Source organism: Lissotriton vulgaris, chromosome 12 (genome assembly GCF_964263255.1).
Source record: "Lissotriton vulgaris chromosome 12, aLisVul1.2, whole genome shotgun sequence".
Taxonomy (NCBI): Eukaryota; Metazoa; Chordata; class Amphibia; order Caudata; family Salamandridae; genus Lissotriton; species Lissotriton vulgaris.
Window position 1 is genome coordinate 710,966,778 of NC_141700.1, and position 72,089 is coordinate 711,038,866.

General features: G+C 42.9%; 1 protein-coding gene across 1 annotated transcript; it reads right to left on the bottom strand.

Moving 5' to 3' along the window:
- Nucleotides 1-12,019: 12,019 nt before the first annotated feature.
- Nucleotides 12,020-55,152, bottom strand: LOC147678074 (vomeronasal type-2 receptor 26-like). Its single transcript, XM_086945620.1, has 3 exons — nt 55,015-55,152; nt 46,758-46,881; nt 12,020-13,023 (listed from the first exon to the last, which is right to left on the bottom strand). The coding sequence occupies exons 1-3, from the start codon at nt 55,150-55,152 to the stop codon at nt 12,119-12,121; spliced, it is 1,167 nt and encodes a 388-aa protein (XP_086801746.1). The 3' UTR covers nt 12,020-12,118.
- Between the last annotated feature and the right edge of the window lie 16,937 nt (nt 55,153-72,089).

Below are 72,089 nucleotides of genomic sequence, written 5' to 3' on the forward strand. Positions count from 1 at the left end.
GTAATCTCAAAGGAGAAAGCCCAAGCTCATGATTTGTTACCCGGAGACTGGGTAAGGACCAAAGTTCATCGAAGAAGAAATAGTTTAGTCCCAAGGTGGCAGAAAGCAAGACAGATAATTTTAGTTACAACAAATGCAGTAAAGTGCAAGGGACTAAAAAGGTGGATTCATGCAAGCCATACGATTTGTGTGCCACCTCCTGAAAATCCTGATGAAGACAGCGACACAACAGCTGATTCAGATTCAGAGGGAGACCCAGAAGATCCTGAGTCTGATGATCAACAAGAAAATCAACATCAAGAGAATCTAGATGAGAGTCAGAACTTGAATGAAGAAGATCTGAGTATCGAAACTGGAGATCGAGGTGTTGATGATGATGATCTTCTTGAAAAAGAGTCTCTAAAAGAAAAAGGAGATTCAGAAGAAGCAGAAGATTCTGAGCGAGACGAAAATCTGAGCCAGAGTATTGAAAGGCGAAAAAGTAACTCTGTGATCAAGAGCAAAAAGCCTGAAACTGGGAAGCTGAAGGTGATTCCTGAAGAAGAAGAAGAATTACCAAGTACCAGTAAAGGTATTGTTTCTAATGGAGTGAAGCTGCCGAGTAAAGAAGTTCCTAGGTACAGATTTGAAGTCTCAGATACAGATACTGATGAAAGTGATGAAGAATCTGAAATAAGAAAATTCAGAAAAAGAGCTTGGAAAGCTGAATGTAATGAATGTGTGCCAAAGAAAAAAGTCTTGAGAAAAGGAGACATTTGGCCTGAAGACAATTTGAAATTCAAATTGGTGAAAAAATCAAAAGAGCAGATTAATGAGGTATCAAGTCAGGGAGATGAACTTGAAAAGAAAAACGAAAATAAGAAAATTGAGGTAATCACTCAAAAGACAAAAAGAGTAATAAAACCAAATCAGAAATATAAGTCCCCAGAGTGGACCTATATTATCATTCCACCAATTGTTGAAGTGGAAAGCAGTAGTCAGGAAGATTTAGAACTCAGTGACAAGGATTGAAATTGTTAAAATCTAGATAAGGGTTTTGTTTCCTGGCATAAGGCTGAAGAAAGTTTGTTAGGTGATTTTGGGTTAAATTTCCTGGCATAAGGCTGAAGAAAATTTGTTAGGTGACTTTAGGTCGAAGAAAAGCTGTTTAGTTGGAGAGCACATATTTTGTGACACAAGGTCGAAGAAAAGCTGTTTAGGGTTTTATTTCTAAAAAAAAAAAAAAAAATTAAAAGGGGGGGTATAGTTTGTAGTTTACTCACATTTTAAATTTTTTGTTAATTTTTAGAATGCCTTGATCAGATACTTCTAGGTGTTCGATTCTTAAGAGATGCTGTAAAATGACTTCAATTTGTGTGATATTATTAATTCTACTTTGGTTAATTTTAGCTGTGGTCTATCCTTTTGATGTTAATAAGCAAAAATCTAAGACTAATATAACCAGTAAGGTTGAGCCTAAACATGAGAAACATGCTGGCAAGTCTAGCAGAGTTATTGAGCATGATCCAGAGACACATCAAGATAGGTCTATTGGAGATTTCTCAAGCAATTCATTTTCAAGGCTTTTATCTGAATATGTTAAAGTAATGAATGTTAAGGATTGTTATGTCTGTGTAAAATTGCCTGCTTCTGTTTCAGAGGGGTGACTCATAATATGTTACCTCTCACTTATGGCATTACTTGCAGTGTGATTGCTAGCCTGTTTTATGAAACTGGTCGTCTGGAGTATTATTACTCAGACTTTGATGAGGTTTTTGCAAATCTCAAAGTTGTAAATAGCTTAAACAAAGTTAGGCCTGCGAAGCAGATGAGGGAATTCTTTTTAGTTACTAATGAGCTCAACTATGAATATGCCTAAAGAAATAATCTAACATGCAAAATGAGAGCTGAAGAAAAGACTTTCCTGAACATGGTTGAGGAGAGAAGGGCTGTTTACAAGAGAAATGAAATGCTTAAGCATGCTAAATCTAAATACTGGCAGATGGGGGACGCCAAACTAAATGGTGTTAATACTAATACTGCAATTCACATTGATGAACCAGTTAGTGGTAAATTTTGTATTAGGCGAGATAATACGTTATATGATAATTTTTTTGTGGGTGCTAGTCAATGTGAAGATACTTATCGTATTATAGGGGGATGGGGTTTTAAAGGTGGTAAGGATCCAATTTTTCCTGGGATTTATTTTATCTGTGGTAATAAAGCATATTTTAGCCTCCCACACCACTGGTACGGGACATGTTATCTTGGCCTGGTCTTTCCAAAAAATGTTCATGTTGACAGAAATGAAAAAGGTACTTTTGAATTTGGTGAACATTTGAATTTGAATAGGTACAAAAGAGAAAGTTTTTCAGAAATCCTGGGAGACATCTTTGGTGCTGTTATTCCTATGGTGGGAATTACTATGAACTCAATCAAAATCAGAAAAGTTTCTACAATTGTAGATAGATTGTCAACAGATACTGCAAGTGGTTTTCAATTGGTTAGCAAAGAATCTGTTGCTACCAGAAGCATGGTTATGCAGAATCGTCTTGCTCTAGACATTCTGCTTGCAAAAGAGGGAGGAGTTTGTGGGGTCTTACATGTCCAACATTGCTGTACTTATATACCTGACAAAAGTCGGGATATAGAGTTGCTTGTTAAAAACATTATGAAATTTCATGAGGAAATAGAACCCATGGAAGAAGAGGGTTTCACTGAAAGAATTGGAAAAAGAATGGAGGCTATCAAAGAATGGTTTTCGGAAGTTGGTAGCTTAATCATTGGCAAAGTGCTCTATCCAGTAATTGTCATCATCATAGTGATAATGCTGCTAAAAATTAGCTGTTTGATTCACAAGAGAAGAAAGCATCAGAAAGAAAAGAGAAGGATCTATAAACTCAGAAAGGAACAAGAGAAGGAATATGAGTTAGAAGAAATGCGAAGGGTTCAGTTTGAAAGAGATGACCAGACAGCAGAAACAGGGGTTTAGGGAGACTAATATCGAGAGAATCCAATGTGTGTAGTCTCCAAATGTGGGTGAAAATTTCCTGACATTTTTGGGTGTTGTTTGGTGATTCTAAAATCACCAGATGAGGGAGTTGATGAAGCGAGCTTCAGAAATTATTTTATTCTGACTCGTGGATTCATTTCCCTATAACATGAACTAATCAATTAATGAGCTGTTGCATGATTTGTTTAATTAACTCAACCTAGATTAAGTTTGCACCACACATGAACACGCGGGAACTAATAACATGTGCTCTTGTTGCAAATGCAAGTCTGTTTTGTAACACATGATTAATATTGTTTTGTTTGTCATGTTTGTCCTTTTGTCTTTGTCACTATTATTATGCGGCTGATCATTCATGGCATGTGCTTTATTATATGTGCTTATATGTTTGTCTTATGTTGTGATTGTCTGTCTGTGTATCATTTAATCATCTTTTTACTCTTTCAGAAACATAAAGCTGGACTTTATGAAGAATGGTAGATATTTTATGTGCTGCTTTATTTGTTTGCTTCTGCTAGATGTCATTTATTAGTGGGTTAATTATTAGCAATGGTCGGGTGGGTAACAGAAGGGCTTGTTTTACCTGAATTAATCACTCTTTTTGTGTTTGTTTAAATACTAGCCCGAGTGTGGTTTAAGGCCTAGCTTTGGTTCTGGTTCTGAAGAAAAGTTGGTTGGCCTGTACGTGAGCAGAGTTGGAGCCATATGCAGTCATCTTGGAAACTTTCCATGGAATTATGTTTTTGTGCTTCACCTCTGAAAAGACTGTGGCTCATGGAACTTATTCACGAACTGCTCTAGATGTTCTTTTTACAAGGCCGAGGAAGTGACAGGCATGATTCTGCCGAGCTTTGGTGGAAGTCAGAAAGGCAACTTTTAAAATGTTGCAATACGCTCGGAAGTCGCTGTCACTCCATGAGAATGAACAATAATGCAATGACGTTTTCTTCCTGGAAGGAGTGATTCTGGTGGTCTGACAGTCACCAACCAATCAGGGTGCTGAAGTTTGTTTAAATAATTACATTTAGTTAGATTAGCGAGCAAATAGGGTATAAAAATTGGGCCTCTTGAAGGGAACGGGGCTGACTGTTTCCTGAGGGTGAAGTGCTGTCCGATTTCCCATGGACTTGTAAGCATTCAACTGTTTATTCATTTATTTTTCCTTTTTAGGTCAGAAAGCTAACTTAGGGTTTAGGGTTGTGTTTTCTTTAATTCATTATTTCATACAATGTTGAACTGCCAGATTTTGAGCCAATGATTAATGCAATAAATTGATTAAATAAAATAAATGTTTGATATTAATAAAGAGCTAATAAAGTTTATGCAATTTTAAGAATTCTAAAATAAACTTTTAAAATGACAAGCTGGTCTTGTTTATTGTAAAATGTTTAATAACAACAACATATTAGATTCATTCGCCTCATGATTCAGCTGCTCTGTTGTTTCTATGGGCCTGGTATTGATTGGTAAGTCTGGTGGTGGATGGTGACATCACTTATACAGAATTTTAGTAGGAGCGCTGGATCAGTGCTAATGCAGCACACATAGAATTTGTAAAACACCATTTCTGATTGTTTATGTGCAGGAAGGGAACCCATCCTTTAGCTTCCTCCATTCCTAGCTTGAAAGTGAGGGTCCCACAGAGATCTGTATTGAGCCCCTTGCCTTTTAACATATACATGTTGCACCTTGCTCCAGTTGCGGAAGCTTGTGGGGCAAAAATAATATCATATGATGATGATATTCAGTTGATCTTCACCTGTGATAAGGAAGCTGGCTTTGTTGGTGATAATATCAGATTGTGCCTTACTAGGGTTTTCAGTTGTCTTAGGAGGAACCAATTGAAATGTAATTCAGAGAAATGAGAAATCTTCTTTTTTGGCACCCCATTCGGGGGAGAGTGGAGACGTTGGGGGCCTGACAAGATCTCTCTTCCTCTCTTAGTGCAAACCACAGAAACACATCTGGGCATTTATATCGACAGTGCTCTCTCTATGTGATCTCAAGTCCAGTCTGTAGTCGGCATCTGCTGTGGCCTTTTACGTATGTTGACGAAATACCTTCCACTTCTCTCATTGGACACCATGAAAACCATGGTCCAGGCACTGGTTACTTCCAGACTGGTCAATATCTTGTACCTTGGCCTCCCAGATTACCTCCTCCAGCTCTTGCAGGTGGTGCACAATGCTGCTGCCAGACTGGTTCTTTTGTTGAAGCCCAGGACTCATATGTCCCTGCACCTGAAGGCATTATAAAGGTTCCCCACCGTAAAAGGATCAAATTTAAGGCCCTGGTACTGTTCTCCTAAGCCCTTCATGGTAGGGCCACTAGGTATCTCTGGAAAAGAGTTAGCCACTACATGCTGGGCAGATCTCTGAGGTCATCCTCCATGGGCCTGGCCTGCCTCCTGAGAATAAGCATAGCCAGGTTGGTAGGAAGTTCCTTCAGGCTCCCGGGAGCCCACGCTTGGAAATGACTCCTGTTCACTTTCAGATCTACTACTGATCTGGGTGTCTTCAGGAAACCTCTTAAAACTTGGTTATACCAGGGGTAGGGGTAATCGTGTGATCTGTTAGATGGAAACATTTAGCAGCTGGACACTCTTGCTTAGTACCCTTGTGCTCTATAAATGTGCATCATTCATTCATTCAAGTTCCATATGGTGTGCTAGAGTGCTAACAAGGGAGTACCAGGTACTAGCCTTAACTGAGCCCTCAAAAAATAGTTCTCTACCACTTGCAGAAAATTGAAGTTGTCATACTCCCAAATCTCAGCCTGATAAATCACAGCTGATACCGCTTTGTGCAAATAGATCTGGAGTATGGTACTAAAGCAACAATCACCTGCTTTTTGCCTGAATTTTAATACCGCCCAGAGGTCTGTAGAAGGTGTTTTTTAGCCTTCAATATCTGGACCTTCCAGCTAAGTTTACACCCTCATTGCAGTTGTTCTTTATTAAGAACTTTCTCCTTCCTGGAAATGATCCTAGTGCCATGACTTTAGTTTTACTGCTATTGATGGTAAGGGCCTTCCCATTACAATAATCAGTAAAGCTGTTAGCCAGCCGATGCAATGAGTTCTCTGTTTGGGACGATAGAATGTCACTGTCTACAAATAGGAGAAGTGGAACCTTATAGCCAGCTATTATAGAGATATCAATAGCATTTTCCTGTAGGTGGTCAACTTCATCATTTAAGAAAAAGCTAAAACGTAAAGGCACAAGCACACATCCTGTCATACAATTCGGAATTTGGAGTATATTTAATAGACAAGTGGCGGAGCGTGACGTTAGCTTCCTTGGCTGAACGCTGCGCTCTGCCACTTCAGAAAAGCAGGCCTGCCCCATATTTACAACAATGTGGTGCAGCCCTGCATTTTCCCATGTGCTGTAGCTAAATTTAGCAGCCTAGCACCAACTCAGGCACCCTTGCACAACAGTGCAATCGTGTCTTCGTTGAGGGGAAGATTGTTTATGTGCAGAAAAGGTCCCCTTCCTGCACATAAACAATCAAAGGCCTTTAAGTTTTGCCGTTTCTATGTGTGCTGCACAATGCAGCACACATGCAAACAGCAAAAATGACATTAAACAGTTCTCCTCAATGCTCCTGTTTAAGGCCAGGTTTTCCCTGGTCTTAATGTTGGCGCTGCCCCATATTGATGCCAGCCTTGTAAATATGCGGCAGCCTAAAAATCAATGGTTGTTAAGTTGGAACGCTCACCTTAACATACATTGCCCTCCCCTACACACTAAGTATAGTGTGAAAGGGGGCTATATTTACAAGGCGGCCTTAAGCCATGTTAAGTGGCTGGATGCGGCCTTGTAAATAAGGCAAAGCACATACCACTGCAGGAACATCACTAAAAGTAACGTTCCTGTGGCAATAGGGACTTGTAAATAGTCCCCTCCGTATCATTAGGCATCGGAGAAGCAGGTTAGATGTCGGCCGTTATAGCATTTAATAGGGTGATTTCATTTAGATATTTCTCTTTCTTCCCATCAAATACTCTTTCTATTATTCTGGGGTATGGTCTCAGGTCCATGCTCCTGCCCATGCTGTTGCCCAAACTCTTGCCAATATTTCATTTCATTTCATGAATAGCTGTAGTCTTGATTCTAACTAGAAGGGGATCCTGGTCACTCTCCACTCTCTTCACAACTACCATTCTCCAAAGTTCTAAATTAACTAGGATGTAGTCAATCAAATATGTCCTTTTGCCATTACTACACCTTGTCTTGTTTGGACTATCAGAAGGAGGGCGTTCATTCAAACACACGACTAATGAGTAATGAGAAAAGTTGAGAAGTACTTCCCTTTAGTAGATGTTTTCCCTACCTCTCAGCCTGTAATACTTCATTAAGAACTTCGTCAGTCGGCTCAGTGTTACAATCCCCACAAATCATCACCAAATGGGTGTCCACCTTAGCTCTCCCTATATCACTTATTCATCAAAATTCTCCTTGTATTGTGGGTGACCACCCAGGGGGAATATGTACTTTAAAATATCAACAGTACTACCTTCTTTAGTGGCCACTGTTGGCCTCATTGCACACACATTAGGGGGGATTTCCTAACCATATCCTTTACCTCACAATTTATCCTACATGTTATGAGCCCCCCCATCTGTCACCCCTTTGTTGGGCGTTTAGCTGTTTCTATGCACTTCAACAACCCACTTACGCCATTTCAGAAAGAGACCAAGTTACCTGAAAAAAACATATAGCATAATTGTTGATGAATTTTAGAAAGTCTACGTCCTCCAATTTATGAGTCAAGCCCAGAACATTCCATGAAAGAATATCCAGATACTCATCCCTCAAACATCTTTGTCCTACCTCCTTCATTGAAGGACTGTCCGAGGCACCTACACACAGCGCTCACCTTCCATAGACACCATGCTGGGTGGGACTTGATCCCCCAGCCTTCCTTGCATTCCTCTTCTTCCAGCACTGGAGGCGGAGCCAGTCCTGCCGGTGTCTCAAAGGCTGTACTTCTCTCCTGCAGCACGGGATTCATTGAAGGGCCGTCCTAGGCCCCTATACACCACACTCACCTTACATAGCCAACAGGCTGGGGTGGGACTAGGACCCCCAGCATTCCTCGCATTCCTCTTCTTCCGGCGCAGGAGGGGAAGCCTGCCCTCCCGGTTCCTCAAACGCTGTACTTCTCTCACGCAACCCTTCTGCTACCGTCAGTGGCTGGCAGAGGTTGGGCTGGGACCCCTCTCTTACATCTGGACTAGCATCTATAGAACAAGGTGAAAGCACCTATTTATGATCTAGTGGTTATGGGGAAACAAACAGGCCCACCACCATTGATAGCATGTTGGAGAGGGTGGTTAGCATATTTACCAATGAATGAAAGCAGATTACCACTGGGCCATGAGGTATCACAGTCATACCCTGGTTGTGTGGGTGTGTCTGACTATGCTGTCACTAGTCGCGAGTCTACACACATTTTGGCCAACAGCAACTCTGCTCCTACTACTGGTAGCTTTACCAACCATGATCGCAACTCTTTTACAACTCAATCCACTGAGTCTGCTCCCGTCGCAGTTAAGGAAAATCAGAACCTCGCCATTATTCCTAGGATTCGTAAGGCCAGAAGCGGTGGTCGATCTTTCTCGGCCAATGCCTCCAGACTCTGGTATGCACTTCCTCTTTCCCTTCGATTTGAACCCAACCATTTTCGATTTCGAAAAGCTTTGAAAACACATCTTTTTCCCAACTAAGAGACCCCACTTCGCTCCCACTGTTAGCGCTGGGATGCCTCCGGGTAGCCATGCGCTATATAAGTGTATTCACAATTACAATTGCAAGTACAATGCCCAGCTCTATTTTGGCTAGCCACATGGAAGAACAAAGCTGCATCCCTTACTAGAGATATCATAATAGATTGCCTCCAATGTGAGAGGGGCATGGATATCCTATGGCTAGAAGCAGTGAGAGCTAGTCTGTGAAGAATTAATTATAGTCATGTCTTTGATAGCCTTTGTGAGTTTACAGCATAAGGAAGAGAGACCTTCGGGCAGCCCTATACAGGTCTTATAGGGAGGACAGACTTGTTAAGGAGACTATTAAACCTAGTGTAGCCAGGTTCTTGAACATTGAGTATGATCGCCAACAGGCTAGCTATTACACTAAGCATATGGGCCGCTGGGAGCGTTACCTTCTTTTCCATTTAAGAGTGGGTACAGTGCAGTACCTGTTTTGTTTTCTCCTTGTCTTCTAAAACAATCTTGATTTTATCCTTTGTGCCTGTGATGGACGCTCTGGGCAAATCTTATTACACTTTCTATTTTTCTGTAAATACTATGAGCAATACACTATATTGTTCTTACTCCCTTTTTTCAGAATATACTCATATGTTTAATTATATAGATGCATACAGTACCCTCTCTATATCAGATTTGGTGTCTGTCAAATTGTAATAATAAACACTTTAAATGGTAAAGTGAGACTTTTCATCACATTTTTGCAAATAACAGTTTTAGAAAGTTGGCATTTTTCTGCCCTTAGCCCCTTTTTTACTATAGTTTGCCTTGGGTCACATGACTGGGTGTAATTGACAGACTTTATGAATTCCTCCCAGACAGTCATACAATAGAGGGGTTAGGTGCGCCTCAAAGGACCATCTACTGTCAGCACAAGGGGCGGAGCTGAGCTCAGCCCCACTTGTAACTTAATTGGGTATGCTGTGCCTCCATAAAAAGAGCCTAATGACCCCACATTGTCACTGGCGTCAGCTTGGAGGCAGGAGAGGCAGGACATTCCATGCACTTAAACACCAGTGTCTAAAAGCTTCTCCTATCTCCCAGAACCAGGACCCTAGGGTATAAAAGTAGGATCTCAGGTACCAACTCTTCAGTACACTTCTATACCTGGGGATACCCTGCCAGGAAAAAAAGGACTCCTGTGCTGGTGCAAGGAAAGCAACTCTGCTAGATTGCGGCTCTGAAGGACTGCTGCACTGCTAGATTGCTGCCCTGTTACCCTTCTGTCTTGCTGCCTTCTGCCTGGGTACAAGGACAGGACCTTCATCTGTTACAGACCTCTAGAGTAACTTGCATTGGCTAGTTTGCTGCCCTACTATTCAGATCCATAGAGATACAAATGACTACCTCCATCTTGAGAAAACACTTGAACCAAGCCTGAGTGAGTCATAACCCTCCAAGTGGTGCCCCTCCAGTCCTGGCCCCATGGAAGTGGTGCTAAATTTGCCCAGATGGCCAAAAATCCAAAACTGAGGACATAGACAAATGTTGACACAAAATTGCTCTGAGAACAGGTATGAAACTGGGACCAAACTTCTTGGATTGGCTTTACAGCTTCTCCTGCTATATTCCTATCCACAGCAGCAAATCCTTTTCAGCAGTGCTTCGCCAAAGAGGCATCCAATCCAGCATCGTTTAACTGTCTTTAGCTTCAGCTCTCTTCCTCATCCTCCTTCAGTCATTTTTTTAACTTCCATTTCAGAAACTCAGTCTGAAAATAGAAATCTTCATCACAGCTTTGACCCAAGGCAATCTGATGATGACACTCCCTTCTCAGGAACCTCCAGTTCACACCCCAGTCGACCAACAACCCAATTTCTCAAATGGGTGGTCATACCTGTCACATGATCTTTGCCAATAGTGGACTAAGGAGGAACATAGACCAAACCGAGATGTTTTTGTAGGTGGAACATGGACAAATGGGTAGCCCAGCGTAGGGTACATCACTTATATAGTTCTAAGATTTTATTCTATAAAAGGAAAGGGAAGAGACTAATGTTAAGGGTGTTAAATGTTTTTAAATGTTGACGAATTGGAAAAAAAACACATCCTTGAATTGTGACTGTTCCTTTTAAAAAAAGCCAATATATGCTGTATGGCAGTGGCTCCTAAACATTTGACTCCTGAGGACTGTCATATAAATATTACTGGATTGTGGGGACCATCACTGAATAATTATTGGAATACAAGGACCCCGGCCTAAGCAAGTTCAATGATTTGAACTGTACAATACACACAAATATAAAAACAAGCATCCATTAAACAAATACATTTATGAAGAAATATTTTATTAAATTCACAAACAAACAAAGTAATCAAAATGTTTATTTTAATTGGAAGAGCGAAGCTTTTCTAAATTCAATTGAGGCCACCTAAAGTCCATACTGTATTCTATATGATGCACTTGCACTGATCACACAAATTAATTTAAGGATACTGGCTTAATTTCTAGTCTCCGAATACAAATTCCTTTACAATTTGGAAAAACATTCATTTTCAATTTTTCTTGTTTTTATATACACTTAATTAATCTGTTAATAGTATTTAATTTTCTAAGCAGTCCACACATCCTCAATGTAGGATTCTGGATCCCCAGGGGTCTGCAAACAGTAGGTTAAGTAGCTTTGCTCAGGAAAGACCAGGGGATCCTGAAGGAGATAATCAAAATGTTTGGAGCCTGTTGCCACTAACGTTTCAGAACAAAACGAATATGTGTGTTTCTATTAAAGAAACAAGTGATTACTTCTCATGGATGCAGTATGTTGTTTTAATGAAGTGGTATGCCATCTTGCTTACTTGTGTGGAATTGATTATTGAGTTCAAATTGAGGAGCATTAGGATGCTGCAGGTCCTGCAGAGTCAAAGCACAACCGGATCATGGGCCTATGTTCTGCACAAAGTCAAGGTTAATGCAGCCCATTAGTGCATCATCACTGCGTATCATCGGAAATGTAGACCTAGGGGCTTGATGTGATGAGAAATGTACTTTTGCAACTGTGTGAATTCACTCTTAGAATCTACATGTGCTACACTTTTTAAACTATACATACCAATAAAGAACAGAGAAGAGCATACACACTCATAGTGCAGGGCCCATGGTGCAACATGACTATTCATTCAAATTAGTCAAGGAATAAATCAATCATTTTAACAGGGTACATTTACAGCCCTTTTCTGTAACCTTTTGGATTTTCAATGTTTACCAATTCTAGGCACAAAAGATATGCAATATATTCAGCCTCAAGCAGACTGTTCAATGAGATGTCTAGAAATAAGCGAGTGTCTTTTCTGAAGTTGCCCATTCTTCTCCATTTTTTATTCTATCCTTGACTGGATGCCTTTGGTTCCATGGTCTCAACGACTTTGCTTACCCTTCATGTGATTTCTGTTGTTCAGATCAGGCCGGATCAATATGATGTAACACTTGGGAAGAAATATGCAAACTACGATACCCATTGAGGAGGAGATGATAGTGAAGACCTCCACGGCAACCATGTACTTCCCTTTCGTGTTTTGGTAGGCTGGAAGGAACAGAGTCCAGACGGTTAAGAAGGTCACCATGCTGAATGTGATGAGCTGGGCCTCATTGAAGCTATCAGGCAACTTTCTAGCTTGAAACGCAACCAGGAAACAAGCAAGAGCCAAGAGACCCATATATCCCAGAACACACCAAAAGGCGTGAGGGGAGCCTTCATTGCACTCAATCACCACCTTCCCAATCAGGGATTTCATATTCTGTTGAGCGTGAGGAGGAGATGAGGCCAACCAGGCAACACATATCAGAATCTGTACAAATGTGCAAGTAAAAACTATTATGGCTGGTACCTTAGGACCAAACCCACTTCTGAGGATGGTGTTTGGGTAAGTGGCTCCAAATGCCATCAGCACCAAGACAGTCTTGGCCAATAAGCAAGACACACACATGACAAAGAGGATGCTGAAGGTAACCTGCCGGAGCATACAAGTGATGTCTGTGGGGTGTCCTAGGAAGAGGTATGTGCTAAGAAGACAGAGTGACAAGGCCACGAGAAGAAGGCAGCTCAGAGTCCGATTGTTGGCTTTAACTATTGGAGTCTCTCGATATTTGAAGAAGATGATTAGGATCACAATTGGAACCAAGGCACTAACTATTGCCACAGATACGAAGATGTAACCCAAGGGCTCTTGGAAGGAAAGAAACTCAACAGATTTGGGGATGCATTGATCTCGCTTCTCGCTCGACCATTGGTCTTCTGGGCACTTGATGCAGTCTGGTGAATCTTGAACAAGTGAGAAATGTCCATGAGAGTAGAACACAAATACAATCATTAACTTTAAATGACTTAGAGGTGTGAACAAAATAGTAAATTAACATTTTACATTTCAATATCTCAAGGAAAATATCTTTATCCAATCATTTCCCAGATGATCATAAAAGACATACATGATTTTAAACACACATGGATTAATATAAAAAAGTCAACAAATTATTAATGTTTAAATAGAACAATAGAAATAGAATGCATAACAGGCACAAAAGCCTTAAACAAGACCTATTATGAAAACATGAAATAATATAAAACAATACAGTCACAAAAGCCAGGACATAATGTACATTTATCTTTTAATATGGCATGATTTTTTGAAGGAATGGCATGGCCATGCAAGCCTGTCAGCTTAAGGCTACTATCACAAACATAATATTTGTCAAGGGAAAACAAAGGTTTTTCAAAAATATTACTCCTACATTGCCCATTCATCCTGAAAAGGTACTAGATGAAGTTTCTGCTGACAGGCAAACACTCATTTCTGCTGAGAGGATTTCTTTATCCAGTCTAGAGAATAAAAAAATAGAATGAATGAAAAAGGTTTTATAGAAGGGGAAGATAATCAGATGGTGAGGATGGACGAAACAGGAATAGTGACTATCAAAGATATAATGTTAATCCAGTTACTTCGAATAAGGGGTTTCCACAATGTGATGTAGAGTTCGAACTCACATTTTTTTACGTGTTAGTCTCCCACCAGCTAAATTGCTTTTTTATGAGAGAGACATTCGTTTTTTGAATGCTGAGAACTAATAATGGCTGGTGCCATGTCACCCTGGGTAATTTACTCTGTCACTATTAATGTCCATGTTAATAGGTGAGGATTAAGGGTCACAATAATTTTAAAACTTCCTGATAAAGCAGAAGCCCAACATGTGCTTGTTTTAACTACTCCTAAAAGTGCTGCTACTTTCTTTGCACGCTACTATAGCACTGCATAGAGTATATTGATGGTTTATAGACCATAAGTACTTAAAGTGTGCTATATGCTTGAAAGGTTGCTAGTCACCTCAGGGTACAGGGCCAGCATGAACACAAACTCCTGAGCAATACAGGCAAACCCTTTTCAAACACACAACTTGTGCCCAAAGCTTATTGAGATATTCATTTGTCTCTTATGTCCTTTTACCGTAGGTCTATCTTTTAAGTCATCAGGGTAGCTGTTAACTTAAGACAAAGAAAGCATTTGATGATGATCAGCAACAACACAGCTGACAACATTTGGTGGTATATCGTGAAAACGTACCTAATAGTTTTCACTAAATAGGTGCCCCGTGACAACTCCATCAGTGGGAAAACCCATTTGGCTTGTTAAAAAATTGTCAAGAATTATTATTATTCTTTTTTTGATGAATGATCCTAGCCACCAGGTTTTTCTTCAGAAAAGAAAAGCAATAGATGATGAGGCTAGGACATTGTCACAGCATGGGGGACCAGCAGTCACTCTCTTTTTCAACAGAAGGACAGGAGTGATTTTAATTAACTAAATGCAGTTCCACAGATAATCTTTATTGTAGGCAGGCCAGACATTGCCAGGATAGTGGAGGTGACACCTTAATTTTCCATTCTATTTGATGGCCTGTCAAACTTTAAATGAGGCACTAGTCTTTATTCGTAGTATATGAATAGCATTGTTTTGGGATGCAAAAATGTTGCCTAATTAACCTTACTTGCCCGAGACAAAGGGTGCAGTGACAATGCATCTAGTACAATGACAGCCCACAGTCCAGTACAGCTGCACAAGTGATTTAGGGGAAAGAGTCCAGAATAATTGTTGTAGTGTTGTTTGATTGATTGAACACAGCACCGTTGACTTTGCCCATCTAATGTTTTTCAGGCGAAAGAGCTTGTAACATATAACATGATTCATCTTCATGTGTTTGAACAACAAAATTGAATCTAAACTCTAATAAACGAATTGGAGCTTGTGATTTAAGTACCAGCATGGAATAAGAAACCACCCTGCGTGTACATACTTAGCTAGATCTTTATTCTCTGTGATACTGAAAACAGTTGTTCAGGCCTTCTTCTAACTCTTTTTTGTCTATGATACCTCAAGAACGGGTTCAGACACTTGTAAAGGCAATCAGGTTGAATCACCTGACCATGCCATTTTATACTGACATTCACCTTCTCAGACTAAATAGCTAGAAAGTTCTGTCTAGAGGCTCATCTAAATTGTTAATCCACTCTCTGACCAATGTTTTGGAATCTTGTTTCCTGAGTTCAAGAGTGAACAGAATACTTAAGACTTTAATGGACTTGTTTAATGCCACACTGATACTTTTGAATCCATCATCACCACCAGAAAAACTAGTTAATTCCAGACCTTTTACTGGAAAGATTAAAAAGAGCCTTCCAGACCCCTCATAATCCACATGCCATGGCCTCAACTCTGCTTGGAAATGTTTCTGGTTACTTTATTGTAAACACTGTGTGGGGCATATTTGTGGAGGTGGAAGTGATTTTTTTCCAACCTCTTATCTAGACTTCTTTATCCTGTCTGGTATAACTTCACTGTACCAGGCAGTGCACTGCCACACAATATCTCCTATTTGATGCATAGGCACAAAACATTCTTAGGTGTGAAGCACCTATATGAATCATATTTATGTATTGTTGCCAATTGTGGATCTTACTCCACTTTGGGAGTCAAAGAGGATAGCCACTAGCTGAGCTAGTGCATACTGGTCAAATGTATTTCTTGAACTCATCTGAGACACTGATTTCTAGTCAGAAACCAGAAATACTAAGTTTAGGCTAAATGCCACTGAGATCAAATCACTTATTCCATGGGTTAATGATACATGGTCAGCAATAGCCAGCTCAACAAATGTAGACAGCCTTCTACTACATATGAAATGTAGGCTATCCTGTTAATGGTTTAAACCTATTATAAATTGTAAAACTCCACTGTAATGTTTATCTCTTCCTGAAGGGGCCAACACAGTTTAACTTTGTTATACACGGTAGCAGCAAGAGAGACTGTTGTAAGATTATTCTGCTTTAGTTGTGTTCTTCAGGGATGTCACTTAAATATGGTTTCTACTTCTTTTTCTGCCTGAGTTAGCAGCATGTTTTAGGTCTAATCTAATTGTTTCATAGACTTTAAAGAATCTGGAAATAGTAAAATAATACATGACCTTTTGGTGGTGTTTAATTATTTCACAAAATGGTAAAATAGCTGCTTAATAAGAATCTTGGCCAATATGTACTATCACATTTACCCACAAATGCAGAATGTGTAAAGCCCTTTGATATACCAGCTCACTTTTCTAGCAAGGCAGTATTGATACCAGATGAACTGACACACAACCCAGGCATCAAACATTCAATGAAAGGTGTAGTGACAAGTACCCTGCAGACTTGAATATGGCCTTCGCAGTAGCTGGGTGCAGGGCCTAGCAGCCGTAGTACGGTGGGTTGCTAGTTTGGCTAGAGGAGAAATGGGTACATTAAGAAATCTTATGAAGGTTGAACTGTTGGGCAGCTTAAAGGAGTACTCGCAAATTGTTAATATTTTCAGAAAGGCGGCCGCCCTTCTCCAATTGGAAGAGAGCACTCTTTTTATTGTTTCCGCTGCACAGTTAAAATCTTGGGATCTTAGCTTTAAAATGGACAAGGAGGCTATTTATTTTAAGAAGGGAGCTAACCATCTTACTGACTCGTATGTTAGGAAAGCTATGCAACCTTATGTCGCCCGGAATCTACCACATGGCATTCGGCGATTTTGGTTTCTCCTAAGACAGGATTTGTTGCTATTAAACAATCTATTGGCAAAGTGGTATGGTGCTCCTGCAATTTGTAATTTTTGCAACTTATCCACCCAGGATCGCTTGCACGTTCTCTTCATATGCCCTGTATTGCGCCCATTTCGGCGTAAGTGGTTAAGATATGTATGTTTGCAATTGGGTATTTTAAATGCTAACTCTTTCTTACTTGTATTGTATAATCCCCCAAATTAAATCTTCTGTTTTAATATTTTTAACTTTTTTAAATGTTTTTTAGCTATTTATTGAGGGCTTTTGTAGTATGTGAATCTGATTACTCTGTGTTTTTGTAAACATTGTAGATGTCTTTCTTGCATTGAATGGGTCTTGTATTGTGTATGGTTTTTATGTGGATCTCCTCGGAGTTCCAAAACATAATAAAGAATTGAATTGAATTGACAAGTACCTGTGAAAAAGTATTGTCACCATGCACATGGGTTAGTGGTGAAAATAGACACAAGACTTTCCACATATCAACAAAAGTCATAGCTGCAGGTTTTCCATTGTTATGTGTGAGGCTTCCAGCTAATGTTGGCTGTTTACCCAACTGCACTTTACTGCAGGGGTTTTGGGACACATAATTATGTTAACAGCATACTTTGAAGTCCCAGAATACAATGTGATGTCTGTTAAAAGTTCAGGACTGACTTAAAGTGAGACAATTGCCACAGGGATATTTTTGCAACTATAAATGTATATACAACAGAATTACAACTGCATTGTAGTCAGCTAAAGAGTGCAGAAAGGCAGTGGTAGCAAGCTTCAACAATCATGTTTGAAGTGTTATAGAATACAGGGCTACAAATTAATCTGATGACCTTCATAATTTTAAAGCATTCAAAAGGTGCTATGCTGCTGGCAGGGATGACGACCCCTACAGTCTCATAATAATAAGTAAGGAATATGTGAACTGTCCCAGTGTGTTTGGGAATTCGTTTCTTAAAACATTTGAATATAAAAATGTTACTTTATTAATCGATTAATAGTCCTGTAAACCAGACAGATCTCTGACAGAGTGAGTAGGATAGGTAATGTGATATGAGGGATTGCAAAGAAATCTAATAAACACTGCCAATGGAAAGACATACCCTGCACTAAGTCTCATTTAAATTAGATATGTGCTTCATAACAAATTGTTTTGTAATTACTAGAAATATACCGTTTTTGTCTATTTTGGGAGTTAGGCAGATGAATAAACATTGGTAAGCACTAATTTCAAAAGGCTTGGAAAAAACTAAGAAAACATCACTGAAATCCACAAAAAAATAAACACTGAAAACAGGACAGTCTAGAAATGTGTCTCCATTTCCTCAAAGTGACATGGATTCAAGTAATGGTACCCCTGATATTAGTGTTATGATCACAGAAGGGAAAACCATTACAATTCCACAACAGGGATGGATTTTTTTAAAGAGCTGTTTCATGATTTCTGATGATTCTTTCTAAAAACATACCACCATTCCTCAAAAAAAAATTCCCACTCTTAAACTCTCTTATTGATCAGGTAATTGTTGAAGCTCTTCTCTGCTTCTTTCCTCTGGGCAATCTGGCAGGCTTTACAGATCTCATTATGAACATTGTGCCCTGATACGACTTACCTCCACTCACTTCTTTGTGTGTTGTTATCTCAGTACTTGGCTGAAAATGCTGCAAATGCGCACCATGTTTCATTAACAATGCAGTCTTGTGAATGATGCAACATCCACTACTTTTCTTATATGCAAGCCACAGTACTCAACAGAATTAGTTGATAGATTTAACATCTATTTAAAAAATAAAAATAAAGGGCATTTTCACAGTTAATTGCAGAAAATAATGATCAGGATATTGCCCGGTAGATGTAGCAGCCAGATTGCCACTCTGGGGCATTAGTGAACTGAAATTGAAATTTGATATCTAGCAAATTAGTTGAGTCATGTTGGCTCAGATGCCTTGAATAAAACCTGAATAATTTAATGGCCAAAATGTTGAGCAACCTATTGTCCTAGATATACTAATTAGACTAACCTCTCTGTTACGAAGGGCAACCACAGTAATGCTGATTTTCTACCTGTTGCCCCATTGCCATTCTGTAATAACATTGCAGATTCTATACTGCAAACAGTTGTTTCCTCTAATTTGCTACCTTCTAGTAGTATTGCAACATATGGGGCTGGTGTGTGGGGCCATTATAATAGTAAGGTGCTTCAGACAGAGGAAAATGGTTTACTCAAATGCCTACTTACTTTGCCTACCTCAGACTCTTCTGAGATCATTCATAGAGAGATAGGGCTACAGTACCACACAGATATAGTTACATTCCTCTCCTTGTTGCTTTGGCGTTCCATATGGTCCAAACATAATACGAGTTTTACTAAGGTTATTATTTTAAAATGTTTGCCCCTGGACAATGTACCGGCGATACCCTGGTTAAGTTATATTAATTCTTTGTACAGCAAATTATTTAAGATTCCTTTTTGGACAAACCCTTTATTGGTAACATCACTTACCAAACTGTCTATCAGAGAAACTTTCCTGACCCATAAAAGGGATGCCCAGTTGGACTGTGAGAGAAGGAAATCAACTGTAAAGTTTTATATATCACTTACCTCAATAGAGGGCTGTCAAGATTATTTAACGTATTTTTCTAATCTTATGCATCATTTTGTATTAGTTAGATTTAGATTGGGAATTGTTCACCATCTAGTTGCCTTACCCAATATGAAAATTTGCCCCTTAGATTCGACCCCTTGCCCATGTGATAGCCAGAGCAAGCAAAGTACTATGTACTTTATACTGTTTTGTGGTTTTTATTCAAGTGTTAGAAGTTATTATTTAAAACCACTTTTGCTCACACAAAGTAATATATCGCATATAGCTGCTCTAAAATACATGTCTGAGTTAAATGATATTTAGATCTGTTTCAATGTAGCACTTTTTATTATAAACACAATTCATATAGGTAAACCTATCGATGTATCAACTTAGTGATGACCTTGCAGGAATTTAGATAGAGAATGTATCTTTTTAAATATTTTTAAGTGCCTTGGGTATGATTTATTATGGAATTATGTTGTATACGGAGCATTGTCTTGCTTTATCTTTAATAACCTTTTATATCATTCATGTGTAATGTTTTTTGTTCCGCTTTTGAATACTTTTATGGTTGTTTTATACATATCGAATAAAGTCGGAAACTGAACTGACTGACCTCTTTGAAATCAAGCACAATACCTCAAAACTTAAAAGGTACCTCTTTCGGCCCCTACTCATTTAGCTTTCACTAGATTCCAGTAATCTAAAGGACTACAGAACTACAGCAATTCTACAACGACTTTTGAAGATTATAGAGGGACTGCTACCTGTTCATACATAATGTCATCAGCATGCAGCTGGTATTTACTTTGGAAACTCTATCTAATTGAATGTCGGGGGAACACAGGGGGGAAGCAAGATGGCGGCTGGCTGATGTGGCTGCACTGCAGCTCTCTGATTACCTTCCTAGAACCACTAGAACGGCGAGTTATAGTGCCACGGGGAAGACGCAGAAAAGATATGCTTCCAGGGACTGTGCTTGAGCTCAGGGGGTTCTGCAGAAAAGACCTGTCGATACTGAAAAATACGCTGTGACTTACCACCAAAAATGTTTTTTTTTGTTTTGTTTTTTTGTTGGTTTTTTTTGTCCTCATTAGCCGTTTGGTCGATCCAATTGTGCTCATTTCCGCACAGACAAGAGGGCCGACCCCCCTATAGCACCAAGAAGCCCAATGCTAAGCTCCAAGTACTCAGAGGGTCAGTCCCCCATGTCGCCAGCAGAGCATGGATGTACATTCTCCCTTCAGACCAAATCGGCCAGTTGTCCAATAGCTGTCCGGTGCCTCCCTTGGACAGAGAGATTTTAGGCCTAATCATCGGACCCGGGGGAAAAAAAAAAAACCAAAAAAAAAAAAAAAACCCGGGTTGACTAACTGTCCCTTCTCCAATTGATCAAAAGGTCCCAAAATCTTAGAGAGTGAGGGCTACAGGTTCTAGATAAGTCTGACATTGCATATAATGAAGACAGCCACTCTGCATGTGTTGGGGGGTTTATGTTAATCCAGTTTTTACAGATCTCTCTTCTTGCCAATAAAATGGCGTAAAACAGAAATTCTCTCTCTAATCCCTTAATGTTGTCATTGACTCCAAAAATAATTAAAAGCCATGTGCACGGAATAGATGAGCCGAGAAAAGATTCGAGTGTGATTCTAACTTCTTTCCAAAAGGTAACATTACTCGGGCACTCACAGAACATGTGAAGATCTGAGGCGGCAATGAGAGAGCATTTGCAACAACACTTCGCAGTTTGAAATTTCGACAGGCGTTTAGGGGAATAATACGCTCTGTGAAGTGTAAAAAGGTGGTTGCGCCTCAGCCATGCTGGCTTGATAATTTTATAGAGCAGGGTAAAGGATTCTTCCCATATGGCCTCCATATGTGGTTCACCCTCCTGACCCCAAAGTTTTTCCGGGAGGTTGAGCTCCCTCTCCCCATCCTCTATGATATGCCAGTAGAAGAGTGCTACTTCCTTTTTCCCAGGAGGTCTTTCAACGAGGATATTTTCTAATATACTCTCCCCACCCATCATTGCTCTCTTCTTAGTTTGAATACGAAGCCAACTGCTTAATTGCAAGTATACTAACCAAGAGAGTGAAGATGTTACCTTAAATTTGAAAATTTCCCGGTCTATGATTGATTTTTCCACCAAGAGGTCGCCCCACTGTGTGATATCTGCATCTAGCAAAACTCTTTTTACTGTGTTGGCTTCTTGCGGCGCTAGTCCCGGTAAATCCCAAATCGGGGCATGTTTGGAAAGATATCCTATCCCAATCTTAGACTTTATTTGAGACCATCCTTTTAAAACACACAGTAGTGACTTTAGTCTAATTTTTTTAAAGAACTTCTGGTGTCCGAACTTAAAGAGAAATCCGTTCACTGGTAGATCCGAACCCATAAGCATTGCTTTGTACATACACTCATTTGCGTTGTCCCAAGGGGTCTTAAGTAACATCCTGGAGTGGGTCAGATGAAATGCCCAAGCATAGTATTCCAGATCTGGCAATGCGAGCCCCCCTTTTTCTCTTCTCCTTCTCAGTTTTTTCCAGGCTAATCTGTTGGATTTATACCCCCAAACAAATGAATTAATGTTTTGCTGACATTTTTCAAGCTGTTTGGTGTCAAATACAAACGGGATAGAATTAAAAATAAAAGTAAATTTCGGGAGGATACTCATTTTTATCAGGCTGGTTCTCCCGTAGATGGTAAGCGGGAGAAAGGACCAAGCTTTCATCAAGGTTTGGGATTCTCGAGAAATACGGGCTAAGTTATTTTGAGCCAACTGTTCTAAATCTTTAGTAATTGTAATACCCAAGTACCTCAATGAAGATTTCACTGGGAGCTGGAGGTTATGAATGTTCCAAACCATAATTTCGGTTTCCCCAGCGTTTATTTCATAACCTGAAAATTTTCCAAAATTCTCCGCTTTCTTTATAATGATTGGAAATGCCAACGCGGGATCAGTTGTATAAATGATTATATCGTCTGCATAGAGACCGATCTTCTTGTCCCAGCCCGAAAAAGTAAAATTTGGAATAGTGGTATCCTCTCTGATAGACTGCGCATGATTGCCAGTGGTAGTCCAAAAGTTGAAGCAATATCCGCAGCTCCCACCAAGTCGTAGGTTAGGTCGGCCAATTGCCGGCCCCTAATAAACCCCTTTTGGTCAGAGTGGATAATTGACCCAATCTCGCTTCCCAATCTCGCAGCCAAAATTGAGGTGAACATTTTATAATCATTGTTGAGAAGCGAGATTGGGCGATATGACCCACACTCGGCTGGGTCCTTACCTGTTTTTAATATTAAAGCTATATTGGCTTCCCCCCAAGAACTTGGTGGTGTCTCCCCTCTAATCATTATGTTGTTGAAAAGGTTCGTAAGAGCTGGGGTAAGATTAGAATTAAGGATCCTGTATAATTCTCCTGGGAGACCGTCTGGTCCCGCAGCCTTACCACGGGCTAATTGTTTAATAGTATTAGAAACTTCCAGCTCTGTTATAGCTTTGTTTAGTTTTTCAGTTTGATGGTTTTCCAATTCTGGGAGAGTTATGTTATTCATCCATTCATTCCTTTCATTTGAATTAACATTAAGTTCCTCTGTATAGATATTCTGGAAGAACTCATTAAAGGCTTCCCCAATGGCTGTATCTGTTACCCTACTACTGGCTTCCCCAGCAACCCTCACTTCCTTAATAAAGTTTCTGGACTGATCAGCTTTGATTTTCCAAGCCAGCAATTTTCCAGCGGCTTCACCGTATTCGAAATGTGCAAGTTTACTTGCCTGCCATCTTTTATTTATCCTTTCCTGCAATAGTGTGTCTAGCTTGGCCTTTAATTCTGTTTTCTCCTCTTGCTTATCAGCGAGGGACTGGTCTGATGATTCTAGTTGCGTTAATTCTAGTTCTATATGTCGAATAGCCTCTTCATATTCCTTTCTCCTAAATGAGGCTCTACCAGTAATGCAACCCCTGATGAAAGCCTTCCAAGTCTCCCATACAGTAACCAAAGGAGCAGAGCCTAGGTTTTGCTCTAGAAAGAAAACAGTTTCCTGCCTCAAATACTCTTTCTCCTCGTCCTCCAATAAGATTGTTCGGTCAAAAGACCAGGATAGGTGAGTAGACCTCTGCTCTGATTCTATAGTGAAAAAAATGGCGGAGTGATCTGAGAGATGTATAGGCAGATATGTTATGCTTTTAATTTGATCCTTAATTGAAAAACTAAATAGGGCATAATCAATACGTGATTTATGCCTGTATTTATAATTATGGTATGAGACTCCCATAGTGTTCCCAGATCTTTGTCTCCATATATCTATTAACCCAAGATTCGACATACATCTATGCAGTGTATTCCTCATATTGCTATGTACTACGGCCCTAGAAGTTGTAGATTTGTCTAATTTTGGATCTAAGACCAGATTAAAGTCTCCGACCCATATTATGGGGTCAGAGCAAGAAATCAGCTGATTTTGCAGAATGTTTAAATAAGAGGGGTCATCCTGGTTTGGCCCATAATAACTGATGATGGTAACAGCTTTTGAGTGTAACTGAGCATTGACTATCAGCCATCTACTGCTAGCATCTGTTTTCCAGGCCGTGATCTGGGCCTTTGCTGATTTTTTGAAGATGATGGCAGTACCACGAATATTAGCATTGTGATCCGTGGTTATAAATTTATCAACCCATTTAAGTTTTTTAAGTATGTCAGTAATCTCCTGTTTGTTCAGATGTGTTTCCTGGATCTCAATGATCTGCGCGGGTGAGTCTCTTAAGTATTGTAAGATTCTATTTCTTCTAGCTCTAACGCGCAGACCGTTTACGTTCCAGGATAGGAATTTAATGTCTGGCATAGATTATAAAATTGTTTAACTCAATTTCCCAGCCCTCAACTCTATTAATTTTTCTGGGAGGCAACCTATCATTATCTATTTCTCTTACTATTATGGTCAAGTGGTCACTTTGAGTCACATTTGGATCTATCTTATTTGTTATTATAAAGTTCAGTTTATGAGGACTTTTATATTTTGCATTACTCCCACCCCCCTCCCTCCCCTGGAAAACCCCACCCAAATTGCTCTGGCATGATGGTTTGCCAGCTTGTCGTCTCTGATATGCTCTCGCTCCATGCCCTATTATCAATAGTATCAATCCTTTTACCGGTCACTGTACTTAAAATATAAACAGTGATGAAACATAGAACAGAGTTGTAAGTCACTTATCAATGGTTATTCTATTATATATATATTGCGATTAATAATACTCTAAAGTCCGAGTATAGGTTTTGAGCGATAGTATGGGGGTCAAAAAACTAGGCATCATTACAATTTGTTAGCACAGAGATTTTTATGTGGGTATACTAAGTATACTGGGGTGGAAGTCTATAGTGAGATTCCCAGCTCGCAACCTTTTATGATATATCACCTAATAGTGTTTTTTTTTTTTTTTTTTTTTTTTTAATAACAGATTTGTGCGTCCTCACCCAAGTGTTAATAAATTCACGTGTGTTTTTTTTTTTTTTTTTCCCTCTCCCTTCTCTTTTTTTTTTTTTTTCCCCCTTTATTATGTTTCCCTTTTTTCTTTTTTGTATCTTGTGTTTTTTTTTTTTTTATTTCATTATTTTTATTTTTTCTATCTTTTCCTATGTTACCTATCTTACCCTTTACTCATTTACATATATTTACAAGAATTTCATCCACGGTCAGAGGGGTTTGCCTGTTCACTAATAGTGACAAGTAGCTCATCTGCTTCCAAGGGTGACTTGACGTTGTGCATTTTATTGTTGTACATAATCCTTAGAAAGGCAGGGAATCTCAATTGCACGGTAGCTCCTAGGCTTCTAAACTTCTCCATCCGTTGACCTAGCTCCCACTGCCTGTCCAGCGTTGTTCTGGAAAGGTCTGATCTCACTTCAAAGGAGTAATCAGAAGCTTTCGAAGTCTTGGTTTTCAGGGCTGCGGTCAAGATCTTCTCTTTGAAGGAATACGTTAAGAAGTTCATTAGGATCTTCCTTGGTTTATCCCTACCCGGTTTAAGACGGAACGGATCCCGATGTACCCTCTGAATATCCGTTTCAATCTCAGACAGAGATTCATCCAGGTTTAGGGAGTCTTTTAGTAGAGTTGCAACAAACTTTTTTAATTCACTTCCTTCCCTTCCCTCTGGTATTTTTAAAAGTCTCAAGTTGTTCCTTCTGGAAAAATTTTCGAGAGACTCGACCCTCTTTTTAACTGAGTCACCTTCCCGTCGTAAAGTCTGAATCTTCACTTCAGCAGACTCCAATTTGGCCTTGAGCTCCTCAACACAGCTCTCTAAACCACCAGTTCTTAATGAGAGACCGTCTACCTTAGACTCTAGATTTTCGCACATTGTACGGATCTCTGATTGAGTGTGTCTGGACTCCTCAAAACACCTTTTAGACTCCTCAAACCCATTTCTGATCTCTTCTCTCATACTAAGAAGAATGGCTTGCATGGTATCATCCCTCCCGGTGGTTTCACAGTCCCCGTTACCTTGATCCAAATTCTTTACCTCACTTGCTGTTCCTGCAGTCAAGGCTTGCTGCTCTTGCTGCTCTAGCGGCAAAGTGTCATTATCGACTCGTTCAACTGGGTCCCCCATCTCTATAGCCCTGGCTAGGTCTCCTGCCCCTACTGCTGCTCTAGTCTTTTCCTTCAGATTACCAAGATTACCCAGTACAGAAGTGGGAGATGTGGAAGTGACGCCAATATCTTCGACTGATACGAGTACAGGTTGTGTACAATGTGATTTTCGGGACTCTTTGTTTACATTTAAGACCTGGGGGAGGACCTTAAAATAAGACTTCAACGAGGGTGTGATTCGAGAGGTTTTACTATCTTTTGTTTTAAAACCCCCCTTGCTCAGGCTAGCCTTGTGTGGTAGCTCCTTCGGAGCAGTGTATCGTAGCTGTCGTTCCTTGCCCCTTTTTAATACTCTTGAAGCTGGGGGTTGTAATTTATCAACTGCTACTTCTTGCTCAAAATCTGGCTCGGACTCAGTGGACTCAGTGGAGGATTGCTCCCCTGGATTTTTTTCTATACCTTGTACTTGACCTGTATCATTAAGGTCTTTAGGGGTGACTAATTCTTTATCTTTATTGCTGCCTTTTCCTTTCCCCTTAGCCTTCCGCCTCCCCAGGGTTCTGGTGATAGTTGGATCTGAAGCCTCGCTCAGTGACTGACAAGTGGTTTTAGATTGTGCGTTAAATTTGAAGAGTCTGGGCGCAGAGTCTAAATTTTGTGAAGGGTAACAACCCTGTATATCTGTGAGGTCCTGGCTATCTATAGGCTTAACCTCTCTTTCCAAAGAACTAGGCACCTTCACCTTCTCCCTCTGCTGGACCCCCTTACCACACCCGTTAGTTGTTGCCACTCTTTTTGAAGAAATGCTGTATGCTGCAGCTCTCCTACTTCTTCGAAGCTCCACGGCTGCGTCGCCCCAGCGGTGTGGTGCGGGGAGAAGAGTCTGCCCCTGACACATTAGCAGCTCTGACCAGCTCTGGCCACCTTTATATTTATGCAGCACTGTTACTTTTCTGAAGAACCCAGATATGCCATTAATGTCATGTATATATCCTGGGCGGACCTAAACCTGAGCATAAACCTGCATAAAAATCATCCACCAAACAAGTTGCTGCAGTTTTACTATTTTTTGTGAATACTTATGACTCTTATTGTCTGGCTGTGAGCTCTGTTTATTTATTTAATTATTCACGGGACAGCTCAACCTCTCTCTCTCTATGGGAACCTCCGTGTGTGTAGAAACTCCACCCGCCGCTCGCTTCCATCCACCCTTGTCCAAATCCAGAGCTTGCTCACTCCCTCGCTCGGCTTTCTAGCCGTCTCTCCACCCGGTGCCTCTCAGCACGCCCCCACAGTGCTCGCTTTCCTCTCAAATCGGCTCAGCCGCAACCTTACCGCTAACTCTTCTCTTCTCAGGCGTTTAACCTCTGCAATCTGCAATTGCAATTTACACGATAGACGCCACCTTCAATTCAGCTCCCAAGCGGCTCGGCTGACAGACCAAGCCACACTGTGGACCAGCGGAGCTCCGCCTGCCCGGCTGCTCAAACTCTTCTCCGCCAGATCCTGAACTCGAACCGCAGCCCACTGCACACGCCTCCGCCTCCACTGCCGCCGCCTCTGCCTCCTCTCAGAGGCTGTCACACTGCACTGCTACGCCGCCGACCTTCTTCCCGGCTCATGAACCGGTATTCCTGTATTCCTGCTCAATGCCACCTCTCACGCAGGATCAAAAGGTAACGTCAAACAACCTTAGGGACATGTCAGCAAGAGCTCCGTCAGGGACGAGCGAACCGCCCTAGCTAGCGTCCGCCATGTTTTCCCCCAAAGTCTCTTTGATTCACCAAAAATGGTTTTACTTGCCTGGGATCGGCTTATGGCTGCAATTGAGGCACTTTTCACAAGACAGGATTGATGCCACGACAAACTTGGATGCCGTTTAACAAGATGGATGGGGACAAAGACTGCTGGTGAAGGGCTGCCAAAGAACAGGATTTCTCTGACCTCATTGACCCAAAACTCTGCTACTGGTGAGCATGTTGGAGGAGGACCTGGGTGATAAGTGGATGGGCCCTCTCCATGGGGAAAAAGTGGAGGCATCTGAGAAAAAGGGGCAGGGAGATCTCCCTCCCCTTGGTTACAAGCAGGGCATCAATCATTGATTTGCTGTATGACCAGACAGTATGACCAAGTGCTGAGATGGGGGACTTATTGATCAGCCCTAAGAAGGGGGAGAGCATGGCCTCAACTCCCCAGGAGGAATATTTGCAGCAGTCTGTTGTTAAACAGGCAGGACTACTGAGGACATAGGGGTCTTTGCTAAGAAGGACCCACATCAAAGCCAGCAACCAGGGGCCCCAAATGTAAGCCACCCCTCTTCCTCAACAGCATTGCAGCTCATGGAAGGCACCATGGGTTCCAAAGAGAAAGTGATTCAATGGGGTGCTGAGAGTGATTTCGAGGTGGTAAGCTTGGCTCAATTTCTGGGCGATGAAGGCCTTATCGTCACTAATATCAGCATATATAACTATCCTCTCCTTGACCCCTGCATGATTAATAGACCTGTGATAAGCCCGTATAACAGTGGCAAAAAGAAAGTTGGTTCAGATCTGGAAGCAAATGAATGTTTGTATTTCTCTGCCGGACGGTGCAGAATTGTCTTTTGGGGGACTCTGAATTGACCACTGAGTCTGGTGACAGCGAATTTAAGTGATGTAGGAGATGAGGGTGCAGAGGTAACCACCCGTAAGTTTGCCAAAAAGAATGTATGGCAAACAGACACTGGGAAAGGCCTGAAATGGGACTCCTCTGCAACAGATCAGTTAGATGGAGGTACGACAGAAAGCTACAGTGAGACATTCAACTCAAGTCCTCCCACTTTAGAGTCAATATACCAGTGAGTTATGTCCGACAGAGAGGAAACCAGGCTTGACAGTCGCAGGACCATAAGCTGCAACAATCAAACTGCAATGGAGTGGTCCACAAAGAGGAAACGTCAGGCGCTGCTATAGTTGACTGACTGGCAGATTTGGAAACCAGGGCTTCGGCCTTAGAGTCTAGTGTTGCGGGCCCCAAGAATAGCTGGAGGCACTTGAGACCAAGCTAGTTGATGTCCAGTGGAAGACCAAACTGGAAGACCAAAAAAACCATTAGGCACGGAATACCCTACAGGTCCTACGAGTGGCAGAAGCTAAAGAAGGGCCTGACATGAGGCTATTTATTGTGGGGTTATTTAAAAAACCCTTCCCTGAATTGGTGGGTTGGAATTTGACCCACGAGATTTAACAAGCTCATACAGTTCCCAGGCCTAGAAGCAGTTCAAATCAAGAACAGCAATGCCAAGGACAATCCTGGTCTACATTGAAAATTACTTACTAAGACAGTCCATATATGAGAAAGCAAGACCCGATCCCAACAGTACTGTGTGGGCAGGGCCGGACTGGGAACCAGAACCGGCCCTGGCAAAGTGCTCGGCCGGCCCCCCTCCCCCGTGCGACCGCGCTCTGTGACAGGGCCGGTTTTCGGCCGTTTTTGTTACGGGGCCGTTTTTGCAGCATAACGGCCCTGTAACAAAAACGGCCCCAGGGGCCCAAAACCGGCCCCCAACCATGCGGCCCACCGGGGAATTGCCCGGTGCCCTCAACGGCCAGTCCGGGCCTGTGTGTGGGATTGTTCCTTTTTTTGTCAAACTGGATTTTTGCCACTTTACGTTGGAGAGACACTGGTGTCTTCATCAGCTAATTAAGCCATTCCAAGCTAAAGGGACCCAGGCTTATTTACTGAGCCCTGCATGCTTGACGGTGGTCTGGAAATACAGCACACTGGTGTTACATCTGAAAGTAAAGCAGAGGAATACATGGGGGACATGAATAAATAACAAAGGTGAGCTTGTCAGGTGGGGGAGTGAGGGGACTCTGTGGTTAGTAACTGGCTGTTTCTTAAGGTATTAGTTACATGTATAGCTGGTAGATCAGACTTGAACTTTATTGGTGAATCATATAACTTGGTGGTGGTGTACGTGATGTTATATGAGAGGTGTTTTTATGGTTTAGCACTTATCTGGTGGGAAATGCTTAAGTAATGCACATGCATATTCCAAGGACTGGACGAAAAGGCTGCTTACATCCCAACAGATCTATGAGTGGTCTGTTGGCTTCTCATGGTGGGAGAGGGGTGAACGGGCTGGGTGGGTGCATCTCCTGTGAGAAGGAGAGGGGGAGGTGTGGGGGAAGGGTGAAAGTTGGTGGGATAGAATATTTAAATCCTAAATAAATAGCAAAGAAAAAGGGCACAACAACTAAACAATTTATCATAAGCTGATTCAGGTGTGTTGGCTACTAGATTTAGGTTCCTATGTGGAAAATTAGTTATCTTAATCTGGGGGTCAGGGTATCTTTCTGGCTTTCTTTATTTTAGTATAAATGTGGAAAGTGTTCATCTGCTCGTTTAATGTTGGTGGCCTAAATGACAAGCTGAAGTGACTAAGAGCGGCACAGATTCTTAGATTCTTGGACCCCAATATCATTAGTCTGCAGGAAACACATGTTCCATGGGGAAAGAGAGAGCTTATGATGAAATGGGTATATTCTGTTGGCATGCACGAGCGGAGCTCTTCGATTAAGTCGTGGCTGTTTTGGCTAAAAATCATATCGGGCTGCTAAAACGCCAGCTAGTGGATAATCAATCAATCAATCAATCACGGCATTTATATAGCACGCTACTCACCCGGGAGGGTCTCAAGGCGCTGGGGGAGAGGGGTATGTTACTGCTCAAACAGCCAGGTCTTGAGTTGCTTCCTGAAGGAGAGATGGTCTTGGGTTCGCCGAAGGTGAATGGGGAGGGAGTTCCAAGTCTTGGCTGCCAGGTAGGAGAAGGATCTTCTTCCGGCGGTGGCTCTGCGGATGCGTGGTACGATGGTGAGTGTGTGGCTGGTTGATCGTAGCTGGCGCGTGGGCGTGTAGAAGGTCATGCGGTCGTTGAGGTACTAAGGGCCCAGGCCGTGGAGAGCCTTGTGTGCGTGGGTGAGGAGTCTGAACGTGATTCTCTTGCTGACGGGGAGCCAGTGCAGTTCTCTCAGGTGTCCGGTGATGTGGCTGTGTTGGGGGATGTCCAGGATTTGTTGTGCGGAGGCGTTCTGCATGCGTTGGAGTCTTCTCTGGAGTTTGGCTGTGGTTCCGGCGTAGAGGGCATTCGCGTAGTCCAGTTGGCTGGTGACGAGTGCCTGGGAGATGGTCTTCCTGGTTTCAGTGGGGATCCATCTGAAGATCTTGCGGAGCATGCGCAGGGTGTTGAAGCACGAGGAAGAAACGGCGTTGACTTGTCTGGTCATTGACAGGGAGGAGTCCAGGATGAAGCCCAGATTGCGTGCGTGGTCCATTGGTTTGGGAGCGGTGCCCAGGGCCGGGGGCCACCAGGAGTCGTCCCAGGCGGAGGGTGATGATCCCAGGATGAGGACTTCCATCTTGTCTGAGTTCAGTTTAAGGCAGCTGTTCCTCATCCAGTCGGCGACGTCTTTCATCCCTTCGTGTAGGTTGGCTCTGGTGGTGGTGGGATCGTTGGTGAGGGAGAGGATCAGCTGGGTGTCGTCGGCGTAGGAGAGGATGTTGAGGTTGTGTTGGCATGTGATGGCTGCGAGGGGGCTCATGTAGACGTTGAAGAGGGTCGGGCTGAGAGAAGATTCTTGTGGTACGCCGCAGATTACTTCGGTGGCCTCGGATCTGAACAGAGGGAGGCGGACTCTCTGGGTTCTTCCAGTGAGGAACGAGATGATCCATTCCAGCGCTTTCTCTTGGATTCCGATGTTGCCGAGGGGATTCACTAGGGTTCAGTTTCAGACCATGCCGAACGCTGCGGAGAGGTCCAGGAGGATGAGGGCCGCTGTTGTCGATCAGGGTTCTGATGTCGTCGATGGCTGCGATCAGGGCGGTCTCGGTGCTGTGGTTGGCCCGAAATCCGGACTGCGAGTGGTCGAGGGATCCGTTCGTCTCGAGGAAGGCGGCAAGCTGTTTGTTGATGGTCTTCTCGATGACTTTGGCCGGAAAAGGGAGGAGCGAGATGGGACGGTAGTTCTTGAGGTCGGTGGGGTCCGCCGTTGGTTTCTTCAGGAGGGCGGTCAGCTCGGGATGCTTCCAGCTCTCCGGGAAGGGGGCGGTGTGGAAGGAGGAGTTGATGGTGTCTCGGAGATGGGGTGCGATGGTGGTGACGGCTTTGCTGAAGATGTGGTTGGTGATCCAGAGTGGATGGAAATCATCGTGCGGGTGGTGTCTTCGGTGCTGATCGGGGTCCAGTTGCAGAGGGTGGTGGTTGCGGGCGTTGGTTCGGTGGTAGGCTGCGCGGTCTGTGAGTCGAAGCTGTTGTGTATGTCGGCGATCTTGTGGTGGAAGAATGAGGGGAGTGAGTCGCAGAGGTCTTGCGAGGGAGTGATGTTGTTGGTTCCGGCGCTGGGGTTGGAGAACTCTTTGACGATGCTGAAGAGTTCCTTGCTGTCGTGGGCGTTGTTGTCCAGTCGTTCTTTGAGTGCCGTCTTCTTGATGGCGCGGATAAGCTGATGGTGTTTGCGGGTGGCGTGCTTGAGGGCGGTCCAGTTGTCTGTGGTGTGGTCGAGCCGCCAGGCTTTCTCGAGGGTGCGGCAGTTCTTCTTGGATTCCTTGAGTTCGTCGGTGAACCAGGGAGTTTTCTTGCTGTCGGGTTTGCTAGGAGGATTCTTTAGTGGTGCGAGGTCATCGGCGCAGGTGGTCAGCCACTTGGTGAGTTTGCTGGCTGCTTCGTTGGGGTCCGTTGTGCTGGCGGGAGTGTTCTGGCTGAGGGAGGCGGTGAGCTGCTCGGCAGTGATCTTGCTCCAGCTGCGGCGGGGGACCCGTTGCGGTTGGTCGTAGTTCTACTGAAGCTGAAGTGGACGCAGCTGTGATCTGTCCAGTGGAGTCAGGTGGCGTGGCTGAAGGAGACGTGCTTGCTGGATGACAAGACGGGGTCAAGCATGTGTCCGGCGTAGTGGGTGGGGATGTTCACCAGTTGCTTGAGTCCGAGGTTGGCGAGGTTGTCCAGCAGGGCGGTGGTGTTTCTGTCTTTGTTGTTCTCCAGGTGGAAGTTGAGGTCCCCTAGGAGGATGTAGTCGGCGGAGGGAAGGGCTGATGAAGTCTGCGATGTCTTCGCTGAACTGTGTGCGTGGTCCCGGTGGTCTGTAGATGAGGGTGCCTCGGAGGGTGGTCTTGGGGTCGGTGTGTATCTGGAAGTGCAGGTGCTCGCCGGCGGAGAAGGTTTTGTCGGAGTTAGTCGAGATGTGGATGGTATTCTTGTGTACGATGGCGATGCCACCTCCCGTCTGGTTGACGCGGTCCTTCCTGGTGATCTTGTATCCGTCCGGGATGGCTGTGGCGATGTCGGGTGCTGAGGAGGCGTTTATCCAGGTTTCGGTGAGGAAGGCAACGTCCGGTGCTGACGCGTCGAGCAGGTCCCAGAGTTCCACGGCATGCCTGTGGATGGAGCGGGTGTTCAGCAGGATGCACTTCAGGTGGTTGCTGTTAGTGTTGGAGTCAGCGGGGGTGGTGCAGGTGGTGCAGGTCCGGTAGCAGGTGAAGCGGCAGGCTTTGCAGGCGAAGGGTCCGTTGGTGCGTCTCGGGGTGGCTCAGTAGCAGGCAGGGTTCCGGCCGGCATTGAGTGCGTTGAGAGTGGCAGCGTCGTAGGTCTGTCTTGAAGTCTTGCATCGGCGGTGGGGACCAGATGTCCTGGCGCTGGGCGCGGTCCAGGCACGGACGGGCGCAGACGGGCTTACCTTTGGCGCGCCTTTGGCGCACAATCGGCGCAAACGCTGCGCGTCAACGCTGCACGTGGGAGTGGGCGTCATAAGTAGGGAGCCGGGAGGGCGAGTCGGCTGGGTCTCGAGGAATGGGCAGCGGGGGCGGGGCCGCAGGGAGGCAGCGGCGGGAAAATCGGAGTGAGTGGCTGGGGCGCTCTGGCGGCCGGTTCTCGGGTGGCTGGGGCGCTCTGGCAGCCGGTTCTCGGGTGGCTGAGGCTCTTCTGCGGCGGTCGGTGTCAGCGGGGACAGGAGGGGGTGACCAGGCTTAAGGAAGGCGCGGTGGTCACTGGTGAGGGCTGTCCGCAGTCCCCTTAAGTAGGGAGCCGGGAGGGCGGGTCGGCTGGGTCTTGGCAAATGGGCGGCGGGGGTCGGGGCCGCAGGGAGGCAGCGGCGGGAAAATCGAAGCGAGCGGCCGGCTCTGAGGTGGCTGGGGCGCTCTGGCGGCCGGTTCTCGGGTGGCTGGGGCCCTCTGGCGTCCGGTTCTCCGGTGGCTGAGGCTCTTCTGCGGCGGTTGGTGTCAGCGGGGACAGGAGGGGGTGACCAGGCCTAAGGAAGGCGCAGTGGTCACTGGTGAGGGCTGTCCGCGGTCCCCTTAAGTAGGGAGCCGGCAGGGCGGGTCGGCTGGGTCTCGGCGAATGGGCGGCGGGGGTCGGGGCTGCAGGGAGGCAGCAGCGGGAAAATCGGAGCGTGCGGCCGGCTCTGAGGTGGCTGGGGCGCTCTGGCGGCCGGTTCTTGGGTGGCTGAGGCTCTTCTGCGGCGGTCGGTGTCAGCGGGGACAGGAGGGGGTGACCAGGCCTAAGGAAGGTGGCTAATTCTAGAATGTCATGTAGCAAGGTCTAGGTTTACTATCTGTTCAATCTATGGCTCTAATCTGGTTGATTCAAAATTATTTGAAGATCTGAAAATTGAATTAGCCTCTTGGCCTCCCCATTGACAGTTCATGGGGACTTAAAACTATATATTGATGCAGGAAGAAAACAAATTACCAAATATCACAGGATGAAAAAACACATATATAGGGCTTTTGTGCCCCTATTGGACAGTCATGGGTTTGTGGATTAATGGGGTATTAAGATGATGCTGGACTCTGGCTTTACTTATTGTTCATGTCCACACAGAGAGTATGTCTATTAGATTATTTATTGGCCTATACCGGATTAGTGGGTAAGGTTGACATTAGGAAATTGCCAATGCTTTTCTCTCATCATAACCCTCTAATTTTGGGGATCTCAGGGCTGGGAGGGGTTAGGCCACAGGCCAAGTGGACTATTAACAGAAAAGTGCTTCTAAACATCCAATACTTTGAGCCTATGAGGAAATGGACAATGGAGTGTTTGAGCTCAATAGATATAGAACTTCACGGGGGATTTTCTGGGATGCTTTTAAAACAAGGTGGAGAGGTGAGACCATAAGTTTTGTTGCACATAAGTGAAAGCATGAAGAGGATGAGTTCATGGGGCTACAACTAGTTCTACTGGAAAAGAGCAAGACTAAGGGGATTGTACGGGGCAGCATGTTACACATATTCAACATGAAATAATAGTGGTAAAAACCATGATTAAAAGCTACCATTTAAATGTAGTATTGGAAAAGTTTCACTAACACAAGAATGAGAGTTATGAATTTGGAGAGACAGTTGGAAGACTTTCAACCCTCAGAACGAGGCAAAGGGACGCTAAGAGAAATATTGAGAGTATTAAAAAGAATGATGGGTCCGTTTTTACAGATCCTACAGATATTGTTGAAATATATGTGTAAGAAAATGCCTCTTTTGCATGGTTAGTCCCCCACTTTTTTCCTGGTTTTGATGTGATTTCAAATGTATTGCACAGGGTCCCTGCCACATCCAGGTCCCCTGTGACAGTGCCCCTCCCCACAAACAAACTTCCAATTAGTACTTCTGTCCCTTGTAAATCCCTAGTAAAAAGTACCCTAGTTTCCTAGGGGCTGAGAGTTGACAAGGGTCCCTTTGGACCCCTTTTGTTTGGACCATGCCACTGCCCTTGCAGCCTGCAGGCCTCTGTGGGGGAAAAAATGACAAAGTCAACATGGCACCCTACCTGGCTAGCACAGCTGGTAGCTTAAGTAAGTCACCCCTCTGGCAGGTCTCACAGCCCTAAGGCAGGGTGCACTATACTATAGGTGATGGCATAACTGCAGTATCAGATATGCCCTTACAATATTGGGCACCATTTTCCAATATTGTAAGTACCAGTGAAGCCGTAGCGAGTACATGGGCTGGAACCTCAATAACTCGAGTTCCACAGCATCATGATAGCTCTACTGAATTCAGGAGTGTTTGATACAAAATTACTCCTTTCAATGAACCCACACTGAGGCTAGAGGCTCTAGTCCCTAGCATCTGCCGGTACAAGAACCACAGTGGTGAGGACCGACCCTTAGTTCAATGTGACTCACTGCTACCAAAGAACTCCACGACCGCAGCGGTAGAGGACCGGCACTTGTGTTGATATGACTCTGCCCAGTCAGAAGAACACCCCACACCAGGATGGCCTCCATGACCTTCAGGGATCCTCTTGGTCCCATGACCTGAGCTTTGCCCAGTCCGGTGCTTGTACCCTCCTTCAAGTAGCCCTGCCAGCTTCTGCACTGCCTGCTGACCTTGACCTCCCCATGATGGTCTGACGATGGTGGAACTTCTCCATCCAATCGACAGCTTTCAGCTGCCGCCCACCGTGATGGTAACAGTGTTGGAAGTATGCTGAAACAAAACCTACTTCATTGCTCTGCGGACCACGAGAGTTAATCTCATTACCAGTATTGACCACCTCAGCACATATACTGAATCCTGCACCACTTGGGTAACCCCAGTCCTCGACAGCCGACATTACCTGCATTGTTGGCCTGAACACTGGACTGGAACTGTAGGTGGTATACAAACCTGTTACACTGCACAATTGTTTTCCTCCACAGATTAATATTGAACTGCTCTGTAATTTGTACTGTCAAACTTCTGAAACCTGAGAAGTATTTTTAATGAGAACCACACTTACCATAATATGAAGCCCTTGGTCTTAAAATAAAATTTAAACAAAGCATAATTTTCCTAAATTGATCCGGCTCGGCTTCTTGAGTTGTGTTTCCATTATTGATCATTGTTGTGCAAAAAATATCTTACACTCTTCTGTGTTAGGCCTAAGGCTGCTCACCCACACTTCCACTAAGAGAGCACTCTGGGTTTTGCACTGAACCCCAGAAACTTTGTGGAACCCCTTGGATTCTGTGCTCGATATTACCACCTAGTGGCAATATCATACACAGAGCCAGATTCCTAGAATTTGAAAACTCTTATATGATTTTATATTGTGAGGATACCCCTCAAATTAGTATTCTTGCAGAAGAGTTACAGTTAGAATAAGGGAGGGACCAGATATATCCAGATCTAAATAGGCAACTAGAAGCAGATATCACTTTAGAGGAAGCTGCTACTGCACTACACTCTCTTGCTTCAGGGAAGGCAGCACTCCCTGACAGAATTCCCCTTAAGCTGTATAACATGCAGTATATGGAACTAACCCCAGTTTTATTAGATTTGTTGTTAGGATTATAGCAAGAAGGGGTACTTCCTCCATCATGGCAAGGCACAGAGATTGTTAAATTCCCAAAAAACAATACACCTCCAAATAACCTGGCTCTTATAGCCCTATCACCTTAATTTCCTCTGATGCCAAATTATACTCCAAAATTCTCACATTCTGCTTGGGGACAATTACAGCCCACCTGGCAATCCTGTGGCAACACTGGTTTATTCCTGGAGGAGGAACAACGGACCATGTCAGATGTTCTATCACCTTATTCGATGTTGCTGAAGTAGTAGGTGACTGAGTAGCTATAATACTCCTCAATGAGGAAAAAGCATTTGGCACGGTGTAATTGAGCTACCTCTGGGACGTTTTGAAATTTAAGGGATTTTATCCATGAATGATCAATGCGATATAGGCTATATACTATACTCCTTTTTCTAAACTCCAAATTATGGGTGAAGAATCCGGGAGAATAGCTATTACTAGAGGAATAAGACAGGGCCGCCCCTGTTCCCCAATCTTGTTGGTCCTGTATATAGACCCATTTATTGAACAAATCACTCAAAGTCAGGTTATAAAACTAGTCCACATAAATGAGTTTGATACAAAGGTGTTAGCATATGCTGAAGATATTGCAGTAATAACCCCAGTGCACATAGGTTTAGAAACTGGCTAGGCAATTTGGGAGAAAATCTGGCGATTCTACTTAATATTGGAAAAACCCAGACAGTATGCATAATTAACATTTATTTGACAGATACACATAGGGTGGATACTGCTACTTATCTGGGTATTAAAATAACTCCCAAGGTTGAAACCATATATCAGATCAACTTGATTACCTTAAAAAATAACATCAGCTCCAACTTGAGACTCATTAATGGACCACACATAATGCTGATTTGCTGAGGTAGCACTCCTAAAATGACTGTACTGCCTAAAGTACTCTAGTGGTTCTGAGCTATACCCCTTGAATAAGACATGCCACTGCTTAGGGAACTTGATTCCATCCATATAAGTATTATATGGCAATATAAGAAGACTAACCAGGCCCTTAAATTCCTAACTCTTCCACGAGAACTGGGGAGTTGGGCAGTTCCTAACATCTTCTTTTACTACAGGGCATCTCTCCTTCAGCAGATAGGGGTTCTGTTCTCAGCAAAAGAAGGCAGCAGGGGTCGATTGGAGTATGGACAGGACCCCCTACCTATTAGTTAGTTAGCGCTTGGGAGATCAGCATGGAGATGTCTTCTACGAGAGATCGAGCCTAGTTTTTACAGAAAAGTGAGGGTTAAGAACCTGATCAAAGCCTGGAAATTCTGGAATAATATCAGAAAAGTGATGGCTGGTAAAAGATGAAACCTGTATACTCCCTAGTGGCGGTCCCTGTTCACAACAATATTCTATGATGTGATTGATAGGCAATGGGAGGAATCCGGTCTTAATAAGCTACGGCCTCTCCGCTCCTCTGAACAGCTGTGTTCATTTAGGGTAAAGCAGTAAGACTATGGGTTAGGGGAAGGATGTTTTTTAAATATTTGCAGGTGAGGGACTTACTGAGCAGGATCAAACAGAGTACAATTCATTGGAAAGAATGCATCTTTTAGTTACAATTCAGCGATCAGGCAGTAAGATTGGTCAGATTTACAAAATTCTAATGAATACATATCCTGATGACATAGGGAAGGTTGAGACATGCTGGGCAAGGACGCCAGAGGAAATGGGATGTAGATTTGCAGGCTTCATTTGGGATAAGAATTACACTTCTCCTCTCATCCAATCTGAGAACCCAGCATTATAAAACTCTGTTTAGGCTCTATTTTACCCCTGCGTAGCTATTTGGGTGGGGTAAGCGGAAGGATAAGAGGCCCAGGTGTGGAGAAGGTCTAGTCAATTTGGCTCATATGTTTTTTTAGCTGTGAGAGTCTGCAGCCAAATAAGGAAGGCATTGAAGCATTCTGGAAGAAGCTGTTTGGGATATAGACCCATTTTAGTCCTGTTATGATGCTCCTCGGGTATGACAATTTGATCTTGGCCAGAAATATTTTAAATCCATTTCAGTGACATTAGCTCGGCTCCTAATCGCAACAGTGTGGAAGCATGCATAGCCTTCTGCCACGCAAAAATGGTTTGGGCGCCTGTTGGGTATTTATAATCTTGAGAGGTCATTATACATCTGTAAGGGAAGGTGGGCTAGGAGAAGTGGTAAAAGGATAAGGTCTTTAATGATTAACTTGGTGACTAATCAATTGGATTATGATGATTGGCTTGCTTCTGAGCACACATAAAAGGGTGGCCAGTAGTGCGCCATATTGTCTCTTATCTTTCTTCTTATACTGGTCTAGGTGATGTTTTATTAGGAAAGGTTGTAGTGCCCTTATCTGCCATAACTGAAGGTATATTTATTGTTCAGCACCTGATATTTATAGTATTTATCAAAGAAATGATCTGTTTAGAATTTTTTATGACACTTCTGGAATGTAAGTAATGTTGTTTTATCTTTTGATACTGATATTAGCTCTATAATGAATTGTGCAGAAAGTCCTATGTTATTAAGGGAACAAATTAATTGTATGCTCATGTCATATTTTGGAAAATAAAAAACGTAAATAAAAAAATGAAACTCTATCTGATTCTACCTAGGCTTCTTAAATATTTCTTTGAACAGAGGAGGTAACAAAAAAAATCTTTGGGAAACTCTGCTGTCAAGTGAAGTGTATTCAAGACGATTAAACCCAATTTTACAGGCAGTGAGGATCGATTTTTGCTGCACAAGTACCTATTCATAAAGAGCCAACCAGTACCTCAGACTGTTGAAAAGAAGGCAGTGGTCTTCTATACTGAAGGTACCTAATAAATTCTGTATTTTGGGACAAAGGCTGGATTTGTTGAAGCTATTATAGGATAATTTGTGTGTTTGAGACATAAAAAACAACAGGAATAATATCAAAGACTAAATGATCATATCAGACGTTCTTTCCAAAGTCATTTTCACCTCTCATGGAGCAGGCCCAGCAAATTGGTATTATAAGCAAGAAACTGGTGCGGGAGCACACTGCTTCACCTCCCAGCAGAGTCGCCCCTGGGCATCATGGTAGATGCAGACAAGCGAGTACACTTGGAAAGTCTTGAGTGTTTCACCAGGTGGGTGCAGATTAGTGCTGGCCATCTCTGGACACGTGTTTCTGGATTATTATCGGTCATCAGCAGAGATTAGGCAAAATTATTCGGGGTTGCTGAGCAGGCTGCCGTATTCTTGGAACGCAGTATCTCTCCAGGCGCGCAGGTGCCTCTCCACGAGCTCGTCAGCTCAAAGCGGCTCGAGGGAGCCTTTAAGTAAGAAACTGGTGCGGGAGCACACTGCTTCACCTCCCAGCAGAGTCGCCCCTGGGCATCATGGTAGATGCAGTTCAGATCGATTATATAAGCAGAGGCTCACAGCATCCTACTGATATGTGTTCTAGGTAACATCTGAAAAGAATGGTTAAGTCAATCACACCTGTTATCCATTAAAAATGAGATAAGAAATGACAATGAGATTCTTATTCTAGTAGCTCTTGTAGGAAATCTGGTTTGTCTGAATGGTCAGCCCAGATTGTTCTCCTTCTTCTGGACTTTATATTTTTATCTGGATGTTACTCCTGCTAACCAGAGGTAAGGTGTCTATGCTCCCCCTTTAAAAATGGTTACATAAATTAATCCCTGATTTGTGTATTTAACTTTTCTATAAGACGATATAGGGTGCCGAAAAACATCCCTGGCATGGAAGGTTAACTGTCACATGTGGCACATGTGGATTGCTGTTCATAATCTGCCATCCTCTAGTGTGATAAGGAAAACCTGACTTTCGGCCTTCCGTGTGCAGCCTGACAACTGTAGTGTAAACTCTGTAAGTACATCCGGTCAAAATGTCCCATTTTGACAGGAGAAAACCATTCTTTCTTAATTATAATAAGTTGATGTTATGTGGCCTTGCAGCCCACAAGGCAGAGTGCAAGGTATTTAAAAGTGGGACATGTAGAACATTAAATTTACCATGTACTTACAGTGCCAAAGCACCAAAAGCTATTTTAACCAGAATGCAGATTAAAGTACTAATATTGAAAACTTGGAAAACGTACCAGCTAGAAAAAAAAACCTATTTTAATAGTGATTAAAACTAAAAAAAATGTGAAATTGGAAATTTAATAAATGTTAAGTGAAAGTAAGTTTAACTTTTTTTATCAGCCTAAACTGTCGAAAGGCTAATTATCATACCACCCCTGGCAGTTTTAAGCCTGTGCTTGGGCCTTGAATAGGGATGGGAGAGGTTGAAATGCCTCCCAGGAGAAAGCAACAGGCTAACCTGAATGAGCAGGTATGACTCGTCTGAGCTCAACAAAATATGCAGTGTGGATCTGCGAGCCTCCTTTTGATGATGCAGTTTCAAATCCGGCTTGACAGGACTTTTGAGTCATATCTACACCTGGGGCGTACCTGAAATGTAAATAACAGGATGCCAAGGCAGTTGTTCTGGATCCACTGCCTTTTTGCTAAAGGATACTGGTTTTGCCCTACCAGACTTATGTCTCTGTTTTTGTGGTGGGCACAAGGCCTGCTTCAAGCTGGAGTTTGGCATTAGATTTAAATAGAGACTAGGATTAGCATGGTACACTCTTCAGCCACATATCCAGCCTCAGAGCTTAAGTTTGGTGTGACCAAAGATCATCCCCATCTTGGATTTGCGTGAACACATTGCATGGTGGTCCTGTTTGCAGTAGGCCAAACAAGAACTACTGATATTTAGGTTGGTAAGGGCCTAGGAACATTAACTGCTTTTGTCAGAGTGGAACTAAGAGTGTCATAGGATGTTCCCCAGCCTTTCTCATATAACTTTCTGGACCTGCAGCAGATTAGAAGAGGAATAGACCTGCTGTCTGTGATCTTAGAGGAGCTCACAAGGACTGTACCTGCTCCCTCTTGTGACCAAGACAAAGAAGTGGACTCCAACGGTCTGTTGGATGACCTCCTGTGTGGCTACCGGGCAACAATTTTGTAGTTTGGATCAGGGCTTAATTAACAAAAAAATGCTCGCCTGGCCATGGGAGAATTTAGCAGTTTCACTGCCCTTACTGCCAGGGCTTTTTCTGACAGTGCCAAGCATTGAAAACTGACCTCTTATTCCACCCATCTGAATCAGGTAGGTGGAATTTGAGATCTGCCTCCAATGGCCCTTACTCCAGTGTGCTGTTGGAGGGGTTTTCTCATGGTGGTTTACGGAGTAGTCTCCACCATGATTAAACTAATGGTCCGCCTACATTTAAATCAGGTGGGCGGACCACTATGTTGTGGGGACAGATATCATCGCCATTGTGATGGAATTCAGACTTTACCAACATATACATGAAGCCTTAATTGAGAACTAAATTCCTTTGACCAGGATGAACCTGGTTAGTTTGTGTGACCCGTGTTCCATCGTGATCAGCCATAAATCACACTAGGTCATGGCCCACCACGACCACTGTAACTTTGTGCTTTTTTGGCTCTATTTTTACATCACTGTTTAAAAATGTATATCACTAGTTCCTTTTATTGGATTTTTTACATTTTGGTGTCTTTATTTATTAAATCATACTCTATTTTCTTAATTCAGTTTGGAATGTTTATTGTTTTGCATTTTAACTTTATTACTGCTTGGGCACTGCATACATAATTTACATATTGCCCTAAGGTAACCATGTCTGCTTAGTGACATGGCTACCAGGGATTTTACTTCAGGCTAATTTAATGACAAGGATTGTGATTATTCTTTGAAGTGGGCAGTTTCACAAAAGAAATGATGATAATCCAAGTTCTTACAGCCTTATAGACTGCAGTGTTTTTATTATGAAAAATACCCTCTCTAGATAGCTATCACTACCCAGTATGTACATTGTGATACCCTGCCAAGCAAGTGGAAAAATCAGTAGCTGCCCTGTTAGAAAAATTTACTAATATCTAAAACCTTATCACCCTTGCCAGGAATTAGTTTTGATATTGCAAAATAAGAGAGGTGGTATTTCTTGCCCAGCCTGGTGAATTATGCAGGATAGCAGATATTGGATGTGTCACTGACATTTGTAGCTTGTTTTTTCAGTAGCAATTGGCATTGTCATCTATATTTTCATGTAGAAGCATCTAGCAGAGGCCGGTTAATCATTACACCTTTTCCGTCTGTCACTGAGCCACTGGCTAGTGGAGGGGAATCAGCCATTCCGATGGGCTCGGTTGGAAAGGAATCCGACTCGGATTTCCGGATGGCCTACGATGGGCTCGGAGAGCCCGTCTGCCATCCGGAAATCCTCCAGTACTTGCCCGTCTACCTTTTCGTGCCGGTGTGTCCGGCACAAAAAGGCAGTCGGAAACTGTCTCTGGGGGCCCCCAGTAGGGCCCCCATGGGTGTGAGGCTGCCGAATGGAGGCCTGGGGCACCTAGGGTGCCCCTCCATTGATCCCTGCACCCGGTGGCAGGCACCTTGGGGTGCCGGCCACAGGATGCAGGGATGAACATCACCCCTGCATTTCACATTGCAAGCATGCTTTCTGGTCGGAATGCACGCTTGCATTGTGAACCATGGTCGCATCGTATTAGCAGGGTAGTAACCGACCACAGCAGGTGGGTCGATTACGGCTCCTGACCCATGTCGGACGGACCTGAGACTGTCAGACATCGGGATCGGCCCCTTGGTGGTACATTGTGTCACAGGTACCCATATAGAAGGACACACATTACACATATTCTATCTATGTAACATTGGTTGTCAGATGACAAAACAATTCAGTTCAAGCCTCATGCATTTCTCCAAAGCCATATATATAAGGGGCAGTATGTATGGTGGTTATAGTATTTTGCCACTGGTGGCCGGGGTCTCGAGCACAACTTAACTACAACTGGATAACCAAGTTACTCCCTTTATACACTTGACTCTACAATGGTAATAGGGCTGAGCAGAGAAGGCTTACTCCAGGAGGAGAAGGTGGGGTTGTGAACTCAGTTACAGTATGATAAAATTATTACAAAACGTAAACCAAACTTCTACTCACAGGTGTCTTTTTAAAAAAACATGCATTTTTATTTACGGAAAGGTAAGTTGTGCAATCAAAATTAGACATGACATTATTCTAAATTCAGTTCTAGTTCTGAACCAATAAGGAGTTATGTTACAAATAGCATGAAGTATTATGGTTGGTGTTATACTATGTTAGCTCAGGGCTTAATTAATGCAGATTAATTATTGCATTTTTGCGGAGTAGGGCTTTCTTTTTGCTTTTTTTGCGGCGTAGGGCTTTCTTTTTGCTATCAGTCTTTGACTTAGGACCAGAAGGAGAAAGGCAGGGAATGGAGAAACAAATATGAATGTAAAGGAGGTGTGAAAACAATACCAATTGGAGAAAGAAGCAATTGAACCTTTAAGCATGAGATAAAGATACTCAAAATGTGGGGTGGTTCAAGAGAACAGGGACGGAAGAGGGTGGAAATTGATGTAATAAAGAATATGCAGTCTTGCTATTCGGAAACCATCCAATGGTTCGGCAAAATATCTGCCCAATGAATCAATACGACCACTAAATGCGTCCATTGCAGTGATGCAATAGTAAACATGGGCACATATTTGTACGTAACTCCAGTGAGGCTTAAGGCCTAGAGTCCTGGGATGTCAGAAGAATATTGGTGAAAATTACATATCTCTGGAACACTACTCTGTCTAATCAGACACTCCCTCTCGGCCCGGAACTGAACAAAAGTACATAAGACCATCTGCCCTTAGTATGGTGGACGGTATGATGTTCCTACTCCAATTACCTAAAATCTGTTGGGCAAGTGCAATAGGGTTTCAAATGGAGGAGCCAGCTGGGTCACCACTGTTGGAAACATTACGGTCCACTTGACTCAAAATAGAGTGGGCAGACTGTTTCTTTGGTAGGATTTGGGATTTAGCACTCTTTCTGCCAAACTCTAAGTCAGGCCCATAGACACTAATTTTGAAACACAGATCCCAGATTCCATACATACATCAATCTTGGCATTTCAAGCAAACAAGCACGTGTATTATGATCCTCAAAGGAAAATATATTTCCTTACCAAAATCTGCTGGGAAACAAGTCATACCTTACCTCTGGGGTACATAAAAAACCCATGAACCCAGGGACTCAATAGATTCCTCTTATAGATTTGCAGGGTCAGGACTTAGAGACCACATGGGCTTTATTTATTTGCTTCCTCTCTGGGGAATTTAAAAAGGTGACATGCTGTACATATCTAAGGACACTGCAGCTCCTATTACCTGCTCAATATGGCATTTAGACTGCCCTGGTAATAGACTAATGATGATTTGAAGTTGCATAATCCCTTCATCAATTTTAGCTGGGTGTCACTGAGGGTGAGAGAGGGATTTTATTAATTGTTTATACAATGTTTTGCATAATTTAAACAACTTTGGCAATTGCCATTCTCCACTGACCATTGGTTGCAGGGGGGTATATTTGTAAAAGCGCTTGATCCATAATACAAGAGAATTGAATCACAAAAAGGACCTGATCTTCTTGTGGCTGCTTTATGGATCAAAAGGCAGAGTATGCAGGGTTCCATGGATACTAAACACCTCTTTAATTCAAGACCTAGTGCAAGAGAAATTAGTAGCTGGCACATCCCAGTTCTCATTCCTTCAGTTCTCTCATAATTGCTTGGTCCTAGGGCAAATAAGTGCATTAGGGTGAAAATTGGGTGAGGCTTAGACAAGAGGCTGTAGACAGAGGTTGAGGTATTGTCCTCCCTGTCACCAACAGTCTCTAGCCTCCAATAGTATTTATGGAACCGTGTGTTTTGATTTCTAACTTTATTATGGCAATACTCAAGAAAGGGCAGCTGATTCACAATCACATCTGGTCCAATTCCCAGCATTTTCAGGGATTAAAGTATTTCCTGCAGTGATGTCTGCCAACTACTATACCTGCTGTACCTTGTTTAGGCTGATCATACTGGGTTACACTGCTGAAGTTACATTTGAAGTCAGATTCTGTCATTTCATTGTATAGTCTTCCTCTAACTAAGACCTTCCAATTGAGTTTCAATTCCTGGAGTTTTACCACAACTCTTTATAGAACAGTAAATCGCATTGCAGTCCCACTTTCAAAGCCCAGCCACCACTCCAGTTACTTGTTGACTGTATGTTTACCTTTGACCATGTACAGCACTTCCATTTGTCTAGGTTCATGGTATACAAATACCACATACACACATATATACATGACATGCCTCCCTTGTGACTTCTGTGTACCAAAACCCTTCTTTGGTTTATATATACAGCCCTTCTCCTATCTATTTTATTCACTCACAGATACTGAACTCTGGGGTATATATAAAAGCTCTAATTAGTATGTATTTATAGCAGATTGTGGAGAATGTATGGACGCAAATGTTGGCTTTCTGAGGTGGAGCTATCTAACTCACCGGTCTGGTTGGATATCTCTCCATCTGAGCATGGAAGGCAGTCATAGCAGCAGGCTCCTTGGCCCTCACGAGTGGATTTTCTGAAGCCCACTGTGCACATTTCACTGCATGAGGACTTTGGGATCTGGAGTAAGAGACAAACATTGCTTAGAATGTGGACATTTATTTGTATCAGAATTGGGTTTATACAGGTATGAAGAGAGAGCAAGGTAAAGCTCAAGCATTCAAGGGACCCATGCTGATTTAAAGTTACATCCCTGTAACAATGGATATCAGGCTTGGAACATATGTCAACTGTGACACAACTCAAACACGCTTCTAATACTTGGATGCCCAGTGCACTAGCGCTAAGGTCTGTCCATGGAAATCAACATGACGTGCAAGTGCTTCTGACAGAACCTCACTACAATTGCATAGATAAAGATTCAACAAGTGTATGACCCAATTACAACCCTCTTTGTTTTCTTAAAGCAGCAGCCCAGGTGGTGGTTGAGTATGCCCAGCCATACCAGCTCAAAACATGGGTTACTTGTTGTATGAACTCTTTCCAAGCTACATGGTCCCAAATTACGATATAAGAGTAATATTACAATATCTGTCCCCATTACTAGAAGCCATCTAAATCCATCATTATGCGATGTTGTTAGCTTTGCCTCAGGAAAGTGACATATGTAAGATTCTGCCTCAATCTCCCCAGACTGTAAAAACTCACAGGTGTGGTCAGCAAGCACACACTGGTATAATGGAAGGAAAATTAGGTATAATTACCAATTGATACTAATAGACTTCTGCATGCCCTAGTATTTAATAAGGCAAGGGGGATTTAAGCTACCTATAAATCCCTAGCATATAATAGAGAAGAGAGGTTTAGAGGCCCAGTAGATTTCCTGCACTGGAGTGTGAACTACAGTGTTACCTGCTGTCATTTTCAAAAATTGCCCTGTTTTGCCGGCGGCATTTAAAATTTAACTATATGTAAATTTGACTTAGGAATTAAAGGTACTTCCAAAGTATTAATTTACCTTATCTTTAAATATATCTCACCCCTAAGGTCTCCCCTAGGTGCCCCAGGAGTTGGGTGCCATATAACTATAAGCAGGGATATACAATATGTTGTATATGCCCTGGGGAGGGAATACTTGCCAATTTTGTTATCCCCATTGTAGATAATTAGGTCCGCAGGCTAACATTGGAATATTTTATTTAAGTATTAATTTTTACAGGAGGGTGCTGAAAATGTTATTTAAGGAATAAGAAATTATAGTGATGATAAATTCAACAACTTAATGCTGTTAGGTTTATAATAACTATTACAGGAAAGGAGTTATTAAACTTTCTTTTCTCTCAGACAAAATCCAGCTCTTCAGCTGCTCTCTCTTGATTGGCTAGCCTCTGCCTGATAGAGCCAAGCTGTTTTAATGAGGTGTAAATGAGACTCCTAGAGAGGCAATGGAATTCCAGTGAGGAAGGGGTAGCTAAACTGGTCTTCAAAGGGAGAATGACACTTTAAGACAGCACAGGCTCACCACCACATCCAGCACCCCCACCAAAACAAGAACCCCTGTAATTAGATTTTTGATAGGGCTGGAAGGGTTGTGTTAGAGACTCTTAGCTGTGCCAGTGGATTGGCTTAGCCCATTTTAACCTCCAACGAGAGACTTTTTCCATTTTGGATTTGGAAGAGTAGTGCTTTCTGGGATAAGAATATGCCACTCTTTCGAGGAAGTAGTCGTACACCTGGGTAGCACCCTGCATCCCATTAGTCAGGGGTTCCCCCCTGCTTGACTTCCAGGAGCACTGTATAAATATGGAAGAGCTGCACAGCAACTCACATTTGCTGCCTGCAACTACAAATAGAAGAAGGACCGCCTTGCTGGAAACCTGATCTGCACCCCAAAGGTCTGCACTCTGAAGGACTGCACCTGCTGCACATTTTGGGACTACAGCCCTAAGGACTTTGCCCGCTTCAAAAAGGAATAGGAGTGGACTCCCTGCAAGGCACGGGTTAACAGTGACAACCTTCATCACCTCCACCAAGAACTCTCCCCATCATTGAGTACGTCTCATGGACTTTTAAGGATTTGCCAGGTGCATTGTAGGAACTGTTGTCCCGCCATCCCAAGGACTTTCTCAGAGATTCTTGACCCCACATTGGCGTTTTGGATACATTGAACCCACAAGAGGAACTTCAGGAAGACGTTTCAGAAGTTTGGAGAATATTTGCGTAGAGCTCTGTAAGTTGTCCTCGTGCATCATAGGAGTTGTAGTCCCAGACCATAAGCACCAAACCAAGGCCTCTGAATCCTTGACTGGTGCTGTGGACCACTTTCCTGCATCAAGAAACACTTCTGGCAGTAAGTGTAAAGAACTCTTGACTTTGTCCTGGTTCAGCACGACCTTCGATTTTTAGCTCTTTGTGCGCTGTTTGCGTCTAAGTGCTAGTTTTACTTTTAATCTTTTAAAATTCATATCTCTGGTTCCCCACATTGGATATTGGTCATTGTCGTGGTCTATTTGTCAATAGAAAAGTGATCTATTTTTTAAATTGGTGTCAGATTTTTATTGTGTGTTGTGTCTTATTTATTTAATGTATTGCTGTTTTTAAATACATTAGACACCTGTATTCTAAGTTAAGCCTGCCTGCTGTTGCCAGCTACCAAGGGTTGAGCAAGAGATGTATTTATTGAGACCCTAACTAAACCTTTAATGTGTTTGTGGCCTTATTGCTAGTGGAAAGTCCCACTTATCACTACTAATAAACCACTTGCCAGTAGTGCTTTTTATCATATACATACTGTTGGTGAACTATTGTAGTGACTTAATTCTCCCTAGTGCATCCTCTTCTTAGTTGCTCAGCCAGAATGAATGTGATGTCTGCGTGGAATGTTGGAATGCCTGATGACAGTGTGGTTAGAATGTGAGTGTGCTTGTTGGTATGTGAGGAATGACAGTTGAAGAGTGTCGGCTGAGCAACAACCATCTAGCTCCTGGTGGGACGTCTAATGAACTTAACAAGACTTACAACTTATATCTACTGGAGCAACTAATAAACCTTTACATGATAATACTTCACGGCTACCTCTGGTCATCCTTGAAATCTACTTATAACAACTATATTTCAGGAATGCCTTGAGGATACGTGTAGAATTACTGTTAAGGTTCATGACAAATTGCCAAGCAATGGATCCTACAAGCAATCACCTGAAGTCCCTTACTCAAGCCATAGATGAACTCCAAAAGGAATTAAATATATCTACATCTACAACAATGGTTCTGGATATTTCAATGCTCAATCCTAAGTGGCAGGGGTATATCCAGGGCATACCTAGTGCATCCTGCATGTAAGGCATCTAATTTTCATCTTGAAGTGCCTCTAATATTTAAAGGAAGGAGAAATTCTGCTAAAACTGTGTATGGATCTGATCTCATGTCTGGAGATTTTGAAATAATATCATGTGTATCATTATTACTCCCGTTTTTACAGTTATACTGGGTGCTCCATGACTTAACAAGCAGAATGCTATGATAAACTAGAGAGAGGCCTCTTTATATTTTGATCCTGAATTCTGTGAAAACATTTGTTTTCAAGTCACTCTAAGAATTTCAGCAACAATATGCACAGAGACATTAATTAATTAATTAATTAATTGTGGGTTTATATAGCGCTAGGATAGACTCCCGGAGGAGTATCTCCGCGCTTCGACCGCTGCGAAACCCTTCCTGGCTTCCCTGAGAGATGGTCCCTTAATGGGTATCTCCAGGGTGAGACCAGGCATCCCCGGCGGTCTGGTGGGGCCGTTAGTGCAGATGAGGCAAGCTTATGCCCAGAGTTGCCGAGTGTGATCGCTGATCAGAGTGGGCACCGAGGCGAGAGAATTATCGAGTCCGCTGACCCTGGTCCAGAAACCTGCCGCGTCGGGAATCGAACCCTGGTCCCAGGCCGTCCTCTGCTCTCGGGTCTGCCGCCTCTAACCGGTGAGCCACACTACTGCACATCAGTATGGAATGGAAATTACATTTGGACTATGATGAATTTGCTAAAGTATTTGTGAAAAGTGGCTGAAGATTTACCCCCCAGATCGCATATATAACCCTGCCATTGTTTTGGTCCAATTGGCAAAGGTGCTGCATGGATGAATATACACCGTTACTCATAGAGAAGAACAATAATTTAAAATGAACATTGAAGATAACTTGGCAAAAGGATTTATGTGATATTTGCTTGGCCACAAATCCTTTGTGGCAATATCACATGGCATTGTGCATCCATGCATAGACTACAGAGAATTAAACACTACTACAATTAGAAATAGATGGTGCAAAGACAGAATATCGAGGTAAAAATATTGTGGGTCAAAAATATCGTCACATTTTAGGTAAGTAATATTGATTTTTATAATATCGAAGTGTTTAATACCGCTTGCAAAAATATAGTTGTTAAAAATATCGATTTTTCATTATTGTTGTGTATTTCTATATATATTTTATATGTATGTGATGTATATTTTTTGTGTAAGAATTGTTTTTACATTTTTATTATATGTGTTAAAGCTTTAGTAGTTTTAATTTCTTTTTATATGAATTATGTGTTTTAGTACCTGATCGGGTTGTGGGTTTATAGGTGAATAGGGTGGGGAGTAATTTAATTATATTAAATGTATAGAATATTTTTTATTTAATAATATTTGTTTAATTGAGATGTTATAGTATTAAATAAGGAAAGTATTTCTTATGAATTAATTATTAGTTTGTTGTTAATCATTTTTGACTAATTAATAGGCTATTAACTATGGTAATTGTGCAAATAATTTTAGGTGTGTGTTGTGGTATGTATAGGTGTAAATAGTGGGAAGGGTGGGAAGTAATACATTATTAATTGATTCAAGAATTAATTTTAATTAATTCTAATTAATTGGTAATTAATTATGGTAATTGTGTAATTCATTTTAGGTGAGTGTTGTGGAGTTTATGGGTGGGAAGTTTGGGAAGTAATTTATTTTTCATTGATGAATTAATCATCAGTTGTTAATTAATTGAAATTCATTATTAAAAAAGTAAATATGTTACCTGTGTAATTAGTTTTAGGTGTGTGTTGTGTATATTATAGTGTTAAAGCATGTGTATTCAGTGATTTTTATTTTTATTTGTATTACGTTTTTATATTGATTATTAATGTTTCTCATGGAAATACATTTAAATACAACTTTTTAAGTGTTTTTATTGGTGTTATAGGGTAGTAAATAAAATAAAACATGTATGTTTTGCATAATTTATTTTGCTCATATTTGCTCCCTTTAAAAAATAAATATTGTTTTTAAATGTATTTATACATTTATTTTATATAATATTTGTAGCTTTTAGTTATTTGTAATTTATATTGTAATATGTGTTCATTTTATATGTTTAATATTTTTATCCAGCACTTTCCCTACTGTTGAACTCACTGGAGCGGGAATAGTAATGTTTACCCCTCTGCTATCCAGCACTTTCCCTACTGTTGCACTCACTGGAGTGGGAATAGTAATTTTTATACCTTTGCTATCCAGTACTTTCCCTACTGTTGCACTCATTGGAGTGGGAATAGTATTTTTATGCCTTCTCTATCCAACAGTTTCCCTACTGTTGCACTCTCTGGAGTGAGAATAGTAATTATCACTGCTTCGCTATCCAGCACTTTCCAGACTGTTGCACTCTTTGGAGTGGGAATAGTATTTTTTACCCCGCTGCTATCCAACATTTTCCCTACTGTTGCATTCACTGGGGTGAAAAAGTAATTTTCACCCCTCAGCTATCCAGCACTTTCACTACTGTTGCACTCATTGGAGTGGGAATAAAAAGAATTTCCTCTCCACTATCCAACACTTTCCCTACTGTTTCTCCTACTGGAGTGGGAATAGTAATGTTTACCCTTTGCTATCCAACACTTTCCCTACTGTTACATTCACTGGAGTAGGATTAGTATGTTTTACTCCTCTGCTACCCAGCACTGTGGAGAAGCTTGGCTCAATGGTTAGAGCGGCAGACCCTGATGAAGAGGTCTGGCCCGGGACCAGGGTTTAATTCCCACCTTGGCGGCTCTTGGACTCAATCTCCCCAGACCTGATAATTCTCGCCTCGGTGCCTAGTCTAATCATGGGTCCCACTCTGTGACTCTGGGCAATAGCTTGATTAATCTCCACAACGGTCCCAGCAGCACTCGGATGCCTGGCTTCACCTTGGGGGTACCCAGATGTGGACATCTCACAGGAAAGCCAGGAAGGGTTCCACAGCGGTATGAATACATCACTACGAGACCTCTGGGTAGAAGGCGCTATATAAATACAAACACATTTACATTTACACACACTTTCCGTGCTGTTAAACTCACTGGAGTAGGAATAGTAATTTTTAACCTTCTGCTAGCCAACACTTTCCCTACTGTTGAACTCCCCGGAGTGGGAATAATAATTTTTACCCCTCCGCTATCCAGCACTTTCCCTACTGTTGCATTCGTTGGAGTTTGAATAGTAATATTTTCCTTTCCGCTAACCAACACTTTCCTTACTGTTCTTCTTACTGGAGTGGGAATAGTAATTTTCACCCCTCCGCTATCCAGCATTTTCCCTACTTTTGCTCTCACTGGATTGGGAGTAGTAATTTTTTCCCATCCGCTATTCATCACTTACCCTACTGTTGCAATCACTGGAGTGTGAATAGTATTTTTTACCCCTTCCCTATCCAATATGTTCCCTACTGTTGCATTTTTTGTATTGCAAAATCTCAAAGTTTTCAATTTTTTAAATAACTTAATTTTTTAAAATATTATAGAATGATTTTTTTTATTTTAAAATGTTGATATAGATATATTATATAATTTTAAAGTTTACAAATCAAATAAAGATAATAGTTAAATATATGTACATGTATACATTTTTTTTTTTTCAAACTAAGTTTATTTGTTATATTTAGTTGAAATGTATAACAAATTTACTTTAGTTTGTCGAAAATATTATTATTTAATATATTTTATTTCATATATATTTTTATTCTATATTTTTTACATCTATATTTTTTACTTCAATATTTTTGAATCGTTATTTTTGTACTTACCTGTTTATGTATAGGGAGTCAATATTTTTGCATTCTATATTTTTACTTCGATATTTAGAACACCGATGTTTGTTACATCTATATTCTATCACTTAACCGAAATAGATATCTCTTTAGGTTATATCTGTCTCACTAGGCCAATTCAAGAGAGAACAGTGGTTAGCCAAGTAGTATTTAGGAGGAGCGTATATTCTAGGGTGCATTAGAATTTGAGATACATGGTGCACAGAATTAATCACAGAATATGGTCAATATAAATATATCTTTTTTTTCATAAATCTTTTTATTAACATAATGGAAAAGAAAAGCATCAGGTGAAAAAACATTACCATTACGAATAGCCACTTTTACACTTCATATGTCAAATCTACATTTAGGATAACACTCCAGGATCATGAGATAACAACGCTACAGCGTCTTCATCTACAGTAGGAGGAGTACATATATCCCCTCTATAACTATTCCAAGCACCCCAGATTTTCCCCCATTTCCGGGGCTTGCCCCTAGCAACGTATACTGACCTCTCCCTGAACATGCACCAATCTAGATCTTCCATTCATTTCCCAATCTGGGGCATCTGGCTGGCTCCCCATAGCTGAGCGATGTTACGCTTAGCTATCATACATGCCAGAGTCACCCATTGCTTCCCATGGAAGTTCAGATCAGTTGGCTCCCAGACATTCAGGACACAACGTCGGGTCTCCAACACCAACTCCACTCCCATCACCTCCCGGATCTTATCGTGAATCATGACCCAGTTGTCCTGAATCTGCGTACAGTGCCATAAAACATGCATGAACGTTCCAGTCTCCCCACATCCTCTCCGACACTCCCCACTCTCCGCCAAACCCATCCGCACAAGCCGAGGTCCTGTGATGTAGGACCGGTGAATGATCTTCAATTGCACCAACCTAAGTCTCATTTGGATGGCCACTACTTTCGGGGGGAGACTGCCTCTCTCCAGTCCTCATCATCTAATACCAGGCCATCAGCGCCCCATTGCTCCCTGATAGTCACCAGGGGATCCTCAGTGTGGTTTATCAGTTTTTTAATAGATCAGAGAAATAGTTTTTGTGGGAAGATGACCGTCCAGGATATATTCTTCCAATGGGAAAGCCTCCGGAGGTGTACTGCCTCTGGAAAATTTTGCAAGTAGGGCATGTCTAACCTGGAGGTATCGGTACTGCTCGCCTTCCTGCAACTGGTATCTTTCCTGCAGGGCATCAAATGTAAGGATCCCGTCTTTCCCCCAGATATCCTTGACCTGTGAAATCCTGATAAGGTCCCATCTGTCAAAGCCCTTCATCTTCCACAGGCTACCCAAACCCTCTGAGCTCCATAATGGGGTCGCCAGAGTAATCCTCCCGTTCCATTTAAGATACTGATTAGCCGAATGCCACACTTGAACTGCATGTGCGGCTGGCCCGACAAGGGGAAAACGGCCATTTCTAGCATATAGAGCTCCTGTATACTCTCCTCCCGGCATCTGACCGCGGTCCATCGTGAATCCGGGGTCTAGGGGTGACCCATAAACAGCGTGGTTAACCGCCGCTAACTGGGATGCCCAGTAAAATTTCCGTAAGTTCTTGCAAACCAATCCCTTCATCGTATCAAGGTAAAGTGAGCTTGGGAAAAGCAATACGGGGTCTGCCTTCCCAGGCAAGCTGTCGTTGGAGGGACTTGAAATATAAGGGGGCACCGGGTCCATTGTATTCTGAAGCGCATATAGGAAACGGGGAAGGGCCATCATTTTAAACAGTACCGCGCGACCCAGCAGGGAAAGTGGCAACAATTTCAATCTCACCATATCCCTCTGAAATCTGACCACTGTAGGTCCCAGGTTGTTATCATATCGTAACTTCAGGTCCATGGTCACATATATGCCCAGATACCGAAATCCTACCCTCTCAATCTTCAATGGGCAGGAGCTCGGAATGACCAGGGGTCTCCGCTGAGGATGAAAATCACCGACTTCGCCCAATTTATGGCGAAGCCAGAACATCTCCCAAATATGGCCAGGACATCCAGAAAACAGACCAGAGAGTCCCTGGGCGTAGTGAGATAGAGCAGAATGTCGTCTGCGTGGAGCGAGATTTTATCTTTCCACTCAAGGGTCCACCGCAGCCCACGAATCGATCTATCCCAATGGACCCACGCCGCCAGTGGCTCGAGCGCCAATGCAAACAGCAGTGGGGAAAGAGGACATCCCTGCCTTGTGCCCCTTCCCAAAGAGAAATCAGTGGATTTGCGGTTATTCACCATGACCCTGGCAAGGGGACCCATATCCAAGTGACGGACCCATCCGATAAATTCCCGCCCGATACTCATCTTCCCCAAGACTACAAATAGACAGGGCCACTCGACCCTATCAAAAGCCATGGTCGCATCCAATGATAACAGGGCCGCTTGTTCGTGTATACTTGACGCGCCGCCCAGAATCCCATGCAGCCTCAGTATGTTAAGAGCTGTGTTACGGCGCAGCAGAAAGCCGGACTGATCCAGATTGACCAGGGTCGTAATAACCTTGACTAACCTGGTTGCCAGCAATTTTGCCAGCACCTTAGGCTTGGCATTTAGTAGCAAAATTGGCCGAAAGGAAGAGCACACTGTCTTCGGCTTATCATCTTTATGAATAACGATGATATTGGCCACACCTTGATCATAAGGGAGCTGGCCCTTTTCCTTGCTCTCAATGAACATGTCACGAAGAAACGGCGCTAACTTATTTGCATTCAGATTATACAGCTCTATGGGGATTCCGTTCGGGCCCGATGCCTTGCCGGAATGCACCCCTTTGACAGTCTGCTCAACCTCGTCATTCGTGAGGGGGAAATCTAGATATTTCCTGTCCTCCTCCAAGAGTTCAGGCATTCGGGATATTGTGTATCATATCTGCGTTGTCCGCCTCTGTGCATGTATCTGCAGATGTGTACACTAAGCCGAGAACCCCTCTAAGATCTTTTGCGGATCTGTTACCCTACCTAAGGTCTCCGGTGCCGTGCTCATAGACCCTACTCTGGGTGTCAGCATGTTGCACTTTAGCCCTATCTCTGGCCAGGCTCCTATATTCATATCGGAGGAGTCTCAGACGGTGCACCCTCTCGGGGGTGGCCTCCCTCAATACCTCCCCCTCCAAAGCTGTCAATTCTGCCTCCACTTTGTCCTCCTCGGCCCGATCTTTCCTCCTCCTCTCTGAGACTAACGATAACACTTCCCCTCTAATAATGATCTTGTATGCCTCCCCCAGGGACCGCTTTGACTCCACCATTCCTACATTGTCTTTGAAATACCGCTCTGTGATCTGTATCACCTCCTTCTTGGTATCGGGGTCTCTCAAGTGCCAGGCATTTATGGGGGCAATCCTACCCACATCTCTCTGTCCCACCTCTAGAATGAGCCAGACCGGTGAGTGATCGGAGATCCCCCTACTCATATGCCACACCTCTCGGGTCCATGCCACCTGTGACGTAGGCAGCAAGACATAATCTATCCTTGAGAAGGAGTGGTGTGCAGCCAAGGCGTGCGTGTAGTGTATTCCGCCTGGGTTCCTCAATCTCAACCCATCCGCGATCCCAGTGGTTTCCACGAAATCGGATAACCACCTCTGAGACGGTGTCAGAATTCTGGCTGGGTGCCTATCACTATAAATATTTATTAATGGTTAATATGTTAAGCTAAATGCTTGTTTGATGTGAAAAATATTCCATCTTGTCTCAAGGAATTAGCATGTATAGTGAAAACCAAAGCAGTCACGATACTGGTGGATCCTGAATTCAGACTGCTCATATTCTCATTTTAACACATGTTTCTTTTCTATTTGTCGTGAATTGTACTGCCAGCCCTATATGGTGATACCTCTTGTATTCACGTACGAATGTACTCTCTCCAAATCAATTTCATCCTTGTCTAATTCTGACAGTAAGTCCATTATTTGTAGATATTTATAGAAAGTCTGTTCCGTCAGCTAAAATATTATTTGGAGTTCCTCAAATGTATGTATTTGATCTGAAATAAATAAATCACCCATGTTCTCAATTCCAGCTTTTTACCAAATGAGACAGTATTTGTCGTGAAATATACTTGGAAGTATTGTTTTGTGCGAAAGATGTGTGTAGTACTTATAGCGACCAATTTTGAATGTTGACTTTAGATATACCACTGAAAATGTTATTTTCTTAAATAGCTTGGCTTTACGATCCTTAAAAATCAACCTTCTTCTCCCAATGCTAGCTCATAGATAGAATCCTTCATCATCCTCTCTCCATCATCAATTTCCCTGCTGGTGAATAAAATCCCATGCGCTGTAGAAATGCTGCCCAATAATAAAATCTACAATTCGGCACTGTCCAGCTTCCTCTTGCCCTGAAAAGCATAAAAAATTTTAGTGCTCTCCGAGCCCTTTTGTATGCCCAAATAAAACTACTACAGATTGCCTCCATCTTGATAGACCATTGTCGTTCATTTTCCAGCGGGATAGCCTTAAAACAGTAAAGAACCTTAGGCAGTAGCCACAGTTTTATTACATTACAGCAAACTACTAAGATTAGGTGTGGATGTGTAATCTGAGCCAAGTCCTTTTGCTCTTGGTTAGCTTAGAGGAAAGATTCAATCCAACAATGTTTTCCATTCTGGTGGCACCCAAGTATGTCACACTTACAACTTTAGTCATCTTTGATTTAAATTTTTTACTGCCAAAAAGTTAAATCTCGCTCTTATTCCAGTGATAGCCTGCAATTTTCCTCAACTTTTCTGCCTCACCTTCTACCTCTCTCACATACCTTAGTTTTTAATCTGTTTACTACACTCGACTGAATACAATGTTCTCCTCCAGCCTTCTTGTCAATGGATCTATATATAGGGCACATAAGATGGGTGAGCACCAACATCCATGCCTTGTCACCCTCTTAATCTCAATTTTGCTTGATTCCCTCTCCATTATTTTCAACCTTTCTATTGCTTTACAATATAATGCTGGAATATCTGTGATAAAGTCAGGGCCTATACCTTTATTCCTTTGTCATTGTCATTGTCAAAAGTTCTTATATCACGCCGCTTATCACCGTGAGGTCTCAAGGCGCTTGCAGCATAAGAAACCAGATGGAGAAGTGGAAGTAAAGAAGAGCAGCTAGACAACAAGGGGAGTCCTACTCGAGAAAAGCCAGGTTTTCAGGGCTTTACGGAATTGCTAATGCTCCACAATGGAAAGAAGATGAGAGGGCAGTTTATTCCAAAGTGACGGGCAAGGTAGGAGAAAGAGCGCTGCCCATACCTAGAGGTGCGCACGCGGGGTTGTGTCAGTAAAGACTTATTACTGGACCTTAGGGACCTCTTCGGGACATACCAGTTGAGTTTTTTTTAAGGTAATGAGGCCCTTTGTTGTACAGTGAGTTGTGGGCCAAGCACAAGATCTTAAATTGGATTCTTTGCCGGGTGGGGAGCCAGTGCAGTTTTTCCAGACACTGCGATGAAGCAGTTCTAGGTGGTAGGTCCAGCACTAGTCTGGCCGCGGTATTCTGCAAAGTTTGCAGTTTTGCCAATAGGTCCCCATTCAAGCCGTGGTACAAGGCGTTACCGTGATCAAGATGGCTAATGAAAAGGCCCTACACCAAAGGTTTTCTGACTTCAATAGGAAGCCATCTGAAGTTCTTTCTGATGCTGCGCATTATGCCGTTGCAGGTACTCGTCACCCTAGCGACATGATTTTTCATAGACAGAGTGCTGTCAATTATAATTCCCAAGTTGCGGACTGCCATCTTAGGGGTCAGGCATACCCCCAATTCAGCAAGCCACCACTCCTGCGTCCAGCACCTCTCTGCCTTCCCGAACAAAAATAATTTCTGTCTTGCCCGCGTTCAGTTGGAGTTTGTTCGCCCGCATCCAGCTGCTGATCTCGACCATACAGTTTTAAAAACGTGTGCAGGTGCCAGCAGAATCTATACCGCACATGATCAGCAGCTGGGTGTCATCAGCATAGGACACAGTTTCAATGCCAAACAATTTGATGATTTTAGCCAAGGGTGTCAGGTACAGGTTGAAAGGCAACGGGCTCAAGATCGACCCTTGAGGTACACCCACAGTCACAGGACGACTGCTGGAGACCAGGGTGTCGACTCGAACGGTGGTAAGGCGGCCAGTAAGATAGTCCTCAATCCAACCCAGGGCCCCCCCTTCTGACACCTATCTCCCACAGCCGATGTTTCAAAATGCCGTAGGAAATGGTGTCAAATGCCACGGAGAGGTCCAGGAGGATGAGAACGGCTGAGTCGCCCCTATCCAGCGCGAGTCTGATGTTATCCACCATCTCCACCACAGCCGTCTCTGTACTGTGTGGCCCAAAACCGGACTGGTAAGGGTCAAGAGCTCCACCTGCTTCTATGTAGGCCGCCAGCCAGTTGTTGACAAGAAGTTCCAACACTTTCCCAAAGAAAGGTAACAACGATATTGGCCAATAGTGGGATGGAAGAGTAGGATCATCAGATGGTTTCTTCAAAATTAGCTTTACTTGAACGTGCTTCCACTTAGAGGGGACATGAGATTGCTCAAGCAATGCATTGAATATGGCCGTAAGGGGCTCGGCTAGTAGGGGCATAATTTTCATACAGCGGCGTGGAGGGAACGGGTCCATAGGAGATCCTGATTTTATTTTGCTAAGACCTTTCAGGGTCTCCTCAATAGTGATGGGGGTGAATTCAGTCAGATGAGAGGGTTGGCTACAGACCCCCCGAGTGACGGCGTCACCAGACTGCTGTCTGGCAGGGGCTGGTCTGGGTCTGAGATAGGGAAGGCAGAGTATATTAATTTGATTTTATTGTCAAAAAATTCAGCCATTGACTCAACCCATTCTTGAGATGGACTAAACGGAGACTGCTCAGCGCGAGGGGACGTAAATTCCTTCAATATCTTTTATAGTTCCTTACTGGAGCTAGCAGAGGTATTTATACGCTGAGTCAAGTAAGCCTTCTTTGCCATTTTTATATTTTTCATATAACTAGAGTGAAGAGGCTTATACTTGGCTCTGTCCACCTCCGTTCTGGTTATCCGCCAATGACGCTCTGCAGCTCTGCTAGCTAGTTTGTCTTTCTTTAGATTAGTCGTAAACCATGGGGAAGCTGCCGATTTTGCTTTGACATTAGTTTCAGGGATGACTCGATCTAAAGTTTGTAAAATGGAGGACTCCAAATGAGTTACCCTTTGCTCTAGAGAGAGGGCAGGGCAGTTTCCAGGTTTAAAGTGGGCCAAGAATGCTTCCGGTGTGAGTTTATGCCATGGGCGGATCCGCACTCTAATGTCATTCACGGGATTGGTTGAGATCTTATACGGAAAACTAAACTTTAAAAGATAATGATCCATTCTCATCATAGGGAGAGGGTCTTCCATACTGAGTTTAGGAGAACTGGTAAAGATTAGGTCAAGGGTGTGGCCCGCACAGTGGATGGAGCCCATGACTCTTTGGGTCAGACCCAGGCTTTCCATAGTGCTAATTAGGAGACACGTCTCTGGATCTCCAGAAAGTTCCGCATGGTTCCTGTGTGCTAGTCCTAGATAATCCCATGGCACCAAATCAAAGGCCTTATCAGAGTAGAGTAGAATCACGGCCATAGGATTATCTGATGTCTCAGCTATATCAAACAATGTGATTGCCCGACTAACACAGTCAGTAGTTCCTAGCCCCAGTTTAAAGCCATGATGCCAGAGAGAAAACAATTTACCTAGAACCTTGCTAGGTGCATCGCAAGTATCATAGAATATATTTTCACATCACTATTGATTAGTGATATAGGCCTGTAAGAGCCTGGATTCAGAGGGGGTTTACCCTTCTAATTTTTAAAAACCTCAATATTAGTCACTGTCCATTAGGGTGGGGCTGGGATACCTCGCTGTCCTTTAAGGAAGGTATTCCCCAGATTCCCCTCCATTATTCAAATAAAAATCTGTTATAATTCCAACTATAAAATAAAATACATTGTTGAACATAACAATGTGCCCAACCGCACTTCTTTGTGAGACAAAAAGTCTTCAGTGAATGTAGTTCAAAATAAACTTTGTGTATTCCCAAACAAATCTGTTCACGTCCAAACTGATTTATTTGGGAATACACAAAGTTTATTTTGATTTACATTCACTGAAGACTTTTTGTCTCACAAAGGAGTGCGGTTGGGCACATTGTTACGTTCAGCAATGTATTTTGTTTTGTAGTTGAGCTCAACTCCCACAGGTCAGAGGGAGCAACCCGCCAGCACCCAAGCATTCAATACCCACGTGCAAGAATCAGGGAAACTGACTAACGTGAACACATATAGAGTGCCACACACATACTGGATTTTTATAATTCCAACTATTGTCTGGCATTGCGTTCTTTCCCTTTGGTATAGAGAAGAGTGCTAACTTAGGGGTTGATTACTATGGCAGACGGAAAAAGACTCTGTCCGCCTTGGTAGTGGAAACAATCAGTCTGCATGTACCGCGGAAAAAACAGCGGTCAAATTAGGTTGCATCCCTACATAAATCCAACCGTGGCGGATGGATTCCATAAAACTCCGACAGTAACATGCAGAAAAGCTGAAAGTGTGTCCACTGTGGACGGAATTTCTGCAGAAAGACTCAAAACACCGATTGACCAGCGGAATGACCGCAAGTGAAATTATGATAATACGATGGCAGAGCCAGCGGAATGATCAGTTGCTCCAGACTGCAGCGATCGCACAAAATGATGAATGGTAGAACCGGCAGAATGACAATTGCATTCAGACCGCTGTGGTCATGAGGAAATAGGAATGACGGTCGAAAACAACCACACAACAAGGCTACCAAGTGTGGCTGTTTTTCTGGCGCAGCCTCCAAAAACACCTAAACACACAAGATGATGGACGGAATGTTGGCAAAACATTCACCCCCAGTCAAAGATCTGGGTTTAATCCATCGTTATTTTGCTCACCATGCCACCCCAGTTCAGACATGGCCATATGCAAATCAGTCTTGACCCTGTGCCTCATGGGAACAGTCCAGCCTGAACTGCCAAGCCGTGTCTTCCCTGGACCGGAATCAGGCATCCTAAAACCGGTTTCTGGCTATCAGCCATCATCAGCCAGGATAACTAGACTCCAGTGGTGTAGTGAGCACGGGACCCACATCTGGGCATACCCTTCCCATATAGGGCGAACAGCAAAACACACAAGATGATGGACGGAATGTTGCACATTAGCAAAACATTCACCCCCAGTCACAGATCTGGGTTTAATCCATTGTTATTTTGCTCATCACATCACCCCAGTTCAGACATGGCCATATGCAAATCAGTCTTGACCCTGTGCCTCATGGGAACAGTCCAGCCCGAACTGCCAAGCCATGTCTTCTCTGGACCAGAATCAAGCATCCTAGGACTGGTTTCTGGCTATCAGCCGTCATCAGCCAGGATAGCTTGACTCCAGTTGTGTAGTGAGCACGGGACCCACGTCTGGGCATACCCTTCCCACATAGGGCGAACAGAAAAACACACAAGATCAAGGACGGAATGTTGCACATTGGCAAAACATTCACCCGCAGTCACAGATCTGGGTTTAATCCATTGTTATTTTGCTCACCACGCGACCCCATTTCAGACATGGCCATATGCAAATCAGTCTTGACCCTGTGCCTCATGGGAACAGTCCAGCCCGAACTGCCAAGTCAAATCTTCCCTGGACCAGAATCCAGCATCCTAGGACCGGTTTCTGGCTATCAGCCATCATCAGCCAGGATAGCTTGACTCCAGTGGCGTAGTGAGCACGGGTTCCACGTCTGGGCATACCCTTCCCATATAGGTCGAACAGCAAAACACACAAGATGATGGACGGAATGTTGCACATTGGCAAAACATTCACCTCAGTCACAGAGCTGGGTTTAATACATTGTTATTTTGTTCACCACGCCACCCCAGTTCAGACATGGCCATATGCAAATCAGCCTTGACCCTGTGCCTCATGGGAACAGTCCAGCCTGAACTGCCAAGCCATATCTTCCCTGGACCGGAATCAAGTATCCTAGGACTGATTTCTGGCTATCAGCCGTCATCAGCCCGGATAGCTTGACTCCAGTGGCATAATGAACATGGGACCCACGTCTGGGCATACCCTTCCCACATAGGGCGAACATTAAAACACACAAGATGATGGACGGAATGTTGCACCTTGGCATAATATTCACCCTCCAAAAATGTCTGACACACCCCAATGACACATCCCCATGGCAATAAAAAAAAAATCCCAGGTCAACACAGATAAAATACCTGACACGATTCCTCCATTCTGACCCACCCACATAGCTGAGTGTAAAACCGAATCCTTCCCTACCCAGAATCCTTTGCACAACTCCAGAACTGAAGGGCCCAACATCACAGCACCAAGGAGAGGCAAAGCAGCACACATCACACCATCACAATCACCCACACACCACATACCACACACAACTCCACCACCACCTTCAAACCTGCACTTTTCAACCATTTGCACATCACACACCATGGCAAAGAAAAAAATGCCAAAATTCACTGACAATAAATTGTCAGTCATGTTGGATGAGATAATCAGAGTAGAACCACAATTGTGTGGAGCCATGGTCCTACAGACACCATTAGCCAGAAAAAAATCAAATGTGGGAAAGAATAGTCAACAAAGTCAATGCAGTAGGGACCACCCCAAGCACCCTGCGTGACATCAAGAAGAGGTGGCATGACCTCAAGATCGGGGTGAAAGAGCGTGCCAACAAGAACCATGAGATGGCTCAGAGGACTAGTGGTGTCCCTCCCATTCCACCACTAACATTCACTGAATGGGAGGAGAAGGTGTTTGTCATACAGCATCCAGAGAGTCTCACAGGACTACCGGGGGGGAGTGGAGGCTGGTAAGTACCAACACATGTCTCCGATTACACTGCTATGTACTGTCTTGCACAACTATAATGCTACATTTCCTAGACCTAAATGCACTTGGGTACAACACACTCTTCCCAACACATGTCTCACATATCTAACATTTCCTTACTCTGAATCACCTCAAAGGTAGCTATCAATATTCCCATGGGGGCATGTGTACAGGCAGCCAGCACTCCAACTGCCATCAGGCCCCCTTGTCCCACAGCCGAGCAGGATAGAACACTCCCCCTGCCCAGAACCATGTTGCAGCCATTTCATTACACTCCTCAAACTTACAGTCATCTTAACAGGGAGGGGTGTTTGTGGGATGAAAGCCAGCACCACAACTCTCACCAAGCCCCTTGTCCCACAGCTGAGCAGGATGGAGCACCACGCACCCGGAACCATGTGGCAGCCATTTCATTGTACTTTTCAGAGGATGTCTGACGTTACAAGGCATACTTTTACAACGCATACCTTTACAATGCATTTTTTACAACGCAAATATCATTACAACGCATTCCATTACAACGCATGCCATTAAAATGAATTTTTTAAAACTACCTTTACAACGCATTCCATTACATCGCATACTACCTTTACAACGCATACCATTACAAAGCATAACATTACATTGCATGTAAAGTAAGCATTGGATAGTGTAGGTGTAAAAATTACTATTCTAACTCCAGGGGGTGCAACAGTAGGGTAAGTGTTAGATAGTGTAGGGGTAAAAATTACTATTCGAACTCCAGGGGGTGCAACTGTAGGGTAAGTGTTGGATAGTGTAGTGGTAAAAATTACTATTGTAACTCCAGGGGGTGCAAAAGTAGGGTAAGTGTTGGATAGTGTAGGGGTAAAAGTTACTATTCTAACTCCAGCGGGTGCAACAGTAGGGTAAGTGCTGGATAGTGTAGGGGTAAAAATTACTATTCTAACTCCAGGGGGTGCAACAGTAGGGTAAGTGTTGGATAGTGTAAGGGTACTATATGTTGTAATGCTATGTGTTGTAATGGTATGCGTTGTAATGACTGCGTTGTAATGACATGCCTTGTAGTGGTATGCGTTGTAGTGTCATGCGTTGTAACAGTTCCATTGCAATGGATGTTGCGTTGTAAACGTTTTGTTGTAATGGTAGTGCGTTGTAAAAGTTGCGTTGTAAAGGTTGTTTCCCCTTTTCAGACTTACAGGTAGGTAGCCATATTAACAGGGAGGGGTGTTTGTGGGTAGGAAGCCAGCACTTTAACTCCCACCATGCACCCTTGTCCAACAGCTGAGCAGGATTGAGCATTCCCCTCACCCAGAACCATGTGGCAGCCATTTCCCTTCACTGTGTCACCAAGCAGGTAGGTAGTCAGTGCATGCACCCTGCCATCCTACTCCAAATGCATGGAGCCATATGACCACACCACCCCTCACATGTCAGGCAACTTGGCATAGATCCAAAAGCCACAACCAGTGTGCTGACAGCTAAGCGCATGTAACTGTCACAGAAATAAAACTTTGACTCACAAAGTCAAATGAGAAAGAAATTCAGGGACCACAGCACAGAATGCAATGTGTAAGTGCCATGGTGTCAGAGCATGAAGGCCCATATGAACACAAAATATTCACAGTTAATCTGACAAACAAAGTAAAGTATATGATATGAAAAATGTATGTATAACATTCCAATGGCTAGTTCTTGCTTAGCTGAAATTGATTCCATGAAGAGTAAACAAAAAAGATGCATTATCAAAAGTTGATGTGCCTCAAGTTGGTAGATGATGACATGTCCTTGTAATGACACCATCTGTACGTGGCACATGGTTTCAATTTACATGTCACACCATGGACAAGTTATGTATGTACCTCAACATCATGTCATGATGCTCATTATCTTACATCCATACCAAGTGATTGCAATGTAAAGTGTTTGGTGTACCAAATGTAATATCCAAAAGTCTAAAACAAGCTTGTGAAGTGCACTTAAATGACCATTTAACCTCTGTTCAACAGGAGATTCACAAGCAACTGCAGCAGAAAAAAACACCAACCTTCAAAGCCTGTCTCACCCCCTGGAACATGAACTCTCTGAAGCAGACTTCCTACGTTTATCGGATGCGGAGCAACAACCTGGCCCCTCAGGACAGCCAGGGTGCACTAGGTCTCAGGGCCTCATTGTCCCCACCACCACCACCACCTCAGCAACAACAACAGCGCTGACCACTGCTAAAATGACTTGTGCGGCATCCATCCCCACCATCACCACTGCTGCCTGCAACACTCTCCCTGCCTCAGTGGTTACCAACACCACCACACAATCTGAGGAGGCCAGGGAGAGTGTGTGGGTGTGTTAAGTCCCAATGTCACGGGTCTGTGTCAGCTGGGCAGGTGGGAGGGCCACTGGGGTACAATAACAGGAGGACACTGAGACATAAGCCCTAACCACCATTGCAAGAGTCCTTGGGGCATATGAACAGAACCAGGGACAGTAGGGCCAGGTTGTGGAAGAAGTTTGGGAGCTCTGCCTGCTGCTGAGGTCCATGGACACACGTATGGGCCAACTTGTGGACCTCATGTGCCAGCTTGTGGGTGTTATAAGGGACAGACATGCGGCTCAAATGATGGCTCAACCCCTTCCCCAGTGGCCTGCCTGCTGACACTCCGACCACCTCAGCTGTGTCCACAGAGAAAGGTGAGCTACAACAAAATGACTCCTGAGACACCGCTGAGCCTGCAGCAGAGATCCCCCCTGCCAAATGCAGGAGGGGACGTCCGAGAAACACCACAGGAGAATCACGTGACAAAGCACCAACCAAAGGAAAGTCACTGAGGCAGCCATGATGGCACTTGTGTTGCCCTTGACTATCCTGACCCACATTTAAATATGGGCTAATTTAGCGAATTCGCGATCCGCGAATTTGCGGATTTGCGAACTCGCAATCCGCAAAATTCGAGAATTTGTGCGAATTTGCGGATTTTTGTTTTTTTGCGTGTTTGCGGGGTTTTTTGCATATTCGCGGGGTTTTTTGCGTGTTCGCGGGGTTTTTTGCGTCTTCGCGAGCAGCTTGCATAGCGAAGTTACCCATGCAGTTGTTTATGGGAGAGGGAGAGAGAGATAGATAGATAGATAGATAGATAGATAGATAGATAGATAGATAGATAGATAGATAGATAGAGAGAGAGAAAGAGAGGGAAAGAGAGAGGGAAAGAGAGAAAGAGAGAAAGAAAGAGAGGCCGGATCTCTGAAGGGCCAGATTCCTGAGTTGCCCCTACAGAACATACAGCTTTTTATTTTTAGCAAAATGCATATGAAAATTGTGCTGTAAAGGTCTCTTTTAGTTTAACCCCTCCTGACAACTCAAAATGGGTGTATTTGCCATCCTCTCCCTTCTTCCTGTTTTTTATATCTGTAAGTGCTTCCTGATGAGGTTTAATTCCTTGGACAGGTGCCTCCTTGCCTACTTGTAACTATTCTCTGACCCTGCTTCAAGGGTAAGAGCAGGGTCAGAGAATAGTTGCAAGTAGATAACGAGGCGCCAGGAAGCAATTAGCAGCAGGTGTCCAAGTTGAAGTTAATTTGTTTGTAACTCTTTTGTAAAAGGTTACAAAGAAATTAGGTTCAACTTTTGCACCTGCTGCTGTAACCCTTGCTTGGCTGAAAATTCGTCCCCGCTGATTCGCGGTTTTTACCGCGATTTCGCGAGATTCGTGGATTGCGAAATTGTGGAAAATCCGCATATTCGCCCGCGAAACTGATTTTACGCCCACCCTTACCCACATTGCCATCTTGATGGCAGGAGTCTGTTGGACTGTGTGACTACATCAATGTGGTGACTACGCTATTGGTCTCATTTACCATCACTGACAACTCATAAATTCACTTTGCACAGTTTTATAAACAATCACTTCTCATTCTCAAAAATGTATAGAAAATAAACACTCTTTACACACCTATCTCTTTGTGTCAGTACCTTGTTTATTAAAGTATGTACAATGTCAACTCCGATTCCAATGCACCACAAGCTCTGATTGTGACAAGGCATTGATAGGGTGAAAGAACCTAGAAAAACCAAAGAGGGTGACATTTATTTGTTGGGTGATGCAATAACAGCTAAAACACACCACTAATCTTCAGCGTACAAAAACCAGCATACATAAAAATGAGCAACAACATCAACATAGACATGAGGTACATGGAAAACAATTCACAGTGTCACACACATCAGCCATTAGCAAAGAGACAACAACAGCCAGTAGTCAAAAAAACCATCTATGCCTTGCCACTACCATCAAAGCCAACAGACAATGTCAATGTTGTACAGTGTCACTTACACTCAAGGTAAGTAGTTGTTGATGAGCTGTTTATGCAGGTCAGCACCTTCCTCTTCTCCACTATCATCCCCACTGGGCATGTGTGGATTTGCCGGGGGGAGGGCATCTGCTGCTCATCATCGTCCAGGAGCAGGGGGATCTCTTTGGGCAACGCCAGGTTGTTTAGCATGCAGCATGCAACTATGATCTGACACACCTTTTGGTGAGAGTAGAGTAGTGCACCTCTGCTCTTGTCCAGACACCGGAATCTAGACTTCAGTAGACCAAAAGCACGCTCCACTACACAACGTGTCCTCCCATGTGAATCATTGTAGCGGACTTCAACCGGGGTCCTTGGATGCCTCAGTGGGCTCAGCAACCACGGCCGGTTGGGATACGCAGAGTCACCTAGGTGTGAGATACACAGACCAATTTTGTAATATAAACAGTAGCTGAGAACAGCGTGTCACACATGCAGCACACTACTTGACTCTGCATACTCACTAACAAGCAATGCACGCTCCTGATGCAGTTTTGCCATCAATTGTGAGATGATGCTTTTATGCAGTATGTAGAAGTCACGTGCTGATCCGGGAAATTTGGCACAGATATGGGAGATAATGATATCTGCTTGGCATACCATTTGCACATTGATTGAATGGTAATGGTTCCTGTTATGGTAGATGTGCGCACATGCCTGTGGTGGAACTAGGCCAACATGTGTGCAGTCAACCACATTCGGTATGTGTCCAAGATCATAACATTCACCCTTCACATCTGCCAATTCATGTCTCCTTGGAAATTGGATATAGCGGTCCTTGCAGGTCAACAATGCGGACAGGACATCATGTAGCACCATGCCGAACATAGCTTAAGACATCCCATGGGCAATGGCCATCGTGTACTGAAACGAACCAGTGGCAAAGAAATGCAGGGCCGCCATCACCTTAACTGTTGGCCTCAAAGCAGTTGGATAGGTTCTGTGAGGCCTCAGATCGGGCTCCAACTGACCACATAGGTCTTGAAGGGTTAGGTGATCTAGACAGAATTTCCTTATGATGTCCTCATCCTCCATGTTCGCCAGCACTGGGAACGGCCGATGCACAGTTGGTCGTCTCCTACATAATATGAAAGAGGACACATATAAATGTAATGCCCCAGTGAGATGTTTCAAACATCAGACTGACACAGCGCCAACATTGACTGGACTGTAACGGTAGGGAGACAAAATATCGAAATTTAAATATCGATATACAATAATATCGATGTTTTAATTTCGATAGTATAGAATATCGATGTCCAAAATATCAACAGACAGAATATCGTTTTTATGGTATGTATGTTACTAATATCGAAATTTAATAATATCGAAATTATGTTTAGTGTTATGTATTTTATTATGTTGTTTATATGTTTGTTAAATACGTTATAAAATGTATGTTTGAAAATTAGTAATTTAGTTTACATTTTGCATTTTAGTATCAGAGCGGGTTGTGGGTTTATAGGGGAATTGGGTGGGAAGTAATTTAATAATAATGAATTAATTAATATATTTTGTAAAATATTTTTAAATAATATTTAATTGGTAATGAATTAATATTAATTAGTTAATTAAATTATTTTGAGTTAATGTGCTAATATATTTAATTTTTTGTTATTGTTAATTAATAACTAATTGGTAATTATTTAATATTAGTAGTTAATTACGTTAATTAGAGTTATTGTGCAAATATATTGAATTTTTTGTAATTGGTAATTAATAATTAATTGGTAAACAATTAATAATAATTAGTTAATTACAATTATTAGAGTTATTGTGCTAATACATGTAATTTTTTGTTATTGTTAATTAATAATTAATTAGTAATAAAATAATACTAATTATTTATTAACATTAATTAGAGTTGATGTGCTAATAATTGGTAAATAATAATTATTAAGTGATTAAATGATATGATTTATTTATGTGCAGTGGGTTGTGTGTTTATAGGGTAATAGGGTGTCATATAATTAAATGTAATTAATTAAAGAGATTGTATTTCTTTATTGGTATTTATTGTTAATTATTTGTTAATTATTATGTGTTAATTAGTTCAATTAAAATTACATCAATTTAATAATATTAATTGTTATTAATTGATTACTTGATATTTATATTAATTATGGTTTTTTTTATGTGTACTGTGTTGTGTGTTAAAGGGGGAGTAGTGTGTGAAGTAATTTTTACCCCCATGCTATTCCAATGCTTTCCCTACTGTTGCACCCTCTGGAGTGGGAATAGTAATTTTCACCCCTACGCTATTCAACATTTTCCCTACTGTTGCACCCTCTGGAGTGGGAATAGTAATTTTTACCCCTACTCTATCCAACCCTTTCCCTACTGTTGCACCCTCTGGAGTGGGAATAGTAATTTAAACCCCTACGCTATCCAACGTTTACCCTACTGTTGCACCTTCTGGAGTGGGAATAGTAATTTTTACCCCTACGCTATCCAACTCTTTCCCTACTGTTGCTCCCTCTGGAGTGGGAATAGTAATTTAAACCCCTACGCTATCCAACGCTTTCCCTACTGTTGCACCCTCTAGAGTGGGAATAGTAATTTTTACCCCTATCCTATCCAACGCTTTCCCTACTGTTGCACCCTCTGGAGTGGGAATAGTAATGTAAACCTATACGCTATCCAACGCTCTCCCTACTGTTGCACTCTCTGGAGTGGGAATAGAAATTTTTACCCCTACACTATCCAACCCTTTCCCTACTGTTGCACCCTCTGGAGTGGGAATAGTAATTTTTACCCCTACGCTATCCAACGCTTTCCCTACTGTTGCACCCTCCGGAGTGGGAATAGTAATTTTTACCCCTACGCTATCCAACGCTTTCCCTACTGTTGCACCCTCTGGAGTAGGAATAGTAATTTTAACCCCTACGCTATCCAACGCTTTCCATACTGTTGCACCCTCTGGAGTGGGAATAGTAATTTTAACCCCTATGCTATCCAACGCTTTCCCTACTGTTGCACCCTCTGGAGTAGGAATAGTAATTTTAACCCCTACGCTATC

Excerpts from the sequence above, each read along its gene's own strand:
- LOC147678074 (XM_086945620.1), bottom strand. The coding sequence starts at position 55,152 with ATGAAGGGCTTTGACAGATGGGACCTTATCAGGATTTCACAGGTCAAG. Across the intron at positions 46,882-55,014 it reads AGCAGTACCGATACCTCCAG|ATCCCAAAGTCCTCATGCAG; the intron begins GTTAGACATGCC and ends CTCTTACTCCAG. Across the intron at positions 13,024-46,757 it reads AGAGATATCCAACCAGACCG|ATTCACCAGACTGCATCAAG; the intron begins GTGAGTTAGATA and ends CACTTGTTCAAG.